We start from the raw sequence: 68673 nt of genomic DNA on the forward strand, positions 1-68673 counted from the left end.
CGAAATGAAAATTCTGATATAACGCAATAAATTCAGAACAAGGCTCCTAGTAAGTTAATAATATTTTTATGGGGTTCGTATGGGGCTACTTCCCATTTTATTTGTATATAAAAAAGCTTGCTTGTAACTACTTCTCCGCGATAGTGGTCATTCGAAAAGAGCCCTTTCAATAAAAAATTGTACCTTGGAGAAATTCTAACCAAATATGAATTTAATAAAATTTCTCTATAGGGATGGACGCCAGTCTGGATCCTTTATATTCACAAAGAATACACTTTTACGCAAACATGTCTTAGACCCCAAAAAAACGGTTAAAGCTTTAATAACACGAAACTATTCCAGTGACAGATCATACAGGAAAATGATAAATCGGAAATTTACGGTTTTTAAAATGATAAATAAATTTTTGAATATCGATTTTAATAGAAACAAAAAGAATCATATTAAAACATTAAAAGTAGCAAGTATAGGTACAATTTGAATCATTACTACCCATTTTATATTCAATAGTAGGGTCTTAAACTATAATTATCCAATTTTTTTATCGCGAGCTTGAAAACAGAGTTTAAATAATAATCATGTTTCTAAAATTTCTTAAAGACAAAAGTATTTCAAACAATATTTAAAACAATCAACCCTAGCACCCTCAACTACAGATTATATTACAATTATTACAATAAGATCGTTCGTTAAAAGTAGAAGTATTTAGTTACTGCTGGTATCACCTTGGCGCTGATAGCTGGAATGTACCCAGCTAGAAATATAACCTAAAAGAATTATTGATGGAAAACGTACATCCAAAAAGATTTTATTTCGTATTTCTTCACTAATTGTTGTGACTGTCATGGTGAAAGCAGTATCATCGTGAAATTAGAACAGTAATAAGATGATACCGCGCCTGCGTAGCTTGTTGATACTTTTTCATTACTCAATATTTTTCAAGTTGTCTAATCTTACGCCAGATGTAAAAAACTACTGTCAATAAAATCAGTGTTCATCCAATTTTACTGTTGCGTTCGTCTATATCTTAATACTAATAATATTTGTCGACGAACACTTCTATTTACCATAGGTTGGTCTATTTAGCCAATTGTGTCAAACTGTCTTCTAACGTCACAAATGTCACGGCATTATTTCACTTTACAGTCAAATGTAAACAAACGAAGTTTGAAAAGTAATTATAAGCACAAAATGAGAAACGGACTTAAAAAATTAGAGCACAGCAATATATCATCTCAAAAGATTGAATAAATATGAAATGGACTCAACATGGACGACACGCTTGCTATAATTTATGACGTCACTTATATACAAGACATTTTACCAACAATAAAATACTGAAGATACCAAAAGCGAAGCAGTAGCGCTTAGTTGACACTTGTCAAAATATAGAAGAGTGACATATGACATGACATTTCGAAGACCTCATTCTATACCAGCTTGTCTAGCAGTAAAACACGGTAGCCTTCAATCCTACTAATTCATATATTTTGCTTTTGTTTGTAAATTATAAATTGACATATATGTAACCAAAATTTGATCATGTATCAATTTTTTTTATTGAAATATGTCATAAATAGACATTTCTCAACTGGATTATACGATCGAAAAGAATAGCTTTCAAGTAGGTTTTCTTGTTTGTCACTGGAACCGACAAGTTGACGTTTCTGACGTTTGCTGCGAATGACAAATCCGTTTGGAAGTCTAGAATGTGTTGCTGTATAACGTGTTGCCTAATTGATCCAATATAACCTCTAAAAATACGTGACTGAACGCGACTAAACTGATGTGTGATAATCGTTTGTGTCTGGTGTGGTGAGATGTTATTTCAACTATTTTACAAGTACATCAAAGTATTTAAATGCGGAAAAAGGCTTTTTGAATCAACAAAATTCGACTCAATTGATATTATTTTAATGTTTTTGCACCTCCATCAGATTTTATAATTTCTATGGTGGAATTATAGTCAAATTACTCATTGAATCATGGTTTAAATTGGTTACGGAATGAATTTTGATTTTAGATTTTGTTTAATTAAAAAAAGTACGCCACTGGAATAGATGCGCGAATAGCCGGTATCGTTGAGGAGCGGTCAGTGTTATAACACTAATAAAATTGAATTTTTATATAGTATTTTTGCATTTTATAGCACCTGCTATTGAGAAAACTCTTGAGAATTGAAAACTTAGGTATACACTACGAATACAATTATTCAAATTTTTCAACAATCGAAAAATGGGAATGCGTTATTACGTATGAATATATACGAAACTTGGGTATACAACGTGAAGATTACGTTTTTTTTTTTCAAAAATTCCATTATATAAATGAAGCTTAACAGTCTGCCATTCGTATACAGGGTCAATTTGAACTGATTATTTTTGGAAGCTACGATATTTAGGAAATGAAAACAGCTGCGTGTAGAAATATCTTACTTCATGGCTTTAATGTTGGTGTAAAACACATTATGGAAGTTTTAGGACATCTCTACCATTTTAGATAACGTTCATTATTCTCTGGTGACGAATTTAGAGTTTAATTGGTTAAAGTATTGTCGAATATGGCCAAAAAAATGGCAAAACATTTTCAAGGACTATGGTCAAAACGATCTTTTACGACTATGCACGATTCCTTGACTACTTTTAACGATTGCATAAGAAACAAAAACCGTTTTCAATTTTGGTTGTTCGTAAACGATTGTCCATCGGAAACAATTACCATTGTTTGAGGGGAATTAGTCTGTCGCAAAGAACTGGCGCTACCATATTATATTATCTTAACCCGACTTTTTCATTCCATCGTCAAACGACTACATTTTGCATGTTTCCAAAACAAGAACTTGTCAAACATGGGTATACGAAAGTATATAAAGGGTATATGATATATGATATTCTGATATAAAAATGTCAACTTCAAGCTATGAGCGCCATCTATACAAATATTATATAGAAAGCGGTTTTTTCTAATAAAACGTTTTAACATCGCCCGTAACGAATGTTTATGTAAAATAAAGCCGAAATAATTTTCATTGCAGATTCCCTTCCACATCCTTCTTGCTACACTATCTTCACATCTAATTTAAACGGGCAGTTTTCAAGCAATAAAAATGCACGCCTTCTGGCCTCGTGAAAAACCGTCTTTTTATTTATGGCCACTTCCAGTTCGTTTCCATATTTTTATCAAGCGGCACATCAAAGCGTTTTTATATCGAAATTTTTATTCAATATACATAAGAAAATACAACTTCAAATGATCCAATAGTTTTGTTTTGCGTTTTAATCATTAATTCAAAAACAAATTTTCCTTCAATAATCATTTGGTTAGGCTAGGCTACGTTGATAATACTACCAAACCAATAAAAAAGAAGATCTATAGATTAAAGCCATCGAATTAGATAAATAGAATTTGTTATTTCTGTGATATGAATCCATACGCAAAACTTATTACATAACCTCTAATTAGTAATCTACTACTTCTTGATTAGTTAAGGTAAGCGTCCACTAGACGAATCAGACCAGTAAGGATGGCAAAAAACCGTCTACCGTAGATTCAAATAGAACTGAACAAAAAACCATCTCAATTTATTGCAGTTTTTCTATGGAACCGAATAAACTGATACGTAGACGTGGCGTTGGATGACACATCTGTTCGCATCCGCACACCGTATCTAAATTTTACAATGGAATCTGCCTCGATTCGATTCGCTTAGTGGACGCTTACCTTTATTTTGTACAATGAGCCTAAAGTGTTACTTGTTTGGCATGAAGTTAGTCAACAATAATTGCTTTCCAATTACACATTTTGAGCACTGAGCACATGGGTGCGCACTGCTTCAAGCCGTTTTCGAAATTGTCGTTTTTAAGATCTGTGCTCCTCAAACACCAGATAAATGATTGGACTCCATGAGATTCAAAATTGTGCTTTAAACACAAAATAGTTTCAAAGAAGTGCTTCTTCCATAGTATTCGTATTATATATTCAAGTATCTTGTATTGTTGACATCTTTTCAAATTTGACATTTGACACAAAACTTGCCGAAGTTTGTTCTTGTGCCGAGCTCATGAGCGTCGAGCCCATAAGTTCCGTGCACAAAGTACTTGATAAATTAAAAAGGTTAGTTAGGTAACCAATTTCTCTCAAACGTAACCAATTATCTTATTTGCGGTTTTTCTTAGCCGCTATATTGATATAATGAATCGTATAAACCGGAAAGATAAGTTTTTCTTCCTACCGAGAAATTTGTTACAATTCGTATAGCATTTATACACATTAACATTGGGGGTTATTTATTTCGTCTAGCCCTTTTTAAGTCTGACCCGTTCTTTATGACCCCATTCACTCTTCTCTATTGAAACAATTCAAGAAAAGGCATATATTTAGATATTGTGTAATTAAGTGTTTTATTTTGAATTTAGGATTTAATTCCTATGATCTAGAAAGTTCAAGGGAGTATCTTTGTTACTAATTGTAATGAATCTTCTTGATGATTTGGTTTTGATCTTCGAAAGATTTACACTTTTTTGACATCTCCTGTAAAAAATAACTAAATTCGTGACAATGACAACTGACAACTGACAATGGCACTGCCAGAAATAACAAGAACCACAGGCATAATTTCCACGTTAGCCCAAATACAGAACAAAGAAGGTTAATTGAACTCATTTCCTACTGGTTTCCCTTTCACCCTATATCTTTGAAGTTAGTGTCTTCGGCTTAACCATGAATATCAAAACTGAAAAGAATGCCAATGGGGCAATAATTTATTATAATTTTTTCGTTTACCTAACCTAACTACTACATCCTGATACTATTATGAATGAAGTAGTATTATTTGGGTAGGCGCAAGGAAATGCTTCTGGTTCTGAGGTTCTCTTAAAACTGCCAGTTATTAGAGCTCAAAACTACAATATTATGAAATCCAAACTAGTTGGGGAATGCTTGGACGAGATGAAACATTACGGAACTTTAGAGTACTACACCTAGAAGACGATGTTTGGCAGCTAGAGTCATCCCACATCCCCCTAAACTCGACTAATCTGCCAAACTCTCTAATAAAAGAGATTCGTAACGGGGGGGATAGTACACGACCATTCCACGTCCCTTCAAAGTTTCCCGCAGTTGTTTAATCCTGCGATTGTCGATAAGTATCATTATGGTACTTCTTCTTCTCCTATATCCTTATAGTTTCACCGTTATCCTCGCTGTTGATTCCAACAGAAAGTGATCACTACCAATTTCAGCTCTGCTTTTGACTCTACCGACAATTATGCCTATTCTGTTTATTTTCTCCACTGTAACGTAGTCAATGGATGGATTTTTGGAATTGATGTTAGGGAAGGAAAGGGCAAGACAAGGCACCTAAAGCCTGAAGTTCAATAAAACTAAAAAAATCGCGTTTAATTTTTTATTTTAATAATCATCTTTGGTTATCAGTATTTCCAAATTCAGTCTAATTAGGAACACACTTGTAAAATAGAAAAAGTCTTACCCCCTTACTCGGGTTAGATGGGGTACTCTAAAGTGCAAGATGGGGTTTTGCAAAAGCATTCAATTATTTTTGTTGACAAAATTCACACGTCAACGTCACATCTTCATCTTCGAAATCTATCCCAGCACAGCTACGGGAGTCCCCATTTGCCGTATGCGGAACATGCAGATCTTCATTTGACTCCAAATAACAACTTTCACAAGACAAACACGGAGTATTTTCAACTTCACTATCGCTACTCTCATTTGACGAGTTAACCTTCGATAGTGTTTTCTTTTTGGTCACTCTTCTTCGTTAACCGTTGATTTTTTTCAATTTTCCCAAATTCTTCTTTCTTTATCGTATCTTCCTCTGATAGTTTATTTCTTTTAATCGTCTCTCTCTTCTTTATATAGCGATGAAGTAATGATCGCGGTTCTAACAACGCCGGAAGCTTTGCGTGTTACTGGAAATAGCGTTATTTGCAGGGAACTGGCTACAAGAAATATGTTATCAGACCAACTGGAACAACCAGGTTTAGTTATAAGTGATTTATTAACAACAAAGTCTTGAAATCGGCTCTTCTTCCACCTCAGCAGGTGGTAAGTTATAGGCAAATACGGTATGTTACCCAGCTGTACTCTAGACCGAATAGGTGAGGTTATTGTAGAATGGGTTTCAGATATTGTTTCAGTGGAGATCACAAGAGGAACATCTCTCGTAAACGAAGCAACAGTCACTTCTTGATCTATTATATCGTACCACCTCTCGAATAGTATCATAAGTCAAAAAAACAAACCATCGAATATTCGAAATTAATCCTAGCTTTATTTGGAACAATGGAAGCTATTTACATGACATAATTATAGCACCAATAGTACAATAAAAGAGTTTTCGAGTTATGACATTATTTGTATTATGTATCTGAGATTACAACTGACCAAGGGTACCCCATCTTGCCCTCTAATGCCCGATTGAATTAAAAACTTGACCTCTAAAAATAATGTTCTCGCACACAAATAAACAAGTGCTTACCTGCAATCGTAATCCTTGATCAATATGAATAAATTTAGTTATAATTCGAAATGTTGTTATTTCCAGAGCTAACACGTTCCAAATAAAGAAAAAAAATACCAATTATACCGCCAAATATACTTTATTTTACTTTACAACAAACAAGTTCACCGTCTAATCCTCCCGCCCCATCCTCCCTATTATATTATCAGGTTGTGAAACGGTAAAAGTCAAGCAGCCGTTTCCCATTATCGTTTTCGTTTCCTCTCCTTATTCACCAATCATTCATCCTTTATATATTTCATCTTGCTTTCCTAATGTTCCGTTTGCATTTTCTACTGTTTCTTTTAGGTTATTCCAGAATTTATCCTTGTTTTTATCATCTTCTCCATACAAAATTCCAAATGGCCACTTGTTCGTTTTCCTTTCAACAGTTGTTAGAACACTGTGTTATAATGATCTTATTTTGAATTTAATAAAACCTCCAAATAACTTTAGAAGAGTATATTTCAAATAAAATATATAATACTAGCTTTAACACAATAAATAAAAAAAAACAAATGAAAAAGTTAGTGCCGCAAAGAACATCCGAACTAAACTCGGAGGAACTACTTGAAATAGGCTCACACAGCACCTCGCCTATGCGGATCATGTTGAAATTATGGCACGAACCATTTAGGCTCTTTCGGGAACGGTTGGGGAGTTCGAGCGAGCACCTGAAGCAAGAGGACTCAAAACCATGTACACGAGAACCTCAAGGAGAACCCCGACCTCCCAAACCAAATTCCAAGTCAGAGAACATCGCTTCCCTGTGTACCACCGATTCAAATATCTTGCGGCCTTGACAACTGAAGATAATGAAGTATCAACAAGAGTTGTTGTGGGGAATAGATGCTTCTGGGCAGTCCAGAGAGCGCTGAAGTTTAGACGACTCTCGCGAAGGTCAAAGCTCACAATTTACAAGACAATAATCCGTCCCGTAGTTACATACGGACATGGACTATGACAAGTGAGTGGATTTTGAACTGCCGGGAGCGTAAGATCCTACGAAATATTTTTGGCCCTGTTTGCGTGAACGGCGCGTGGAGGATCTGAAGGAATGCTGAGTTAAGACAGCTCCTTCGTTGGAGGCGGACCTGATTCAACTAGGAATTCAACGTTGGAAACACCATGCTCAGGATTGTTGAAAAGGCCCTAGTTCTCAAAGGACCGTAGCGCCGGTTAAAGAAGAAAGAAAAAGTTAGTTATTTGGCATTTCTGTGTGATTCTTACAAACTATGACTAAAAAAAAACAAATAGCACCCGTAGTTACTAATAATATCACGGTTACACACCCAAATTATTACTATTCAAACATCCTAACGTTAAAGTCTGAAAATTGCCGCAACCTGAAGCGATTGTAAGCATCTGCTTCAATTGATCGATAGTCTTTAGACAAACCACCACGCAACATTGATCCCCTTTTTCAGCGCAATTGTGATTCGAATTTTGTTTCGACTTACAACCGGCCAATTGACGTTGAGTTTGACTCAAAATATTATCGACGGGATTTGTTACTGATTGCTGACCACAATTACCTCCGTTTCCGCAACAAGTATAATTGACAACGTTATTACAACAATTCGTTCTAGTGGAAGGTAAATAAGTCATTATAGGAGTACTAGAAACGGGATCACTTTGATTACAGTCGTTGTTAGAATTTGTAGGGTATTCAGAGAAATTATTCGTTTGGGAATTGCAACATTTTGAAGTTGTATTATTGTTAATCCAATTTGTATCTGTATTCTGGAGATTATCTTTTTGTAATACTGCAGTTGCAGTAGTTTGTGGCAAACTGATGTCATCTAGCATATAATAGGAATCTAAATCATTAGTGCTGGTAGTGGTGGTTTGTTTATCGAGTACAAGTTGTGAAGCGCCAGTTACTAAATCGATCCAATCTGTTTGGTCAAGTAAATCTACGTTGTTGTTAGTTGTTGTACTAATTTGTTTATCAGATATCTTCGTCGAATCCGCTTCTTTGTCGGTATTTAAATCAAAAGTGAAATTTTTCTCCACATTTGCTGTTAAATCGTCTAAATTCTGGAATTCCGATATAATTGAATTATTTTCTAATTCGTCCCTAGTGTTAATTAGTGCCTCGTTTTCTTTAACGTTTTCTATATTTTCAGTTCCGATGTTGAATAATAGTTGAAGCGGTATATTTTCTGTGGTGACTGTAGCGTAATCTTTAAGTCTGTTGGCCATTTCGAATTCCTCTTCTATGACAGCTGCGTGCTTTTCTGGTATCGCTTCGTTCAATATGTAATTGTCATTTATTAAACTATCCGATGGCACTGTTGTTACATTGTAATAAATATTTTCAAAGTTAATATTTGGACAGTTTGTAGTATCTATTATGGTCGGTTGTGTGATTGGTTCCAAATTTTGTTGTTGAATTTCCACATAATCTACAAAATTAAAGAAAAAATAATTATATATAATATACAATCAATAAATAATTTCACGAACATCATTTTCTAAAAGTCGTTTATTTTTAATTATCGAAAACATTTTTTTAATTATTTTACTTGATTTCAACTCCCAAAACCAGCCCATTTCACATTGTTTTTCCCTAAATTTGGGAGGGAAACCCCTAAGTTAAAAGCCCTGATGATATATATCTAAAAACTATTACAACCTCCTAAATAATAGTTAAAAAACAATTTTTACCATTTTCGTTATTTTCCCCTTCCACTGGTATGGATATGTGTATCTTGGCAGCCACTTCTTTTCCTTCATCAGATTTAACGGCAGTTTCAGGATTAAAGTACTTTTCATGTCGTTGATGCGTTTTTATATGACTTTTTAAACTATGTTGGGTCGAAAAGGCTCTTGTACATTCTACATTTTCTTTACAGGCATACGGTTTCTCGCCGGTGTGTATCCGAATGTGTGTTTTTAGATGATGACTAGCAGCAAAGGCTTTACCGCAATCAGTAACGTTACATCTGAAAAGAAAAACTCAAAACCTGTTTAACAATAATTTTTAAATAGGATATAAATATTTAGGTAAGCCATTCATACAGTCCATCTGCATCTTTAAACTCAACTCTAGTTCTACAGGAAATTGCTAACTTTGAAAGGCTTCATCTCGGAAATTATTCGGTCTACAGAGACATTAATGATAAATATTTAAACGTCAATGCTCAAAAAGACTATCTACCAATGCTGGATACCACCAAATGCTAAATATAAACCGATTAGGTTAGATTTTCAACGTCTTCAAAAAAGTTGCAGGTTAGGTTAGGTAATCTTAAAACTAGTCATTAAATTCCGAAGATTTCGTTGATCATTGATTCTTTTACATCGTCTATATTATAATCTATTCTAATAAGCAAGCCATAGTTAAAGCAAACCAAATGATGAAGCGATTGAAAGCCCAACATGTAAGCAAAATAAAAAGAAAATTTGGAAAAATGTCTAATCGAGCAAATATAAATTGCTTCGCAAAGTTTTGTTCCTATTGAATAATAATAAATTTCAATATCAAATATTCATGCGATAATTTACAATATATAAACTTTCGAAAGGCCCTCTACCAATGATAGTGCAAGAGGGAGGAGAGTAGTTGAGGTGGTTTTGCACCAAAACTTCTTTTTGTCTTCCTGGATGAGTTTTTCATTTGTGGAATCAAGACTTAATCTTAAGTTATAACTTAAAATACATCTCTCCACCCTCGATCATCAATCAATTATAACAATAACAATAAAGACCAGCCGGGAAGAAGAATATTTAAATAAAAAATTGTAGCAAACAAAAAGTGAAGGAATCGTAAGAAAATCTAATATTTAACTTCCAATATGTAACTATGTACAAACAATTCCATTTACCTGTATCGGAATTCCAAATTGTTCTAGAAGTTGTATAATAATTTCAAATTTGTTCACATGTTTTTAAATTTTCCTTAAATATAATTTAATAACGTTGCAAAAAATAAAAATGAGCCTAAAAAAGAGGTAATGTTCTTTTTATAACAACATGCAAACCTCCCTACATATCATTATTTCAAACAGTTTTTTTTGACAAGGATGTAAAAAATATTTTCTTACTTTGCAAAGACATTTTTCTTTCATCTCCTTAAACACACCTTAAAATTAAAGTTAAATTTATGACAAGTATTTCAATGTTATGACTCAACACAATATTAGCTTTCACTATATTAACACTTAAAACTTCATTGTATGGTCCTTCTATCGGTCCGTATCCAGCTCAAAGGACCTAACAATGAAAATGTGAGTGTTGGTGTAGTGATATCAGTATAAATATCTCCATCGGTTCCAGAAATTAAAACTCAGTTCTTGTTATGAAACGATTAGGTTAGTGAAACTTTATACAGTACAGACAGAAAAATGTGCCATTAGACATCTTCGACAAAAATTATTTGATTACACAAAGAAGATAAAAAGAAAATACTGAATTTATAAGTGAGTTGTGTCTGCAAAAGTGAAAAACAGAATTAAAAAATTAACATTGAAAGGACTAATTTTCAATTTTTTTTGTTCTCTATTTCTGTGCATTTCATTTTCTCTTTGAATCTACACAGAGAGAATGTAACAACAAAGCACCAAAAATAAACCTGAAAGATCTATTGTGCCCTCTCCTCAACTCAGTTTACAACATTGTACAATTAGACATCCTCCGGCTTCAAATTGAATAAGTCTAATCAGTATCCCAAAGATTCCTTAGTACCTTACAATCAACGAGTATGTGGATGGATATTTCATCTTCTAACCTACAGAAATCTCTTGCCATCAGTTTAAATTTCTTTAAGATGTCTTCCAATCTCTTCTAGTTATAGTAGTGGCAATTCCAATTCACTAAGACCTGAAAGATCCATCATGTCCTCTCCTCTACTTAGTTTTAGAGGTGTCTATGAAACTAGAGACTTTTTTTATTCCTGATAATTTAATAATTTTTTAAGCATTCTTCGTTTTCAGTTTGAATAAATCGAATCAGTATCCCAGAGACTCCATAGTACCTTACAATCAGCAAGAAATGGATGGATGTTTCCTCTTGTAATATCTTCCAATATCTTCAGGTCATAGTGATAATAGTATCTGTCTTAGATCTACTATATTGTCCTAGTAGTTTAATTTCTCATTTGTTCATTTTTTTCCTAGTCATAATTATATTATGGGGCACTTTTGGGGTATTTATATAGGTTGATGATTCACTAAAATGCCCTCTCCTTTACTACCTTTCCAAAAACTGTCTCTGAAACTAGTAACTTTGTAATTCCTGATTTTTCAATAAATTTTTAGAGACTCTTCAGTTTCAGTTTAAGTCTAATCAGTATCCCAAAGAGTCTGTAGTGCCCCACAATCAGCAATTAAATAGATGGATGTTTCAGTCATCTCTTACCACCAATTTGAGTTTCTTTAGAATGTCTTCAAATCTTTTCTGGTCATAGTAGAAGTAGTATCTTCGTTTCTCTTTGAATTCAATCTCTCCTTAATTTATATTTTCCTATTTCTTTCAATAGTATCAGTGTTGATTCCATAAAAGGGTGCTGATCCCCAGAAAGATTTTGAGCCTTTTAGTTACCTATATATACCCTTTCAACAGTGCTAATCTTATCTAAAAATTCCTAAAACATTTTTGAACTGAATACAAAGAAGCTCAATGCTTTAAGGGATGCTGACTCTCAAATAAATCAGCAAAGTTTCAATTGAAATTAGCAGATTATTCCCCTTTATCATTAATAGATAATTTGTTCAAAGTTTCACTAACGAATTAGATTAATGAATAAGCGCTTTTCGAATTATTAGTAAAAATGACATCGACTGTTTTTTTAATAGGAAAAGCACTTACTTATATGGTTTTTCTCGTGTATGGATTCTAATGTGTTTTTTGAGATCACTGAGAGTTGTAAAAAATTTATTACATCCATTTGATTCACAATTGAAAGTTTTACCATTATGTAGGCGTTCATGGGCCCTCAATCTGTATCTTGTGTTGAAAGCTTTTTCGCATCCTGTTTCTCTACACTGAAACGGTTTCACTTTTGTATGCACTCGTATGTGGATCTTTAGACTGTAAGAAGTTAAAAAGGCCTTCCCACAATCTGGTTCGGAGCATTTGAATCTGTATTCACCTGAAAATAATATTAATAATTAATATCTATTTATTGAAATATAAATTACACACAGACAATTACCAGTTATACCACATGTTTCCAAATAATCATTATAAACTCATATTATGGTATGAAACTATATTTTCTTTTTTTAAATGATTCTCTGATCAGGACATTTTCTAACCTTTGTGTGTTTTCATATGTGTCCTCAAGTTTCCAACAGTACTATAAGTCCTTTGACAGCCCTCATAGTCGCAATGAAACCTATTGACTATTGTTTCTTTGGTATCAGGATTAGTAGAAGTTATTGTCAATGTGGCGTGCGAAGGTTCATGTGGCATTTTATTTGATGATCCAGGATTGATCTGCATACATATCTCATCGAGTGATACTGTATGTTGAACAAAACTGAAAAGTAATCTTCAGTTAAGGTTTTAATTGCAATGCAAAAAAGTTGTTTGTGTCATTTTTATGAAGTGTCTCATTTTTTATACCATGACTGTTTTATTAATAAGAAAATTAACATTTATTAGAATTTAAACAAACATTTGATGTAACATAAAGTTTATATAAACATTATTAACATTCTTTACACAATTGGATTCAGGACCAGAGACTGTAGAGGAAAAATATACATAAAATCTATCAACATTAATGGAATGTACATTGCTAGCCAATTTGTGGTTTCTGCTGTGGAAACATCTTAAAATGGGAAAAGCAGGTGAAATTAGCAGTTACATTTTAATACATACATACATATATATATATATATATATATATATATATATATATATATATATATATATATATATATATATATATATATATAGTGATTTTCAAAAAGTGTTTTATTGGATGATTTAACAGTTTAACTAAACACTTAATATTTTATTGGAGTTTTATCTAATTTTCCTGCATTGTATAATAATAATTTATAAAACTGTTTACAACATCAAAATAATCTAAATAATTTGTTATCTATAACTACAACCTTATCATACTATTATAATAAATGAAAATGTCCTATTTTTCAACTTAATTAATATTATAAAGTCACCAAACATCAATGTCTTTAAAAGTCTGATAATTATAAATATTTTATTACTGTTAACTACAACATTATCATGTTGATTACCAGAAAATAAAAACATTTACACTGCATTGTAATTATTTCATACAGTTTTATAAAAATATTTAATACCATGAAACTTTTGCAACTGTAGCATAATTTGAAGCTACTTATCTTCAATAAATGTTTTAAGAAGAATCATTTACTTACAGTTATTATAATATTAGTTCTTTATTTGTATATCTTGATTTAATTTATATCTCATAAAAAAATATCACAATGTTTTCAAGAGTTTCAAAAGTTATCAGATATAATCGGAATCCCTGACTAATTTAAACCTTTGATACTTTTGGCTCTTTATTGATATTTATAAATCAATGTGTTTAATGACATTTGGAAAAACGTTATGGAAACTTACCCATTTTGATTATTATTGCTTTCTTTGTCTTGAGTAATATCAGAAATATTTTCGGTATTTGAATAGAGATCATTAAATTTGATATCTATACTATCGTCGAGACAATCCTGTAAGTCATGTGTAAGTACAATATTATTAATTTGTTCATTTTTAAATTGGTTTTGCACTTTCCCTATCCAAGATGCCATTATGTATGGAGGAACAGTTATTTACCGAACAATCTATCTTCATTTCGATGTCACAAAAATCTTTGAAAAGAAATATGAACTAAGAAAATTAAGGTAAACAACAAAAGCCCATTTTTAGACATTCTAAATATAAAATATGAGGTTTGTTCGTGGTAGCCAGCTCGATAATACAACAGAACTCAACGAGTGCAAAGAAGAAATAAAGAAATAAATTATACAAAGTAGCTTTCGTTGATTTTATTGTATCTAATCTAACTAAGTAAATCCGTAATTTGGAACTGAAATGTATTTTAAAAACAAACTTATATTTAAAAAATGAAATTCAGTTAGATACGTTTATTTTTCTACTAAAAAGTAGTTTCTTCTTTGTCTACCTTATAAGACCATAAATTTATTGAGTTCTATGATTACAACGTCATTTCCGTTATCGTTGATTCATTTGTTATCCTGTGACGTTTCTCTTTGTTAGTTTATTTGTGAATTGAAGTGGAGACGCTTGCAATTAAAGGTGAATATATTTTTATTCTATTCAATTTAATGTTACAATTTAATCAAGAAAATAGAGAATTTTCTAGATATCAACATGAGCGACACAGAAGATAATAAAGAACACCTCAGAGATCGTACACGCCGTGATAGAAGTAACCGTAGCGGCGGCGGCGGTGTTGGTTTTAGAGATCGAAGTCGAGACCGTGGTAGCAACCGAGACCCCAGAAGCTTGAAACCATCACAAACTAGAGTGTACGTATCAAACATTCCTTACGAGTTTCGTTGGCAAGACGTGAAAGATCTATTTCGAGAGCAAGTAGGCGACGTTCAATTTGTAGAATTATTCTTCGACGATTTTGATAAGCCTAAGGGGTCTGGTATTGTCGAATTTCCTGATAAAGCTTCTGTTGACAAATGCATGGAAATAATGCAACGCTATGAGGTTAAAGGACGCAAACTGGTGATCAAAGAGGATTTTGGTGTCACTAGAGATAGACACGGGGCTATTGTGTCGGGCAATTCAAGAAGAGGTGATAGGTCTTTTGATTGTGGAGGCGGTAGCAATATGTCGATGAGAAATGACGAGGGAAGATGGGGTAATACTTACGGTTTGAGTCCTCAATTCCTCGAATCTCTAAAAATTGATCCTCCACTTGGTAATAAAATTTTTGTTGCTAATGTAAGTATAATTTTGTTTTGTTCCAACTACTGGTGGTGCTTGTTAGGTTCTACTTTCATCAGATACAATTTTTTGTTAATCTTTAAACTTGGGTTGTGCGTCATTTACAACTGAATACGTATTGGAAATATTGATTTGTGGAAGTTGAAACAGAACTGTGTTATATATCGTCTCATCCTTAAGAGTAGAACTTAATAAACATTCCTATTGTAGCCAGTTATATATATAAACATATTTTTGGTGAAAATGTCTTGGTTTTTAAAGCAGGAGCATCATTAGGTATCCAAAAAAGTGTTGAAATACTTGGGAAGATTGATTCAGAATTGGTTAGAATATTTAGTTTGTTGTGTTTAAAAATGGGTATTTGAAATGTTTGTTTCTGAATTTGTAGAGATTTGAATGCAGTGTTTTCAATTATAGGTAGTAAAAAATTAACATTAACAAATTCAATGACTCCTGTATAACATTGCATAACTACAAAAAATGTTGATATATTTATGATTTCTATTTAATTCAATGTTTATTGAGACTAAATTAATAGTTTTGAAGTTTCTTTGATTTCATCTGATAAAAATTCATCTAATCAACAATAGAACAATTTTATACTGATGAAAATGATACTTTTTATGAACATGTGTGGAAACTTATGTGAACCAAACTTTTAATTCAGGAAATTGTCAGGGTATGATGAATATGATATTTGTAGTACCAGAATTTTATGCATGGAACTCTTAATCAGTGTGGATTGCTTCAAAATTGGTCTAGTTAAATTTGGGTTGAAGATATTGGAATATATAAGCTTCAGTGGATACTATTTTTTTTTATTACGAAATTTAGAGGCTTTTGGTTCCACTTACGGGTCTTTTTTGTTATACGAAGAGTAGTCTATGTCATTTTTTTGTAATAAAGAAAGCCAATCATATTATAATCCATTGATGGGACTGGGGAAATTTTCTAATATTGTTTTAAAAGGTTGTTGTAAATAACATCATCACTTCAAATTCAAAAAATCTGATTTAATGGCAATTATATTGTGCAATGAATAAAATCAAGGTGTTTTCGTTAGTTGAGTTTATCCATTAAAAAATACATCTTTACACAGAGAATGCTGAATTCTTAAGGTTTTTGCAAAGATATTGAGATGGTCGCATGCTGCGTTTTTATAATAATAAGCTGTGGTAGGTTTTTTGGAATTATTTTCTGTTCTGAGGCAAGTTAATATACTTTTAATCCATTTTCATTATTTTTTTAATATACTTATTAAAATCCATTTTTGTCCATAAAATGTGCTACTTCACTCATCGGAGTTTGCATTCGGAATATTACACAAATTACTGGAAACTTGTTTTCTTTATTGAACTACAAAATTGCAAAACCATTACTTCATTTAATGAGGTTCACATAATAAATTGATTCAATTCAAAGTTATCCCAGAACAAAATTTGGTCTACAAATGATGGACTTGTTTCTTTGTATGGATTGTATAATGCAGCATGCTCGGTGTATACAATTATATTTTTTAAAGGTTAAATCAATGGTAGCTTTTGAAATACCAAAAAATATATCTTTTTAAATATTTTGAGATACTCATAGTAGCAGTATACTAATTATATTGTGTTGAATGGAGGAGCCTAGACATTCTCGTAAGCCCATTATTTTTTCCAGAAAAATACCTTCTATCTGAAAGTGACGAAAAATCTAAGGTGTGTAATAATTTATCTCAAAAAATTTGTAAAGATATATAGAAATGTTTGATATATGTTTAAATACAATACTCCCCTTTGCTTCCGCAGCTTGATTATGGTGTTGATAAGAAAAAGGTAAAAGAGGCGTTTAGATTGGCTGGTAAACTCACATCTGTCGATCTACCTCTTGACAAAGATGGTCGTATCAAAGGTTATGCTATTATTGAATATGATCACCCTGTAGAGGCTGTTCAGGCGATTTCAATGTTCAACGGTCAATCGTTTTATGATCGTACAATAACTGTGAGAATGGATAGGGCCAGCGATATGCTCAAGTTACCTGAAGGGTTAAAATCAATTGGAATGGGCTTGGGGCCAAATGGAGAGCCTTTGAAATGTGTTGCTCATAATTTACCTTCATTATCTAGTAATGCTCAGTGTGGTGGTGCAAACAATGGCATTTTGGGAACTCCTAGTAACCTGCCATTGGGTGTTCTTTCAGGTATGTTAAACATTTTTGTGTTATGTAGGGTCGATAAGATTAGGTTTATAAGGGAAGCTGTTAAAAACTTTCTATGAGGATTGAGCAAGTTTGACACATATCAATATCTGTGTAATCTTATTTATTGATAAATTTGAGCTGCCAGGTAGTGAGGAAAATATTTGAAGAAGCATCAAAAACATGTTAATGAATAATAGTTTTGTGTTTTATGGCTTGGAGAAATGGATTTCATTAGATTCAATTGAATAATTGTAAATTTTCGATGTAGTCTTATTAGATTGAAGTGATTTTTCCAATTTGCAGTTTACGGATGAAAAATTTTATTATAATGAGTTTTTATAAACAAGAATATGTTAAATTTATTTTCATGCAGGCTTAGGTAACATTGGTACACTTGGAGCTTTAACCCAGGCAGCCAATTTTTTGGGAAATAATGACCTGTCTTCATTAGCTGCCCAGCAACAATTTGGCTCATTGTCTGGTACCGGAAATACCTCCCAAAATTTTAACCGTGGTGGAGGAGGTGAGACTTTATTATTTCAATTATTTTTGCTGGATATAACTAATTGTATGTAATTGCAGGTGATTATGGAAATGGAAACAACTACAATTCTGGAAAGTATGGACAAGCTGGTGGTACTCTGGGATACAATGCCCCAAGTGGAGGTTCTAATAGAGGTTATACCAACTCTGATTATGGCAATGACCGATTGTCTTTTTCAGATAACAGCATGAATACACACTTTTCCAAAAAAGTTCTCGTCTCGAATGTAAGTATATGAAAAAATTATCAATATTTGTAAATACTTTTCACTCAATTTTCTGGATTCACTAATTCAATATTATATAGGTTGTCTTAAATATTGATAGGTGGATGAAACGAGAGTAAAACTATCAAGATATCAATTTTCTGATCACATTAAACCAAGGAAGGAAACTCAAATTTGGAAATTTGATGATATTAATTTCAAAAAATTCATTTCAGGAAAAATTTAATTCAAAGCACTTTTTGATCAAATTATACTACTAATAGTTCATTTTTGACTAAACTAAAAATAGAAAAGCCACTTTCTGAACAAGTTAAAGTCAAATAAGCAAAATTTTGACTAGATTGAACTAGAAATTTCAATATTGACCAAACTAGATTAAAAACAGCCAAATTTAACTTGAAAAAATAAACTTTGACAGAACTAAAATTGGAAAAAGGAAATGTCCATTATTGATAAATTACTTATACCGAAGTCATTATTGGCCAAAATAAATTGGAAAATATTGAGGTTATATTGTGTTTTCCCATAAAATAATGAGTAACAACTAGATGAAAGAAACAATTTTTTTTCTATAAAATTGAAAAAAGCTACAAAATGGATTACATTGTTTATCAAAAACATTATAATTGAGTAAAATAAATTGGCATAGAGCGTAATTATATTGAAATTCTCTTATTTAATGTATGTAATAATGAAATTTTCATTCTGTAAAAGATTTAAAATAGAATTGTTTCTTTTTAGTTGCCCTCCTCGGTAAGTTACAAGCTTTTGAATGAAAAATGTTCGGAATTTGGCGAAGTTCAAGGTTTTGAAGCAAAAGGACCTGGCTCAGTTCTTTTAACATACGCTTCAGATTGGCAAGCTGAAAAGGCAATTAGTATCCTTTTGAATAAATCAAATTTTTCATTCATTTTTATTTGTAACGAATATTAAGAATGCAGACGTGTGCTATTAGAATGCCTGTATCCTCTGGCGTATGATAGTTCTGAGTTAGGTTTATGGCTATTTTTTCATGGGGATTGGGGTCACTTAGGTTATTTTCCTTAAAGTCAATGGTATTTTAATTCTGAGTAACAAGAATACAAAAAGCTTGATACTTCTATCAATAAATCACATTGGGCATACTAATTTCTAATGCAAAACAAAATATGATATTTAGTCGTATTATAGTAGAAAAGGCATGAACTTTTTTGATTATTTTCAAAATGTGATACTAAACCCGAAATTTTTTCATATAAATGTGGACTTTATTCTTTTCTTTTATATATTTTCTTTAACAGAATTTCAGAAAACCTGGATAGAGCAAGAATTGACGGGAGGATGATTGAAGCCAGACTCTATTTGTGAATTGAAGTTTTGTACCTATTTAATATTTAAGCATTACATTTTATCAAGACAATTCCATATTCCCCAATTACCATACAGTGTTTGTAGTAAAATTACTCTGAAAACAAATTGTGTTTTAATCTAGTTCTACCTTTTCCCAGTTACAGCTAATAGGGCTTTATCATATTCAAAATGTCGAGCACACTTGAAATTAATTTATTAAATTTTGATTCCGAATGAAATTACGGACTGAGCGGCTCTACCACTACCAGCTCTAATTTTTTAATGACAGCTACGTGTTTGCAGGTCACATCGAATCATTATCGAACAAAGCTAAAGTTGATGGTATCAGATTAAATATATGTAAACGACACACGACAATATTTGTTTTGGCGAAATTAGTGACATCTATTTTGACTACTAATATATAATGTAATTACGTATTACTAAACAATTCATAAATTTTATCGTATTTGCTTTGAATATGGCTCATAATTAATGAATTTAAGATATATTATTAAAAAACTAAGTTAAATCTGATTTTAATTTTGTAACAAGGTTAAAATACTAATATTTGAGAAGAAGAAAAAATTGGTTATATTAAATGTCAAAATTGTTTTGTACTATTTTTGAGAATGAAATACACTAAATATCAAATTCTCAGGTTTCCTGTAATTTTTGGTAGTTTATTGGGTGTATTAATAGTCGGTTTTTATAACAGGTAAGTTTAGTCGTATAATACGTTTATCTACTTGTTAATTTAATCATTCTAGAGGAGCTTGGATGGGCGATATTGATTCTGCAAAATCAGAATTGTTTAAAGAAAATGAAGAAACTAGTAATATGTTGGAAGATTTAAAAAAAGCACATAAAAAGAAAATTGAACTTTCAAAATAAAATATTTGAAGACTTTTTTCGTCGTGGGAAGTTTGCAAAACACGTGATATATGGTTCTCCTACACTTTTTTTATAGATATTTGAGATATTTTGTAAAACAATGAATAAGCAATAAAATTGATAGATAATTTTTATTTAATCGATTTTTATGTTGGTGAACCTATAATATTTGGCTCAAATTTGCTAAATACTGAATCAATTTTGCTGTTATACTGGTTGTCTAGTGTGCTATCACTACTACAAATACGTAGTTTCATAGGTATAGAAATAAAATTCCATGGATCTATATTCACGTTTGATTTAATATGGATATAATATATAAAATAAACGGTGAATTTTTTTCTCCAGAAACACTACTCGAGATTTTTTAAATCAAAATGCGAAATATGACAATTCGATCTAGTGCGCATGTGTATTGCACGACACGAAATGTAAAATCTTGAAGCTTGCAACTTCTGTCAGCACGGTGATCCTATTAAAGTGGATGTATCAACATTTTTATTCTATGTTCTGGACTGTTCAACTACGTTCTTAAATATAAAAATTTTAAATAAATACTTAATAAACCACTTACGACTATATTAAGTTATTTCTTAAATAAATAGTATTTGATATAAAATATAATGATTGAATTGAAATTTAGAACTAACGGTCAGAACTTTCAATCCTTTGTTCATAAATTAAAAAAAATGTCTAAATCGATTTTTTACGACGTATATTGAAATTGATATCATACGAATTATATTTCTTAATAATAAATTTAATGCTCAGATTCTTTTAATGTCGAATAGAAGTCATTGTTTGTTTTAACCTACATATAAAAAAATGGAAACAATATTGGTCTTCACTTAATGAAAAGTCAGCACTTCTTTCAGTGGTGTGGTGAAAAAGCTACATCCCAGAAACAATATGAATAAATGCTGGAAAACGTATCTATTATGGTTTGCACAAGAGCATACAGAATTTAGATCTGCGGTAAGTGTAACATTACAACTATAGCCTTTTTAAAATATTTTTTTTCGTAGGAAATCAGTTCTCTACTTTCACTTTTGAATATAGAAATGAGATATGTTGAAAAACCAAAAGATATTGTAAGTATAAATATTATAAACGTTTTATGACATTATTTAATGTATTTTTCAATTTAGGAACCTTACTGGATAGTCGAATTTAGTTCAGAAGATGATGTTAAACTACTTGCAAGTAGGTCTGTATCTTTAAGAAATTGTATAGAACTTTGGGCCCATGCTAAATCCATTTCTGCTATCCACGATAAACTGAAAAATTATCCTTTGCAACTATATAAATCTCATTTTGATGCTAATAAATCATTCAAAATTGAGGTGGAAACATTTTGTCGACATTTTACACAAAAAGAAAAGGTCGATAAATTAGAAGTAAGATTAATAGATTTAAATTAAATATACATTTTTTTACAGAAATATACAACTTTAACTATTTGTGATTATATTTTTCAGGCTTTTAGCTACTTACCTGTTTCAGGCCCTGTGAATTTAAAGAATCCTGATGTTACACTACAATATATCGAATATTATGGCACTAGATCAAATGATCCACCAGAATTACCATACTTTGTATTTTTTGGTAGATGGGTTAGGTTTCGTTAAAAAAAATACCGTTTTTTTAATTTTAAAGTACAATTTTTAGGTAGCTAACGGTTTACGTCAATTAATAAAAAAACTATCTCTAAAAACAAGAAAATTCATTGGTAATACAAGCATGGATCCTCAGCTATCTCTGCTTATGGCTAATCAAGCTAAAGTCAAAGATGGAGACATTGTACTAGATCCATTCGTTGGGACAGGTTCCCTTCTTGTAGCAGCTGCTCAATTTGGTGGTTATGTTATAGGAACAGATATAGATTATCTTATGCTTCATGCCAGAACTCGACCATCAAGAATTAAACAGAAGGTGCATAAGATTTATGTATTTCTACACTATTAGTATAGTATAATTGCAATTATAGTAAAATTGTTCTCTCAAAGCAACAATTAACATTTCTCCAATCTTGTTTTCTCAAATTTTATTTATAGCAAATGTACAGAAGCTAACCAAAGTTCTAAACTAACTAAAAACTAATAAATAATAGGCATGGAAAATTTAGGACTGAAACGATCGAGGGGTCTTGGTACTAGTCTATTACCAAAGTACCCTAAAGATTTAATTACTACATATTAAATTTCCTTGTAACAAACCCCAACCCCAAGAAGCCTTATTTGACAAATCATATGTGAAATCAAGCTGTCAAATATTACCCCTAAGTTATTAATCTTTGTTAACTATTCAGAGAAAAACTGAACTAATAATTAGGACTCTAGTGTCCACATGTGAGCCCTGTAGGACACCTGGTGATGCTAAAACCAGATTTGATAACGTTTAATTACTTTGTTTTTTAGATATCTACTAAGCCAAGAGAGCAACCACTCTTGAAACCTATTTTGATCAAACTTTGTCATCAAAATAATCCAATTATGCAAATTAGTTTTCTCTTTTATAACTCGATTTATATATGTTTTAGATGAGAGAAAAAGACGAGAGTATTAAAGCTAATATGAAACAATACAATTTGGAACATAAATATTTGGATGTGATGGTAAATGATTTTTCAGTATCGTTTTGGAAAGATACTGTTCAATTTGATGCAATTATTACAGATCGTAAGATATTTTTTTGCCTATAAATGTTTTTATTATAGAAATAATTCTGATTGGACAGTATTTTAGCACCATATGGAATAAGAGAATCAACTGAAAGAATAGGAACCACAAAAACTGATTGTAAAGTAAAAGAAGAGCATTTACATACACACATTCCAGCTAAAATTGATTACGGCATTTCACATATTTATAGGGATCTTCTTTTATTTTCTGCAAAACATTTAAAAGTTGGAGGATGTGTGGTGTGTTGGTTTCCAGTTTTTAGGTAGGAGAAATTAATAATTTATTTTATTTGACGCTTTTATTTTTTCATTGTTACAGAGAAGACTATGATGAGAAATCTCTTCCATCGCATCCATGTTTTAATCTTACTGCAAATTGTGAACAAGTTTTGACAAAAGTAACATCAAGACGGTTACTAACATTTGAAAAAATTCGAGACCCAACTCCCCATGAAATGGAGACATATGATCACGAAATAATAGATTTTAGAAAAAAGTACTACACAGCTAGGGAGGAATCGAGGAAAGAAAGGCGAACAAGGGAAGCACAAATAAGGGAAGAGAATAGAAAAAAATATGAAAAATCAAAGAAAAATAGCTAAATTAATACACCTTTTTATTATTTGTATTTTGCTTATTAAATTTGTTCATTCGTCTATTTCCTTTATTCATAGAATTTTGATTAGTTCTATTTTTCTGATCGATCGAATCAGATTTCTTCTTCTTATTTTTATAACGTAGCGGTTCATGTTTTCTTTTCACGCCAGTTGGGCCCGAAAACAAATCTAAAAATAAAAAAATATAAAAATAAATCTTAATAGTCATAAAATAAAAATTACCCTTGTCTGGTTCTTCTCCAACATCTTCTTTATAATATTGAGCATCATCATCTTTCTCTAACTCTGTATTTGATTCATTTTGTGTATCCTTTCGCATTCCCTTTAGTGACTGATCTTTTAATTTCTGTTTTAGTTCATCTTTAGCTTTCTTATTTGCTTCTTGTACTTTTTTTCTCTTTTCTTTCAGTTTCCTAAAATACAAAAATCAAATATTTTATTTTTTTATATTTGAGTATTTATTGCATCTATAGACCAATTATTAGAAAAAATGGATAACTCATTCATTATCTGATAATTTGTTCCCTTGACTATGAAATTTAGATTTTTACCTTTTTTGTTCTCGTTTTCTTTGAATTTCTTCCTTTTCTTCTTCAGTTTTATGAATAAGTTCATGGTATAAAACTTCCCCATCTAAAAGACCATCCTCTATTTTTATAAGCTGTAAAGTCAATCTTGGACCAAGTTCACTTAATCTTATAGCAGATTTTCCAGATTCCACATTTCCTCTAGAAGCTATTTTTTGAGCTAAAACCACATGGTTATTGGGATCATCTTCGGCTTCACTCTCAGACATCATACCAGCCCTAAAATTAAATAGAATAAATCCATTGGTGTAATTTTAAAAATAAATCAACCTACTTTGTAAAGAATTCTGTTATATCATTACATCTTGACAAATTAGGTACTTTACCCTGTACAACTTTCTTAACACCTCTAGAAATTCCAACAGGCGTAATTTTTATACAATAATGTCTAAAATCTATTAATTTAGTAGCCGGATTGTAATTCATTAAAACACAACGTTTCACTGTGTTCAAATCAATATTTGTAAGATTCAAAGTCGGAAACATGTTTTGAAACATAGAAGCCATTAGTTTGAACTGTAATCCTTCACCACTGAAACTATTTAGAACTATTAATGGGGAATGTTTGAAAGCTGCATCAACAACTCTTTGTTTTTTAAGTGATGAAATAACATCTCTTGCTAATGAGTAATTATGTATCTTAAAAGTTAATGTAGGTCCTCTAGGAAGCCTCATTATTTTCAAATACATTCCTAATTCGGTTTTGGAAAATATGGATAAATGAGATACATGTAATGGACCTGCGATAGCTACAAAATCTTTTATGGTATTTTTCTTCCTTTCCTAAAATAATATATTTATAGAATGTTAATCACATTGTTTAATCAGATACTCACTTTAAGTGATGATGCAGTAAACGGTTCCATAACTTTCCTAAAATCCTTAGTTAACTCTAATGTATCGCCACCAGAAATTCCTCTGTGGATTACAAACGAATGAGGTGCTCGAACAAGTTCATTAGACTCAATATTCTGGTTCAGATTTTTCTTAACAGAGCGTCCGCGTTTCCTTTTACCCATTTTTAATAAAAGTGTCCGTATAAGCTATTTTATAAAACACATGTATGTATATCACTTTATAAAATGGTTATAATCTTATTCTTTTCCTATACATTTCACATTCTTGAAGAATTATCATAGAGTCTACTGACTATGGATAAACCTCACTGTATTCTCACTTTAGAAAAGACCACTTGAATCAAAAAGTAGATTTATATTCTGACACTAGTAGTTGAAAGTGCTAGTCACTTTGTTATAATAACTAGTTAATTTTCATCTTTTTGTATGAACTTGGTTTTATAAATCTTCAAAAATGGTGCTGGAAAGTACGATGATATGTGTCGATAATAGCGACTATATGAGAAATGGAGATTTTCTTCCTAGCAGATTACAAGCTCAACAAGATGCAGTAAATTTAGTATGTCATTCTAAAACAAGATCCAATCCAGAAAATAACGTTGGATTGTTAACCTTAGCAAAAGTAGAAGTATTAGCTACACTAACTAGTGACGTTGGTCGTATTTTATCTAAATTACATCAAGTTCAACCGAATGGAGAGATTAATTTGCACACTGGAATTCGTATTGCCCATTTAGCTCTCAAACATCGCCAGGGAAAGAATCACAAAATGCGTATAGTTGCTTTTGTTGGCAGCCCAGTGGCAAGCGAGGAAAAAGAACTAGTTAAATTAGCTAAAAAGCTTAAAAAAGAGAAAGTGAATGTTGATGTTATTAGTTTCGGAGAAGATGGATCCAATTCAAATGTATGTAGTCACATTTAATCAATTTATTGTATTTATTTTATTGACATCTTTCAGGTTTTGACTATTTTCATAAACACCTTGAATGGTAAAGATGGCACTAGCAGCCATTTGGTAACTGTACCACCAGGTCCCCATCTTTCTGATGCTCTCATTTCTTCACCCATTATTCAAGGAGAAGATGGCACAGGTGCAACTGGTTTAGGAGGCTCTGGTTTTGAATTTGGAGTTGACCCTAATGAAGATCCAGAGCTGGCTTTAGCCCTTCGTGTTTCTATGGAAGAACAACGTCAAAGACAAGAAGATGAAGCACGCAGAGCTAAAGATGCATCTAGTACTGAAACTGGTATCAAATCTGAAGTAAAACAAGTTCATATATCTATTATTTACAATTATTAAATTGATATTTTTGTAGGGTAATGCAGTTCTGAAGGAAGAACCAAGTGAGGAAGCTTTATTAGAAAGAGCTTTGGCTATGTCAATGGAAACTGGTGATGACCAAAATGTTACTGTAACTAGAGCTCCAGTTGATTTTGCTAATATGACCGAGGAGGAACAAATAGCATTTGCAATGCAAATGTCTATGCAGGATGCTCAAGAAAGCTCTTCAGGAGCTTCAGCTTCAAAGGTTATATAAAAATTTTATTTTTATTTTTTTTTTAACTGAATATATATTTAGGTGGAACCAATGGAAGTTGAGGGAGATGAAGATTATTCTGAAGTAATGAATGACCCTGCATTTTTACAAAGTGTTTTAGAAAATTTACCTGGAGTTGATCCACAATCAGAAGCCGTTCGTCAAGCTGTTGGAAGTCTTAAAGATAAGAAAAAAGATGATAAATCTGATGATAAACAAAACAAATAATATAATGGATATTTATTTTTTCAATTTCATTATTACTTACATTTATAGATTCGATTTCAATCAATAAAATATTCATATGCTTTGAATAATTATTTTTTATTGAAATTGTCATTAAATGATTTCAGTAGGACTAAAATATACTTCCTAAAATTAAATATTTGTTTAAAATAAGGATGAAATTTACTTAATGTCGCTTCCTTGTTATAAATTTTCAATGTACATTAGAATGTAAAGATATTTTTTCATTTTTGTTAAAAACCTAACAGATGTGTCTCTTTAATGGGCAACTAAATGTGTAAATGACTTTGCTATTGAAAAACTGGAGTAAAACGCGGAAAAATCGGGAAATATGGTATCATCCCACTTTAATCATTCAGGTCTTACTATATATATTTGTAAAAATCTTGTTTTTTCAATATCATTGTAAAAAAACTCAAATGTTAGGGATTAATCCCTTTAACAGTTGATTTAATATTTGTAATTGACTTTGCTATTGCTATTTAAGACCTAGAAAACTGAAACTAAACTAAGGCAAATTTGAAAATATGGTTTTATTGCACTTCAAAATTTTGGTGTTTTGACTCCTTACTTACTTTGTTTCATTTCCATTGAAAAATATATTCACATGTCACAGATATATCTATGTAATTAGCAATTTAATATCTATAATTGACTTTGATATTAAAGAAATAGAAAAAATGAACTGAAACTCAAAAATTTGAAAATGTGCTATCGCTGCTCTTCAATCATTCTGGTTTTTCGTCTTCTTACTATATATATTAGTAACTCGCAAATATTTTGTTAAATGTAAATAAATGATTACAAATATTTAGATCAATTTGAAATTGGAGCATCTTAAATTATTTATTTTGTCAGTTTATTCTCATAATTAATAGCAATGATTTTTTGACATAATCACACTTGATTGTCATTATTATTACATTCTACACCTATAAATTTCTGACAATCCAGTTATCTTTTGAGTACTAGTGATAAAAAAATTGAATTTTGTTTACTTTAACTTATTCCTTTTCTCTTAAGTCTAAAATGGAAAGTCAAGCAAATGAAATATCTACTGCTGCAAGTGAACAAGAAATATACTCTACAAAATGCACAAAGTGTGAGTCCAATTTTCTTTATTTATTTTTTTAAATAAATCAAAAAGTGGTATATAAAAATTATGATTAATAACTTTTTAAACAATTTTTTTTATCATAATTATTGAATAACTGAACACCATTATACACAAATGTATGCCATTTTACCATTTCCATTGATGAAAAATATTGATTGAAAATTATTTTATGCATAATGACTACAGCACCACGATGCATTTTATTCAAATAACATGACTAAAAAAGGCTTGGATGAAATAGTAAAAAGTATTAATATTCGAAACAGTTAGTCAACATTAGAAAATCACTTATCTTTAATACAAATTTCCTTTCACCATTTTAAGGTGTGTATAAAGGAATTTTCAGTATATACATACAAAGGTATACATTTATAAAGCGATTTTATTTTTCAGTTGACCCGTTGTGGGTTCAAGTTTTGATAAACTTGAGGATGAAACACTCGAAAATGTTTACTAGACGAAGAAACTCAGCATCTGAGGGTTGGAAGTAATACCCGATATTATAAAAGTAACTATTTACGGTTCTATATCAAAAACTTTGTTACAGATTCGTTTTTGAGGAGCTTAAACAATCAGGTGCTCCTGAATATATAACTATAATGAAAATTAAAAAGAAGTGGATGAATTTGATGACACGATATAGGGTGAGAACATAATTATTGTGGAAATATGATTTAGTTTAATCGTGTTTCACTGCATTTAATATATTTTTTTAAATTGTCTAATTCGAGTGTTTTGTATATCACAAACGGTTCTAGAAGTTCCAACTTACTGGTGTTTTATTGCAGCAAATAAAAAATACTACTTTGAACCCTGAAACCATAACTTGGCCATACTACGAACAAATGGATAGAGCTTTTAGTAGGGAAATAGAAACAGATTCCGAAGGAAAAGCTATGGATACATCCTTAAATCCATCTTTAAGCAACGGTGAATAAACGGTAAACTTATAGTGTATATATGTATAATTTATTTATATTGTAGATGAAAGGCAATGTTTTATGAAAAAATTAATAGAATTGCGATATGTACACAGGCACTTATTTACTGGTAGAAAATACACTGCCAGAGATGGATGGATGTAAGTATAAGAATTTCATTCATTTAGAATAATATACTACCCAACAAAATTAATGCATAATTTGTTATTTGGCTAGAAGTTTTAATCAAACAATTTGGGGTTTCTTTTAGTTGTGTAAAATAAATATTTTCATTTAAACTTGATATGAACTTATCAATGCTTCTTTTGATGCTAGGTAAAGTTGTTTAAATGAGAAAAAAATCAATAATTTAAAATCCCAGCACTGTGACTTTAAAATGATTTCTTCAAAAATCATAATCTTACTTCCAGAAGAGTGCAGATATTGTGTTGATTAGAGAGTTTAAAGATGTTAGAGTGTTAGAGAGAATAATAACAATCAATGTAACACAATTTCCTTTTGTTGGAGAGAGTAGAAGGGGTAGCAATCCATATAAGATGGATGGTAATATACTACGAAAACCAGCAACAAACATAACAAGACAAGTATTTTATTATAAAACAACAGGTTGATGTAAAACAAACAGACCTGTACGAACATGGAGAAGAACTATCAACTTCAACAGATAAACTTGGAAAGAGGCTCTAGAAATATCCAAAAACATAAAAATATGAAGGGTTCTCGTCATCAAGATTGGAAGAAATGAGAATAGCAATCACAGCTGCTGAAACACCAACAAGTGCCCTTGTTCCACTGGGAGTAAAATGCAAAATATTGTTTAGGATTAAATAATCGAAATTATGCATTAATTTTGCCGGTGAATGTTGTTTTGATAAAAAAAATGAATAATTTTTTCAGGATTATTCAATCTCTATTACAATGTCAAGGAAAGTATTCCATAGACCAACTAAGTAAATGTTGGCAAAACTTGGTGCAACGGTACAAACAGTTGGCGAAAGGAGAGTCTACAGATAACATAACTTGGCCGTATTTTGAATATATGCACAGATGGTTCAAAGATAACAAGTTTCAAGATTTAAAAATGGATACAACCGCTAGCGAAAGTATTATTGAAGGCGAAGAAAAAGACGAAGAACTCCACCAAAAAGATACCATGGTAGAAACGCCAGTAAAGAATAATCTTTCTTTGGATAGAATAAAAATACAATTGTTGACTGAAATAAAAGCGCAACAAGAAAAAAACCATCTTGTGGTGATGGAAGCTTTAAAGAATATTTCGAATCAAATGGATAGTAATCAATTGAATAGTTTGAAGAATGTTGAGTATGAATGTACCCCGATAACTGTGAAATATGTAGGTGAATAGTTTTAGTGATATTATAATTAGCTTCATTTAGTATAAATAAAACACTACACTTTAATTGAAGTGTGTATTTATATTTCTTTCTTGTACAGGTACTCGAAATCTCATTATTAACACTAGTATATATAAAAAACAAATATTGGTTGGAATAAAATTGAAAATACTTTGAAAAAAAAATCACTTTGTTTCTTATAAAAAGTATAAATAATTAGATTTTAAATTTCTAAGGCAGCTAAAGATTCTGATATATCAGAAATGTTCTGCTTTTCTGCATATCTTTGTTTAATTTCTTTTAATACCCAATCCAAGACTTTTTGGGCGGCATCCTTCTTTTTACCGCTAACCACTTTTTGAGCAGTCAACATCACAGAAGTAGTCTGAAATATAAATAATTATTTTTTATAGTATAATTGTTATTATTACTTCACCAGGTAAATTCCGTACAGGGACCTCATATTTTTTGGGTTCAGTTTGAAAGATTGGTAATAATAGTTTCTCGCCAGTTCCATATTTTCCAAACCACCCTGACTGTACTTAACATCTGCATATCTTTGGTGGAGTAAATGATTATGAGGACTATGTAATATCAGCTCTTCTATACAAAACGCAGCTTTACTGTAATCAAACTCTGATAAATACAATTCACTTAGTTCCTGCCAGGCCTCAATATCAGCCATGAATCTAAAAACATTAGAAATATACTGTCGAATATAATAGTATCACCCTATAATTTGGAGTAATTTCCTCATTTTTTTCATTAATTGATAGCAGAATATATTAAAGATATCCTAGATCATACACACTCATATTTTTATGTACCACTTTATCACAAATCAACTCTCTTTCCGATTTACCGAAATAAATCTTGATACACTGAGAGAAGTTATTTTCAAATGATAAATTTGTAGAACAGAATATATTGTTATTATTCAAAATTTCAACAAATATTTATAAAATGATTTCAGCAGCTTTACAAAATTTATGAGATACACACAAATTATTTATTTCGCAAACTATAATAAAATTTTAGATCTTAACAATGAATAGTTGAAGTAATTATTAAAAAACTTTGCTTAGGACATGGAATGTATACGTTATAACCTTTTAAGTGACATACCAATAATTTATAGTTTTTACTGTCTGCTACTACTCCATTAACGCCAAAATAGAATTTTAAACTACTTAAATGAATTGGAATTTCTGAAACTGTTAATCTTCAGTCTGTGAAGATGGTAAATTAGTTATAGAAATACAGATCAGATGGTATAATGGTATTATAACTATAACTCCACTTGTTCCTTTTTGTTAATCATGGTTGTTGTAAAGTTGTATTACATTGGTTACAATTAAGGAGGAATTAATCCAGTTTCTAAATAAACACATGGTAGCTTTACTTATTATCTGCCACTCTTATAGTATCTAAGACGCCCTCATGATTCCCTCTGGTCTGTCCTATGACCCAATGATTGACAACCCCTGGTTTATAGGAATTACATTGAGGTGCTCTTTTTTTATGCCAAACAACTTTCTTGCTAATTAAGAGAAAAACTGATATTTGATAATAATTGTTTACTTACACTTTCAAATAGTCTGTTAACTCTCTAATGGCATCTGAGGTCCTTCCAAGGGATTTTAATATAGCAATTTGTCTTTTTCTTGCGGAACTGTTTGTGGTGTCTTGTTGAATGACATTTCTCAGAATTAAAATTGCTCTTTCAAAATTTTCGTCAGCTTCATATAACATAGACTCCAAAACCTGTACTCTGCAACTATCGGGAAATTCATTGTATAGTTCTTTTATACATATTTCTGCTACTTTCAACTGGAAAGAATCTAGGGCCGCAATGCAGACTTGTTCTAATACTACATGTTCTATAAAATGTTGATGTAAAGAATATAATAAATTAAAAGTAAGTAAGATATACTTACTTTCTTTTCCTAGTTTATCTATATTTGAATTAATTGAACGATTCCAAATTTGCACGACTTCCCGACTATTTCGATCATTGTTATCTCTAAATTTTTTCAATAAATCCAAATCTCCTAAAAAAATGAATTTGTTAAAAAATAAATACATGATATTATTATAATATTACTTCTAAAATTGCCCATTTTAAATTTTAAAAAACTAGCAATGATTAAATGAAAAATCACTGTAAAATAATTTTTGACGTAAGTAATTCCTCTTCTTTTCTCTATTTTCTATGTTTTGGCTAAAAAGATAGATTTTTATTATAGATTTTCCTAATTATTTATTAAAAATTATATTAAATGAGTCCTACTTTTACTATAGCTTGATTAGAAGTAAATGAGAACCAATTTATTGTTATTCTGTTCAAGAACTTATAATTAATAACTAACATAAAAAAGAAGAGAAATTTCGAAATGACAGTGACATTTCCATCAACAACACCGTCACCTGTCCATTTGCAACATATTTTGAAGTTTGCATGGTAATAGACATACTAATATATTTTAATATTTTTATTGTGTTTTTGCTAATAACATTTCGAGTCGTATACTGTTGTATTATTTACATTTGCAAGTTGATATTTGAAATGGAACCCGAGGATGCTAAATTCATGAGAACGTAAGTAAATATAAATTGTAAAAAAGACCTTGTAAATACTTGAGTTTTGTAATTTTTAGAGAACGTAAACCAGGATCAGTTGATGTTCATCCAAATATAGATGCTATTTGCTTAAATTATGATTTGGATATTCAAATTTTAGCATCTAAAGAGAATGTCATTTATGGTGAGAAGAAGGTAAGCTATTTTATTATTTTAAAATAATTATTCGTTTGCTTTTACTAGTTTCTTAATGTCAATCAAACAATTTTTGTATAATGTATGGGTGGAGGAAAGAATGTGAATAATATTGTGTATATTTATAGAGTCTTAAGAAAATTATAGAATTACCTATGATAAACAGCAGAACTGACTGCCATGCATTGTCTAAAGAGGTTGTTAATCAGTGTGAACTGATTCATCATTCACGACTACCTGAAGTTGAACAAATTATTTACTATTTGAAAAAACGAAAGCTTCAAAATAGTGGTAAAGGTAAATCTCTATATTATTTTTAAAATTAAAAACAAATGTCAAAATAACAGAAAAATTACTTGAAGGTGTTCAAGAGTGTGTAGGATCCAATTCAAGAAGAAATTTTTCTCTGTATAGTGCAAATTTTCATATTTTTTTCAATTTATTTAGGACAAAACATAACTAAGTAATAATCAATATTTAGGTATTGGTAATTTGAGTGATGGAGATAAAATTGGTTTTGAAAAACTATCTGGTGGAATTCAAGAAGCAAACTATAATAGTTTATCAGAATATATTGATCTCTTATATGAAGGAATGGCAGAGAAAATTAAGGGAGCCCAACTTATTCAATTGTTAGCCAGGGATCCAGAAAACCTAGAAGCACTAGCAACCAATGGTATTGATATCATCTTGAAATATTTTATTATATATTTTTATAATATTTTGCTTATTCTAGAAACATTGATTAGTGCTTTAGGTAGGGTATTGAGAGAAGATTGGAAACGAAGTATTGCATTAAGTACCCACTTGGTATTTACTTTTTTCTGCTTTTCTATGTACTCTTGTTTCCATGAAGTTATCTTAAAATGCAAGGTAAGTACTATTAAATCTACTAATATTGTTATTTTAATTAAACTTCATTTTTATTATGTTTTAAGGTAGGTTCAATATGTATGGATATAATTGATTATGAATTGAGACGTTATGATAGATGGAAAGCGGATTTTGAAGGGTCTGAAGCTCCTTCAGATATTCCTATTGTCCGCAAACCTTGTCCAAGTAGTGCTAGTATGTCTGAAATACCTCGCAGTCGAATTCCAGAACCAGTTCGTCCAAAATCAGGAAATTTTTCTGATAGTAACATTAGTCAAATTATGGAAGGTATGTGATATATACTAGTACCAAAATTTGACAATTTAGAAAGCTAGATTTAGCAATTTATATTTATTTTTTCAAATACAGGTAGCATTTATGATGACTTAACAACTTCAATGGAAGGTATCGATGATAGAAAACTCACTGATGAACAGAAATTAAAAAGGTTCCGTACTTTAGTAAAAAAACAAGAACATTTACTTAGAGTAGCTTTCTATTTACTTCTGAACATTTCTGAAGACGAAATTGTGGAAGAAAAGATGTCAAAGAGAAATATTGTAGGGCTATTAGCTAAAGCTTTAGAAAGAGAAAACGACGATTTGCTTATTCTAGTCATAACGTTTCTTAAAAAGTTATCAATAATGCAATGTAATAAAGAAGTTATGGTAGGAAATTTGTGTGTGATTGATAGATTGCCTCGCATGTTAAATTCCAATAGTGCTGATCTCGTTCATTTGACATTGAAGCTTCTGTTTAATCTCTCTTTTGATAATAGAGCTAGATATAAGATTATAAAATCTGGAATGTTGCCGAAAATTATGAGTCTCTTAAGTAAGTATTAACATTATTTTTTTTCTTTAACTTTCTACTTCTTTATATATTTTTATTTCGTAATGATTTGTCTTTATTTTAGGTGCCCTTTTTATAGAAATTTAGTTTGAAATACCAGGAAAAAATTGACATTTTGACTTAATTCGATCCTTATCTTTACCAATTATTTTAAACTGATTTTCTATGAAAAGAGACCTAAAATCAAAACAAATCATATGAAAAACATTTTTTTTGGTCAAACAAAAAATTTGCAATGTGACCAAATTTAATCAAACAACATATTACTATTCCAACATGAGGAGGGTAGAGGCTTCAAAATAAACAACTGATTCCCTATTACTATATTCTCTATGTTGCATAAAAGGTACTCTCTTGGATTTGTACCACTGAAGTAAACCCCTGCTGGGTATCTGAACACTATAAAGTGGAAGGGAACTCTAAATATAGGATTGCACAAAGTTGGTTACTACAGATGGAATCGATGAAAGATGCTATTGGTACATAAAACAGAACCAAACATAGTGTAACGAAGAAGAAGCAAAATTGGACTCAGAAATTTTAATCTATTTTGGAATCTCTACCTCCCCATCTGACTGCACCTTCAGCATACCTTCTAATGCTTACTTATTAATAATTTTTAGGCGACGATAAGCATCAAGAAGTTGTACTTAAGATTTTGTACCATTTAAGTTACGAAGATGAAGTCAAACATCATTTTGTGGACTGTATAGGTTTGGTAAGATACTTATTTACATCATAAATGACGTTATATAAAAAAAAGATAATCTAGATTTGAAACGAAACAAATTCTTGTTTGAAGTAGTGTTTTGATTGCTAATAAATATTTAAAAAAATAGTATTTTAAAATTTATTCTGTTTACAGATAATCGACATGTTACTCTTAAATGTAGGAAATGAAAATGATAAAACTATGGTGGCGCTTTGTATAAATCTAGCTACCGATCAGTCTAATGCCCAGCATATTATTAAGAAGAATAGATTGCAAGCTTTAATAATGAGGTCTTTCACGTACCAAGATGCGATGCTGATGAAAATGTTGAGAAACATTTCAGACAATGCTGCTTCCGCTCCACCATTCATAGTAAGTGATGTATTTTTTTTAATATTAGACTGTATCTTTACCCAATGGATTCGAAATGTACTAGTAGATGTGTTTTAATGATTTTAAAAAAATTTTTTTATGTAGGAATTTGTTGGAGATATTGCTAAAGCTGTAGTCGAATCGAAAAATGAAGATTTTATTAGAGAATGCATTGGTATATTGAGTAACCTTCATCTACCGGATCTTGATTGGGCTGAAATATTCAAACACTTTGATATGATAAAGTGGGTCAAAAATATCATAACTAGCAATAACAGCGACGCGGAATTGGTATTACATGTAAGTTAATTTTATTTATTGTATTTGTGCAAGCCAGAATACAGGAGCTCTAATAAATTCTACTTCTCTATATGACCAAGAGTTTCGAAAAGAAGTGAACAAAAAAAAATATATTGTACAATTCACAAATGATCAAAAACGTGAGTATCAACAATAATACAAAGTAACATAGAAATAACTAGACCAAGTGGAGGTAGAACTGTTGTAGTATTTCTCTATTTGAATACAGCTTTTGACGGTGTGATTTCTTTCGAATACATTGCATACATTTAACTGACCATGTTATTTGGTACATATGTTAATTTTTGACGATATTTCAGCAAAACCAGAACAAGGGGGCCAAGTCTATAAACTTCAATATACATCTACTGTTATGATATTTATAATAAGGAAATTTATTGAAGTTACAGAAACATCTTAATAATCCAATGATTAACCTTTCCAACACTATATTGTAATAATTTAAGAAAATTGAACCTTTTGTTGCCCGTATGTAAAAAAGTTACCAACAAATTCGCTGAAAAGAATAAAAATAAGCTACGGCTAAGTGGAAAATGTTCAGTAATCTGTCCATGATGTCAGTCAATGGACAATTTAATTACTTTCAGTGGTAGATTCACCAGCAGGTTAAGTAGGCTGTTATCTATTGTATTGTATTTTCTATTTAAATATGTGTTTTTGTTGTACAAGAGGCAAAAGGTTCAATAAAAAAGATTTTAATAGTAATAAAAAAGGAAACACTGAAAACTTAAGTAATAGATACCACGAAACAAAGACCTATGCTGCTTTTGACGGTTCGGTATATTCGTGGTTAACTCAAAAACTACTGAACGGATTTTCATGCAGTTTGCAGTTGAAAAATTAATAATACATTGAGACAAATTTTTTTTCTTCAAACAACCAAACAGATGATTAGAATTTATTTTCCTGTATAAATAGGACATTTAATCATAATAGTAAAAAAAATTTGTTGGTATTTTTAAGTAATGTATTCAAATTTTAGGTTATAGTCTTATTGGGTACTGCGAGTACAGATGAGGGATGCTCAAATTTGTTTTGCGAAACTGATATTCTACCTTTACTTATTGATCTCCTGAAAACTCATCAGGAAGATGATGAAATTGTCCTTCAGATTGTTTATGTATTTCTAACAGCATTGTCGCATACTTCCAATATCGATTACATAGTAAACAAAACAGGTAAATTTTCTATTATCATTAATTTATTTGTATATTAGGAGGAAAATAATTTTAATTAATAAAAAAGGTTGTTAAGGTGAGAAATTCCACGTCTGTTCTTGTCCCACAAGGATCACATTTGGAGGGCTCAGAATACAAGTTCTAATTCTGCGACAAATTGCTTAGTAATAAATTGAACAACAAAAACATAAAACCAGGGAACAAAAACCTGGAAACACCTTATAAAAAATCAATTTTAAAATTATATAAATTACTGAAATAATCAATAGTAAAAGTTTAATGTGTTGAAAATGATTTTTTGTAGAAGCGCCAGCATATTTAATTGATTTGTTACAAGACAACAACAAAGTGATTGGCAAATTGTGTAACACTTGTCTCAATATAATTTCTGATCACGATAAAATTTGGGCTGATCGTATACGAATAGAAAAGTTCCGTAATCATAACCAACAGTGGTTGGCTATGGTGGATTCGCAGCAATTAGAGACCGAAGAAGAAGAGGAGGAAGACGAATTACCTCCGTATTTGAATACTGAGTATTTAAGTACTGCAGTGGTTCCGCCTTTATCAGGTAAATAACAATTCTAATATCAGATCTATCTTTAGGAGTTTTTTATTTTGTAGGATAACAAAATTTCAAATTACTAATGTAAAATATTTTTTTTTAACTTATTCTTACCTTTGATGTAAATATAATTATTAAAGTTTATTAAATTATTATTTAGAGCTATTGGAATGTTTTGCTAGTTTTCTGTCTCCCCTCGTATTTAAAACTTTTTATTCTTATAATATACATTTTTCAGAGTTGCATGATAATGCAGAAACTGAAATCATTTCAGATACAGATTTGGACATTAACTATTTCAATAATCAGGACAAAGAGTAAGTTTTTTTATAAGATACACACAAATTTATGAAGCTATTGAAAATTTGCTAGAATTGGTCTATGGAACTTAATTTTCAAAATAACTGTTATACTGCTCTCATTTTTGAAATTTATGATTTACTTTGGCAAATAATCTAGATGTAATATGAAAATTATTCATTGATACATGTTTATAAACAACTACATCATTTTTATGCAGCATCCAAATTCGGCCCCCAGTGGCTCACCTGAAACCTGTCATGGATTTATGCGAATTTCCATCATAAATTCTGATGAGTTTTAACGAGTTTTGAGAATATGAGGGTCCATCGAAACTTTGAAATTATGAGAAAACAAATTTGAAAATCTTTGTATTAAATGTTGCAATAACGCCAAAAGTGTCTGTTTATTCACTAAAGCAGTTTTAAAATGATTTGATGTTTTATCGAAAATTGTGTTCGTCAGTTGATGTATGCCTTAATGGTTTTTCTTCCGAAACAAAATTAACTGGTATTAAGTGAATCTAAACCATAATAAACCCTACAGACTCGGATTACATCCAAAAAAAGGTACCATTTGGTGGGGTTTATAAATTGATAGCATTATTAAAACCTTATTTCTTCAAAAATTAATCTGTAGTTCATGTTTTCATTAATTGAACTATATTAATTATTGAATTATATTATATATTAGTCTTAAAAAACATGATACTAGTGGATGAGGGTCACAACTTCAGCTATATAACTCACAATGTAAATATATGAATGAAAGTGGTTGGAAAAAAATTGTATTTGTAATTTGCTCAATTTTTTTAGGATTCAAGATTTTGACTTCGAAGCGATGTGAGAAAGTTATTTTTAATACTGGCTATTAATAATTGCTTAATTTCAGCACAAATCTGTATTATTCTAGTCATTTTTTCCATTTATATTTAGAAATATTTATTCGAAATATACATTAATATATATTCCTTTGTTGTTTTTCTATATCCATAGTATAAAATTCCCAATTTAACTATGTGTGAGGATTCAAGGTAGGGCCCCAATCCTTGGAACATAATAAAACCATAACTTCAAAAATCAATGGTATATTTTGATTAAACGATTATTATCTACCATGAGTAGTAATCACTATTAACATGTTGGTGACAGTAGTACATGCATGTATAACCATAACAACTGTCTCTATCTTCTACTGATTCAGTTGTATATAAAAATCATGAAATACCTTGATACCACTTAATTGCATGTTTAGTTACAAGGTTTTGTTATTTATATTACCATCGCTTTTCTAACGAAACGTGATTTTTAATTGACTAAAATTATAAATAACCTTATTAATTTTCCAACGATCTTCTGGTTCAAAAAGCGTCACATATTAAAGGAAACCACTTCATGTCCCAATTATTTCAAAAGTAATAGATAAATAGAAAAAGTGTGCACACTTGTTCGCTTGTATCGGTGCAGTGTACTCCATACTAATTCGACAATACAACAAACTGCTTAGCACATCAATAAACGTCAAATGTCATTGCGCCATAGGATTTGGGTTAGGTAAAAGTTAGTTGTTGGAATAGTTTTGTGATACTCATTTAAATTATTAATCATATTGATGCAACATAATGTAAATGATTATTAATTTTTCGTCTTATAAATGATGATACGCAATCGTATCTATCAAGTATTTCTGTGAATTCCTCGATTAAGCCATAAGGAGAGAATTTAATAATTGATTGAAATGAATTAATTGTAATTATGTCGTTTTACGATAATCAAGAAAATAATTATCCTAGGGGTAGTTTTACACCAACTGAAAGTTATTTTAATAATAGAGCTCAAAGCTCGTTATCAAATTCTCCATACTTGAGAAATTTGCCAGTTGATATATCACATTCTACACTGGAACCAACTGCCAGAGAATTTTTTCCTACCACTAGCACATCTGAAAGTCATAATGGAGCTGTTAAGAAGAGACCTCAAAATAAATTCAAGGATAAAGATAATATAAATTGGAGAAGGTATTTATTCACTTGGACAAATAAACATTTTTTTATATAATTTAAAAACTACATATGTAAAATGTGTTTTATTTTATTAGGTACGGAAGTGGAAGAACTTTTAACAGTTCTAGACAAAATACATCTAGTAGTCAGTTTTCAATTTCCAGCTATGATAAAAATGATAATTCACAAAATAATGAACAGCATAGTGATAATCATAGAAATCCTATAAAATCTAATGAGAGATATCAAAGTAGTTCATCTTATGAAGATCGATATAATTCTGGATATGAAGACAATAATTCTTCAACCGGCTCTTCAAGAAATTTCAGAAATACTAAAAGATACGAAAATCATGAAGGAAAGTTACGGAGCAACTATAATGAGGGGAATTCAAGAAATTATGATGATAAAAAAAATAACAAAAAGCAAAATAATTTTTCTTATGGTAGTGGGGAATCTGGCATGAGAAAAACTTACCAAAATCAAAGAAGAAGCTATAAATCTTATGACCATAGAAATAACCAAAAATTAAGGGATGATCATGGGTATAATAACTGGAGAAAACAAAATGAGAAACCATCTGATTCTAATTTGGTTAAAAATAGCAAAAAATGTAAGTATCAATAGTTCAGAATCTCTCTTTTTACTCGGAAAAAAAGCTGTTAAGCAAAACTTCCTCTTCCAACCTTGTATTTACAGTAAAACCTTTTTTAATTGAAATACATGGCAGCTTAGATGTATAAATACCTTTAATTCTTATATTTATTGTTAACTATTTTTTCTTAGTAAATGCTGCTTCTCAAAGGGAAAGGTTGGTAGAAATGCTCAATCGTCGTACCCTAGAGTGTCTCGTATGTTGTGAAAAAATAAAACATACTGATAAAGTTTGGTCATGTTTATTATGTTGTCATATATTCCATCTTCACTGTGTGGTTGCTTGGGCAAAATCATCGAAAATAGAAAATGGTTGGAGGTGTCCTGCCTGCCAGAATGTCTGCAGTGAAGTTCCCAAACAATATAAATGTTTTTGTGGAAAAACAATTGAACCTAGGTGAGTAAACAAATCTGGAAAAATCAATAATGTATAGAGCTGTTTAAAATATTTGTAAATCCATAGTTATTAATAACATTTTTTCCTAATTCACTACCAGTCAATTTTTTTATTTTGATTTAATTGTGATATTTATATATTAATAAATATATATATATATATATATATATATATATATATATATATATAGATAAGTATATAGTAAAAATCAAACAATAGTCTGTAATTGTTACATATTTAAATTTTTGATTCATTGTTGTAACTCCCTTTTGTTTTTATCATTTCGGTGCCCAATTATGGCATTTCAGTACATATTATACTAATCAATAATTTATTACCTAATTAATTGATAGGTTTGAACCAGGAGTAATTCCCCATGGTTGTGGAGATATGTGTTTACGTAAGGGTCGGCATTGTGAGCACAAATGTTCCATTTTATGCCATCCAGGACCTTGTCCTGATTGCACTGTAATGATATCTAAATCATGTGGATGTGGTGCCACTCAGCAAATGGTAAAATGTAGCACAGACATAGAAATAACTTGCAACGCCATCTGCAATAAATTTTTAGAATGCGGCTTACACCGGTGCACACAATCTTGTCATACGGGTAATTGTGAATCTTGTAATAAAACGATTATACAGGAATGTTATTGTGCCAAAGAAGGAAGAAAGGTATGAAATCTCCTACATAAATTTATTTTGATTTTCAACTAATGAAAGTTTTATTTGGATAGGTACCTTGTTGTGGTGAATACAAAGGTCAAACACAATATTCCTGTGGAGAATTATGTGATAAGATTCTATCTTGTGGAAATCACAGATGTGAGAAAATTTGTCATGAAGGTTCATGTGAGATGTGTACAACTGATGTTAATAATATTAGAACATGTCCTTGTGGAAGGACACGTCTCACTAAAGAAAGATTATCCTGTTTGGATCCTATTCCATGTTGCGATAAGGTATATAAATATAATTAGTCAAGATAACATTTAGTTCTCACCACATATTTCACTAAATAATTAACTTTTAACGATTGTTTTAGGTTTGTGGTAAAGTCTTTAAATGCGGACAACCAAATATGCCACACAGATGTGAAAATAATTGTCATGAAGGATCATGTCCTACTTGTCCTTTAACCACTGTTATCAAATGTCGTTGTGGTCATATGGATAAAGAAATACCTTGTTCAGAATTAACAACGAAAGCTGATGATGCCAGGTGTCAGAAAAAATGCACAAAAGTGAGTCATATTGTATGTATAATGAATGTGTTTTATTTTTTAATTAAAAAATATCTACTCTGGAATATTTGGTATGTAAAAAGGATCAAACTACACAAACAAAAACAAATAAAATCACAGAAATATAGGATATTGGTAATAAAGATTTCAAATCTCACTACTAATCATTCCATGGTTAAATGGTTAAAGGTGGATACTTTTAAAATCAAATAGAATCATCAAAAAGCACTAGACATGAAAAAATTGGATTACTAATTGAATGAAAATAAGACTTTCTATCCACTGGATCTGTGACTGTGATCTAAAAGAAATAAAAAACGTAAAAATGTAAATTTAGAAACACTGCAACTAAAGCAACAATAAAATAGAGTGTAGATTATCGGATCAAGATTAAATGTTCGAAATACTTTTTAAATCAAAACTACAGAATCTATTAAAGATGTGACAATCTGAAAAAAGTACTAAAAAATAAAAATTGTAATCTACACTTGATTGAAGGTAATTTTAACTTTCTATCTGCTAGATCTATGATCTGAACAAAATTAAGGACTAATAAGTTTTAATATCCTTTCATGTATATACCTGATATTGATATCAATAACAAAATTGTAAAGTCATTCCATGATTATAATTTTGTTATCATATGATTTGGCTTAATTTAAATATTAGATTTTTTCTAGAAACGTTTGTGTGGTAAACACAAATGCAATCAACTATGTTGTATAGAAGTAGAACACGTATGTCCTCTTCCATGTAATCGTCTTCTATCTTGTGGTCAACACAGATGCGAACGTACATGTCATTCCGGCCGTTGTCCGCCGTGCGAAGAAACTAGCTTTGAAGAACTCTTCTGCGAATGCGGTGCAAGCGTATTATATCCTCCGATACCGTGCGGCACCAAACCGCCCAATTGTTCCAAACCTTGTTCAAAACCGCGTCCTTGCGGCCACGAAGTAAATCATTCCTGTCATACCGGAATGTGTCCGCCTTGCACTGTTTTATGTAAACGTTGGTGTTACGGACATCACGAACAGAGATCAGCCATTCCTTGTCATCAAGAATATTTCAGTTGCGGTTTGCCGTGTGGTAAGGATCTGTCGTGTGGGAGACACAAATGCATTAAACCTTGCCACGACGGACCGTGTCCTACGCCTTGTAAACAGCCGTGTACGGTACCGAGGGATTTGTGTGGACATACTTGTAGCAGGTTAGTGACTAAAATTATTTTAGCAAATACGACTTATTGTTGTAACTTTTGTATTTACTCTAGTTGGATAAATTTGAATTAAAGTGAAGACTCTATAAATTAATTTTTTTTAGTTTCAGAAGTGACTACTACACCATAATAATTAATTCTTCTTTGCACGATAGTGGAAATTTCCATCATAACATTGAATGCCCAAAAATTATATAATAGAACAAGTTCATTTTAAGATGATCGTATCTGGATACATTTTTAATGTATATCACTCAACTATAAACCCCCTATCAGTGTTTCACCCATTTTATTACAAAGGATTTTGCCAGTTATATGGTAACCCCAGCTCATCTACATCTTATACTGAATAAAAATAAACAAGTTCTTTGGCATCCTTTTATTCATGTCAGTAGATCACTAGATCATATTGGTCCCCACAGTTTGGATATGATTCAATTGCTTCAATAATACCATTGAATAAATTTGAAAAAATTAAATTATCGTTACATTTCAATAAACTTTATAAACCGTAGGATACCCAGAACACGGTAGACTCCATAAAATCCGACCGAATATTCTAAATGTAAAGGGTATTGAATGAATTTATACTATAAATATATATTAAGATTTAACCGTTTTTCCTTTAATTTTGAACATGAATTATATATATATATATATATATATATATATATATATATATATATATATATATATATATATATATATATATACCTTGATGTATTTCACTAATAAATAAAAAATTATGCAAAGAAGGGTTAATTATAAAAATATTTTTATCGATTTATTTATACTTGATTCTATTTGAACTGTTTCAGACCATGCCATGAACCACCATGCCCTGAAAGTAGTTGTAAACAACTTGTTCCAGTGACTTGTTTATGTGGATTGCAAAAATCTACTAGACCTTGTATAGAAGTAGTTGATGAGTTCAAAAATATCCAAATGGCTCAATTGAAAGAAAAAATGGGCAGCTTGTCGACTAATTCTACAATAGATTTATCTGATATTTTGAATGCGCCTAAAAAACCAACTGTTCTTAAAATGTAAGTTTTTTCCGATATCTAAAAGTTTTTTGCTATATAATAATGATAGTTTTTTCCATATTATTCATTATAAAACAGATACTTGAAAAACAAAATAGAAAATTAGCTTCAAAATGTAAATATTTTTTCCTGTCAGACTTTCCCAACAACCATCGAATCGAAACTAAAATCTAAACCACCCAAAAACAAAAGAAGTAATATTATATATCGAGTACCTTGTAATTATTGTGTAAGCATAGGGCAGACATTTCAGTATTTGGAAAATAGATTAGAAGGTCATCAATGTGATAAAACTGCATTAACAAACTTATAAAAAAATATACATTTAATTATAAAAATTCAATAATCAAATACAAGAAAAAGAGAATTTTTAGAAATAGTTTAATTCATAGGAACGAGAAAGCTGTCGATGATAAAAAGAACTCAACTGCAGCAACTTTTTACCTATTTTCAAATCTAATTTTAAATCAGAAGAGACCTAAAATCAAGACAAAATGTTATAAACTTTTATTCTTGACTTTTGTTTCTGATTAGTTAACAAAACCCCTAGTTTTGATGTTGAAAAACTTTGGCTTGAATTTAAAAAGTTTTGCGAATCGAGAGATATTTTTTTACTTATTCCCAATTTTTTAATTTCTAGTTTAGAGTGTACTGAAGAATGTCGAGTTTTGGAAAGGAACAGAAGGCTAGCTATCGGTTTACAAATACGCAATCCAGATTTGAGTCAAAAACTTACACCGCGTTATTCTGATTTCCTCCGCCAATGGGCCAAAAAGGACCACCATTTTTGTCAAAAAGTACACGACAAGTTAACCGAATTAGTTCAATTAGCTAAAAATAGTAAACAGAAGAGCCGCTCCTATTCCTTCGAGTCGATGAATAGAGATAAACGTCACTTTATACACGAATACTGCGAACATTTCGGCGTCGAAAGTGCGGCTTACGATATGGAACCAAACAGGAATATTGTAGCAACTGCTATTAAAGATAAATCTTGGTTACCGAGTATGAGTTTGTTAGAATTTATTCAAAGAGAAAATGGACAGAGGAAAGTACCTGGGCCCGTGTTGGGTCGCGGTTCTAGCGGTAAAACTGAAACGGTCTCTTTGAAATTGCCTAGTAGAGTTCAAAGGCCCAGTACACCATCTCATGAAATCGTTGATCCCTTCAGATCATCGTAGTTACGAGTATTTTTACATTTATTTGCAAGTTTATAAAAGTGTTATATTATGAAATCCAATAAAGTTTTTTTTGATTAATATCTTTGTTTTTATAACGTATAGAAGTTTACCTTCCATCTCTGAAGACGTTATCGAAACGCGCGCCATTGCAGTGGTAGTGTAAATATTCTGTTCAGTATATGTGCGTATATCTATGATCTTACTCTAACTTTATTTATGAAGGTGATATAAATCTATGATTATGATGAAATCCATAGATATCGATCCTAAGGTCATTTCGAGATAACATCACAATCAGCAGCTGTATTAACTTTGGGAAAGAACATTACGTTATTTAGTGCAAAATATTTATTAGTAGTAGTTTTTTATATTCACTTTTTTCACTGAAGATATTAATTTCAACAAAAGTGTTCGAAATAAGAAATTTTCTATACAAAAATGAAACAGCCTTTGTGGTCTACCACTGCCTACATTTCAATTTATGTTACTCTAAATGTTCTATTAAGCCCTCTTTGTGGTTACTCTTGGTTATTCTGTTCATTACCATATTGATTGTACCTGTAGATGAACACTGTACTTGTCATTTATGTTTTTCATTAGGAATGGCGCTAAACGAACGAGCCTATACATATCTATGAACCTGACCATAAATGTCTGTACATAAGTAGAATCTATATACTTTTTTAGTTAATCTTCTCATTTATGTTCAATAGTACGACTAGCACTAAATGAACATGGTTATACATAAATATGAACCTATATTGTTTACTAACATGTATATGATATTTCTATTAATAAGAATCTTTTTTTTTAAACTTATTATATCCACTCCATTCCTATACTATAATCCCTAATATATATATATATAATATATATATGTATATATATATATATATATATATATATATATATATGTATATATATATATATATATATATATATATATATATATATATATATATATATATATATATATATATATATATATATATATATATATATATATATATATATATATATATATATATTAACCAAAAACTTGTTTAATGTAGGGGCCTTTGCTTATGTTGTTTGCGACACTGATCTATTTAAAACAGAAGAAAATTTTGGCCATCAAACGTTGTGTTTAAAAAGGTTATTTTTTTGTTGAGCATTTAATTTTTAAATAATGAAAATATGACTAATTGTATAGATGAAGATTTATTTGGAGATCCAAAATTCTATAAAAAACCGATTAAGGATATCGAAGTATGTGAATTTTTAACATGTTATTGAATTGATTATGAGATATATTATTTTCTATCTCGATTATGATGTTCTTATAATAAGTATATTCAATAATTCGCATTATTATTTCAGGAAAAATGGAAACTAGTACCTGCTTTTCTAAAAATTAGAGGTTTGGTAAAACAACATATAGATTCTTTTAATTACTTTATTGCAGTTGAAATTAAAAAAATAGTTGAAGCTAACAATAAGGTAGTTTGTGATGCCGATCCTCTGTTTTATATAAAGTACGTTCAGTGAAATATGTAATTGTTCTATTTTTATTACATTTATTTTGATAAACAGGTATACCAATGTTCAAGTAGGGTCACCCGATGTGGATGAAGGTTTTAATATAAGTAAACCTACTACCCCACATGAATGTAGACTGAGAGACATGACTTACTCGGCTCCTATAACAGTAGATATAGAGTATACTAGAGGTACTCAACGAGTATCAAAGACTGGACTGTTAATAGGAAGGTAAATCATAAATATAACTTACAAATTGGTATGTAATACTATTATAAATTGTTTTAGAATGCCTATAATGTTGAAATCCTCAAATTGTGTTCTTAGTGGTAAATCCGAATATGAATTAGCTAAAATGAATGAATGTCCACTGGATCCCGGTGGTTATTTTGTAGTTAAAGGTCAAGAAAAAGTTATTCTCATTCAAGAACAGTTAACTAAAAATAGAATGCTTGTTGAAGAAGGAAAATATGGTGTACAATGTCAAGTTACTAGTTCTACTCACGAAAAAAAGTCAAGAACTAATGTTTTCGTCAAAGGAAATAAATATTTTATGGGTCATAATACTTTTTCTGATGTAAGAGTATAGATGATTTGAATATTATTAAAGATAAATGTTTTATTGTGATGAATTATCTTCATAAATTTGTGAAAACTACTAAAAAGTTATCAATGGCATACCAAATATATGATAAAAATTTATTTTCTAGCCTATTCTGATTTCTGTGGTATTTAAAGCTCTAAATATAATAAATGATGAGGAGATATGTAATTTAATAGGAATAAAAGATGTTCATAAGTTGATTCCAACTTTAGAAGAATGCCACAATTTAAAAATTTATTCTCAAGATTCTGCATTAGCTTATTTAGGAACAAAATTAGTTGTTAAACGATATGTTACTGCTGCTTCCAAGTTGAAGACACCAGCAGATGAAGCCAGAGATTTATTAGCAACTACAGTTCTTGCTCATGTGCCTGTTAAGGAATATAACTTTAGATTAAAAGCCATTTATTTAGGAATTATGGTAAGAAGTTTATAGTTTACCGAAAATATGTATTTATGTAGATAACTATTATTTTTGTACTTGTTTTTTCAATTGTGTACATATTTTTAGGTCAAAAAGGTAATTGATGCTCAAAGTGATAATCTACTTTTAGACGATAGGGACTACTATGGAAATAAGAGGTTAGAATTAGCTGGTTCTCTTATTTCTCTAATGTTTGAAGATGTTTTCAAAAGATTCAACTGGGAATTGAAAGCAATTGCAGAAAAAACTATTCCAAAAATTAGAGCCACTCAGTTTGATGTGGTAAAATATATGAGATCTGATTTGATAACAAGCTGTTTGGTATTTGCTATCTCAACAGTAAGTACAGCATTTATATTAGTGATCAAATTGCACTATTATCCAAATACTCCAACAACCTAAAATGTAAAACACCCCAAAACAAAAGAAGTAATGCTGCTAACGTAGGACAGACATCTCAGTATTTAGAAGGTAGATTAAAAGGGCATCAATACGATCAAAAAGTAATAATAAAATAAAATAACAAACCATGAAATATTGAAGTCGAAGGAAAATACTAGAAACATTGGTAAAATAAAAGTGAAACAAATAAGCTATCCAATAACAAAATATCTAGGAGTTATCCTGGATCAAACCTAGGCAAGGTAATCTTAAAAGCCACTGTGGTTATGTGTACTTTTCGCAAGCTTATTAGCAAGACATGGGGACTAATGCCTAAGATGGTATACTAGGTATACCAAACAGTCATGAAACCCATTATCACATACAAAGCGCTTGTTTGCTGGTCAAAAACAACAGCTCAGTAAAAACTGAACAAGATGGCCAATATATCTGGGTATTACAGGAGCAATGTCAAACTCTCTCACCACAGCCTTAGAGGTGTTACTAAATCTACCTCCTCTTCATCTTATGCTGAAAAAAGAGTCATTTAGCGATGTCCACTGGCTAATCCAGACAGTAAAATTGAAGCTTGGCAATCTGACAAATCTGATTTAGGATTCTATAAGTAATAAAGCTTGAAAGCAGTGACAAACCAATAGACCAAATGCACAGTATGGTGAACATAGGCGTCCCATTCAAAGTGGTAATGCATGGTTAAAAAAAAATGTTCCACAAGCTCGAAATGTATCTCTAGTATACAAATGATTCGATGCCACTGCAAGGAGCTGTATTGGGCACTTTTGAACCAAAATGCAAGCTTTCACTATTCTGATATAGTTGCTGGCAACAAACAAATGTGTTCAGGAGTGTTTGGATAGAAACCTCTCTAAAAAGCTTTTTTTACTATAGAAGTTTATAGAGAGATAATTTATTTTGTTTCTAGGGTAATTGGACTATAAAACGATTCAGAATGGAAAGATTGGGTGTTACACAAGTTTTATCAAGGCTTAGTTATATTTCAGCGTTAGGAATGATGACTAGGGTCAATTCTCAATTTGAAAAAACTAGGAAAGTATCAGGACCGAGATCTCTCCAACCAAGTCAGTGGGGAATGTTATGTCCTAGTGACACTCCTGAAGGAGAAGTAAATTTTTTTTATGCTAGATGGTTTAGATTTGTACTTATCTATTAAATTTTAATAGGCTTGTGGTCTTGTCAAGAATCTGGCCCTTATGACACACATAACTACTGAAATCAATGAACACCCCCTTATTAAATTGGCAAAAAGTGCAGGAGTAAGATGTATTAACATGGTAGCTAGCTCTGGAATTCACGCCCCTTCATCGTACATGGTTTTTCTCAATGGTGAGCTTAAATTTTAATATCATAAACATAGGTGGGATCAATAACATTAAGCTATTATATTCGAATTTGAAAGATTTGTAATAGGTGATTTTAGGTAGTTATAGAAATTTTATTATGAAAGTTGAAGGATACATAATTTTCAATATAGATATTCCATCATTGTAGAAGAAGAAGACGAGGTATAAGAAGAACCTTTAAAAGAGAACAGCCCAGTAGAACCAGGAACAAAATTTATTAAGAGGTTGAAACAGCGAAACTCAAGACCTAAACTGAAGCACTTATTAAGGCGTGTCAAGATCAAGCCATTGCCACAAATTACACGAGCATATTTAGAGTGACACTACATTGGAATATATATAAAGAACCAACATAACCTGGATCCAGTAGTAAACACACAAGAAGTTACAATGATACGGGACACACAAATACCTGTAGAGAGAAAGATACTAACAAAAAAATCAGATCTAATTGTAAAGGAGAAGTAAAAAAAACATCATCAAAGAAGTCCAGGAAAACCACACTACTACTACCACTACGGCCCTCAAAAGGAATTTGACTCGTCCACCACATTCTTCCAGTCATCACGGTCTAACACTCGGAATCTCCACTTCTTCACACCTAGCTCCCAAAGATCCTCTTTGAATTTATTGATTAAAATGATTGAAAATATATTTTTAAACTAAAGTTTTTTGTTGCTAATAAAAATAATGTTTTAAATATTAAAATAGTGTAATTTTTCAGGTAATATATTGGGAATTACGACAAATTATAAAAGATTAATCAAAGTCTTTAGAAAGAGTCGTCGGTATGGTTATATATCTGGTTATGTTTCCATTTATCCTAGTCATTTACATAAATGTGTTTATATTAGTTCAGATAGCGGAAGATTATGTAGACCCTACATAATAGTAAACGAAGGTCGTCCTCTAGTTAATGATAAACACATCATGGAATTGGAAAAAGGCATAAGGGGTTTTGAAGATTTTTTGCAAAACGGTAAATTAACTGCAATCAGTAGTCCTCATCATTTTTTTTTCATATATATTTATATAGGACTCATCGAGTTTTTGGACGTTAACGAAGAAAATGACAGTTATGTAGCTTGTTATGAAAAAGATATTACAATGCAAACCACGCATTTAGAAATAGCAGCTTTTACTTTACTTGGAGTTTGCGCCGGTTTAGTTCCGTATCCACATCATAATCAATCCCCAAGAAACACGTACCAATGTGCTATGGGTAAACAAGCCATGGGTAAGTAACCGATTTCCATTGAAACGTTTTGGTTTAGATAAGATCGCGATTAAGTTGGAATTTTCTCCCATAGCCATGCGACCTTGAAAGCCTTTAATGCTATTAAGTGCACGTTTGAGCTAACGTGGGAGTGTATACAAACTCTAAAGGCAGTGGCTAACAGAAACAAAGTAACTGTAAGCAGGTAACCAAGGTATACCAGGCAATGAAGAAGCAGTAAGTCTTTTAAAACGGGGTAATGACTCCATATTTTGGATTAAAGTCCTACTGTCGTCTCATAATATGCCATGTCAACAATAAACTGAATAGGTGGCTAAAGATTAAAAGATTCATAGTTAAAAGTTCGAGGAACTTCTTCAGATGACAGGGAATATTTCTAACACCCTTGAGATTGGTTTTTTGATAGGTACTTCCTTTGTCAAATACCACTTGGCAGACGAGAATTGTATGTGAACAAGCCATAGGCTCATTTCGGCAAAAGCCTCCCAGAAAAATAGCATCCTTTGGAAGGAGTTTGGGTATTTTGCAGGCAGAACAATGAGATGCAGAGTTATTACTACAGACAAAATTCAGAAGGTCATATGCTCATATGAAATTGAAATAAAATAAATTTTTATTCTCAAATTTTTTCCCAAAACCAATGCAGAAAAAAAAATAAGCACCATAATTTATATTTTTTTGAATAAATTGAGGGAAAAACAGTAAAAATGTAAGATGTAATACGATTCATCATAAATGGTGATAAATGGTCATAAAAAGCCAATATGAACTTAGTTGAACCGACGCGAGGACAAGGTTAATAGAAACCAAAATAACGTTCATAATATTGTTAAACATTTAAAAATTGATAATTGGAAAGCGTAAATTGTTTACTACTATTCTCAGATAATAGAAGTAATGTGGATAGAAATCGTATTAATTGTGATTATAATCCAGTTATCCTGAAAATGTAGTTAATTTTGTACCCTGTATTCCCGATTGGGGTAAGTCTTTATTTACATACATCTGCGGATTCTTACACCACACACTGTAAATAAGTTATAAGAAAAATTTTAATATAACTGGCTTAACGGTTCATGTCCTGGATGAGCTCGGAACAATATCGTAGACAGTAGACCTTCCTTTTCAATTATTTTATCGAATATTTTAGGTACGATTGGTTACAATCAAAAAAACCGTATGGATACTCTTCTGTATAATCTCGTTTATCCGCAAGCACCGATGGTTACAACTAAAACTATAGAACTAACAAACTTCGATAAACTACCAGCAGGTCAAAACGCTACTATAGCTGTAATGAGTTACAGCGGTTATGATATAGAAGACGCTTTAATATTAAATAAAGCCTCTATCGATAGAGGTTTCGGTCGATGTTTGGTTTATAAAAATGCAAAGTGTATATTGAAGAGGTATCCCAATCAAACTTTCGATAGGATTCAAGGACCCATGTTGGATTCTGTGACCGGACAGCCCATGTGGAAACACACTGCTTTGGATAATGATGGAATTGTCGCTCCTGGGGAATTGGTTAAAAATAGACAGGTAAAGTAATATAACCTAAAAAAAAAAAATTATATTTCTCTATAAATATTATCATTTTTAAGGTTCTTATTAACAAATCAGTTCCTACGATATCGACTGTACCAGGTAGTACCAATACATCTGTTGAATATAAAGAAAATACTATTACTTATAGGAACGAGGAACCTAGTTATATAGAAAAAGTGGTGATCACCACAAATGAAGATGATGCTACACTTTTAAAGGTACTTTTAAGGCAAACTAGGAGGCCTGAGATTGGTGATAAATTTAGTTCAAGACATGGTCAAAAAGGCGTTGTTGGTATGTTCAATTCATTGAATAGAATGTTCCCTTGAAAATGATTGATTAAAAAAACCCTTTAAAGGTTATGTAACCTAATAAAAAAAAACGGTGACGATATTACGTGTTCCAACTGATTTAAGTATCGTTTGTGAACCATTTCCGGATTTCGATACTTGATTGATAGCAAGTAAGTTACAAGAACGATCTAGATTAGCAGGTTGGAACAAATCTCATATGAATTTCAAGTATTACAACTGTTATACTGAATTCTGAATCTCTTATGTAGAGTTGGCGAAAATGAAACAAGTTATGATATGATATCAAGCTGAGCACCACTAGTTCTTTATTAAAAAGACATTTATTTGAAAAGCAAGAAAATGAAGTGAAAGTAAAATAAGAAATTTTGTTTTTATTATAGGTTTAGTAGTTGAACAAGAAGATATGCCATTCAATGAATACGGTATATGTCCTGATATTATTATGAATCCACATGGTTTTCCATCTAGAATGACTGTTGGAAAATTGATAGAATTGTTGGCTGGAAAAGCGGGATTAGTTGAAGGTAATCGTCAAATTTTTCAAAGTTTCAAGTATTAGACCACATTGGAAAAATTTTTTCAGGTAAATTTCATTACGGTACAGCTTTCGGTGGATCAAAAGTATCAGATGTAAGTGAAGAATTAGCCAAACACGGTTTTAACTATCAAGGAAAAGATATTTTTTATTCAGGTATAACAGGTGAACCTCTCGAAGCATATATATACTCAGGTCCAGTTTATTATCAAAAATTGAAGCATATGGTACAAGATAAAATACACGGCAGGTAATAAAATCGTCGATAATTTCGGAAATGAATGTGAATTTGATGTTATTTTTGGGTTATAGAGGAAGAGGTCCGAGAGCTGTGTTAACAAGACAACCAACTGAAGGTAGGAGTAGAGACGGAGGATTAAGATTGGGAGAAATGGAACGAGATTGTCTTATTGGTTATGGTGCTAGGTAATTATTATTTCTTCCATTGAATTAATTAAAAAATAATCAATTAAATCATGTTTAATTTCAGAATAAACTACAACAAACTTTTAGGTACTCAAATACACTTTATTGTCTTGTTTTATTTGATTCAAATTCAAATATTTTGTATAAATCGATGTAACACCGAGTTTCTATTTTTTTTTTTTAGTATGATGTTGATAGAACGTTTGATGGTATCCAGTGATCAGTGCGAAGTTGATGTGTGCAACAAATGCGGCTTACTAGGATATTGCGGTTGGTGTAATAGTTGCAAAAGCTCAGGACAAGTATCCAGTATAACAATGCCTTATGCTTGTAAATTACTGTTGACAGAATTACAATCTATGAACATTACTGCCAGATTGACTTTAACTCACTACTGCGAATGATGAAACCAAAACTTTGTCGGATGTAAATGAAATATTTTGTAAAATCTAGTAAGACACCAGAATACATTGTTTTAAGAAGTGATATTCATTTTATTCTATTTATATTAGTTGAAGTTTTTGTACCTATTTAATAAACGTTTAAAATTTTTGTTTTTCGATGGTTTATTTCAAGTAAATGTCAATTTTAAATAAAAACACAATAAAATTATAGAAAATTTATTTAATTCTTTTATTTCTACCCAAATTTTTTCCAACGATCGTCCCTATTCTAATAAATAAAATATTTGATAAAAAGAACCATTATTAATATAAAAGAAATCATTCATTCAAAATAAATTGATATTTATTCAACTGTTGGTGGAATAGAACGAAAGTAAAGGTTGGCATTTTTATTACGATCTTAAAGGGCAATTCTCATGAAATCTCGAATTTTTCTATCAATAAATTAATGAAAATAAAATTAATTCATCTTTGCTCTGAAATTTGGGCGAATTATCTTACTATTAGTGAAAAACATCCCCAGAATAAAGAGTTTTGACGATATAAATGTGAAGGAATGATGAGTAAGGTAAGGAAATGATTATATTTATTTTTTATTAAATCGTATTATTTATTATTCAAATATATTTGAAATTCGACTATGTTATATTAACTTTCAAATTGTGGAATAAAGCAAAAGGGTAATTAAAAAGTTTTAATAAGTAAAAATGTACGGCATTACCTCATAACTCTTGATCCACTCACTTTTATTCCCAATGAGGAAATGACTGTGAGGGAATTATAACTTGAAGAAATCTCAAAACATAACCTTTCGTTACCAGCTAACTTTTCGCTATGCTTTCTACTCCTAAAAACATACTTAACAACGCCAACAAAATTGAAATATTATAATTACCTTTTTGATTCTTCACTGAGATGGAATGATTGAATAAATTGTAATATTTAAAAAATTACAACTGTTACTCTAACAAACTTGAAGTCAAGTCGCCATTCCGAACAAGTTCTACCAACTGTGAAAAACTAATGCGAGTATTATCAAAGTCGTAAAAATATATCTACTTATCGACCGTTGGTAATACTGTGAGGATTATTTTTCAATGAATAAATATTGAGACAAGTATTAAATGACTTATGATCCTAAAATCAGAGAAATTATGAAAGTTTGTTGTATTTATAATAGATAAGTTATATTTCCAAACAGTACTATATATTTTTTATTCCTCACAAATACCCGTACAATCCCAAAGTTATTGCCAACATTTTTACACTTGATTATGTTCTTTAAAAAAAATATCTTGAGTCGGTTAGGCTAGGACAGGAGTTTGAAAATTTCACGAGAATTGACCATATTATACGAAAATAATTTAATTTAGAGCCATCAAATTATGCAAACCATTATACAGTGACGATTTCTACAAATTTTACTGCGAACAAATATCAATTTGAAGGATATTGAATTCTTCGAAATTAAGCATATCTGAACCCTTATTCTTACATATCGTTCAGATAAAATCATTTGAAATAATCTTATTATGGTTTCCTAAAGAAACTATGATTTGGTCATGATTTGAATGTTCGGAAACTGATCGAGTTAATCGGATCGTAATCATACGTTACGATCCTGGTAGAGCGGCGGGTAAAACCGATCAGGATTGTTTCATTTGTCTATGGTTTTTATGAACTTTGAAAGTTATTCATTTTCCTTAAATGGCAGTTTACTATTAATTATCATTAATTTAAAACTTTAGTGCAAAATCCGTGAGAGAGAGGGCAAATCTTTGACTTTAACTGCTCAATAACAAATATTAAATATCTTAATGCAGTTGAGATGGAATCTGCTGACTAAGCAACTAACTTAACAATGGTTTTACTAATAATGTCAAAATTGTAAAATTAACATAAAAGTCTTTACAAAAATGTGTTTTTCTATTCTGCAATTTACCCTGTTCTCTGTTCGTTAATAATGAAGTTGTGCAACACGTCATACACATGAAATATATTGACAAGTACGTTGACGTCATTTATCGGCGCCATATTTAAAATAGTATTGGTTTATCACGTTTATGTTACCAAAGTAGTAATACATACAGAGGTGTCTAGGTAAGTTGGTGGCGAATGGGCGTATTATTAAGTTTCCGAAAATAATTAATATTTATAAAAAGTTACGCACGGTCCAGAGCCTAAAATGCAACTATCAGATATCAAAATTTAGCAGTCCTAAAAACTATTATAAAGCAAAGCTGATTAAAAAATATTTTTTCGACATTTTCCCTGTAGAAACTTGTACCCTTGTAACGCATTGTCATTATTTTCTGCCATATTTTCGTGATTTTACAAAATTTATTGTGTACATTTCCAAATTAATTCAAATCAGTAAAAAAAGCTTCAACTTTTGGTGGAATTTAACTGAAACGTTATTTTCAGTGGCCGCCAATGTTTATGCGTGGCTCATCCTCTGGATTGTGCAAATAACTACTAAATATATTCTATAAAATAAACCTTTCTGTTAATCTAGAGAATCTGTGTTCCTTTAAACATCCATCGTAGCTGAAATTGTAAACTTAGTGAAACAATAATAATGCCCTCCAAGGGTAGTAATGGAGAAACGACAATAAATCTGTAGACGAGCGTCTGAGAGTGTGTATAGCTTGAAGACCGGATGCTCCTAAAACCCAAGGAAAGGGACCAGCTGCCTCGTTCACACCATTATAACGACTCAACCTCGGCACAAAGATTTCTCAATTTTTCTTCGGATTTTTGTCTAATGTTTTTCTTTGTACCGAGGCTCATTTTAACAAACGACGTGTTCGTTAGAGTTGAGATAAATCAGTTCGCATTCTTTTATCTTATTCTTATTTTAATCACGTACAGACTCGTTTTCCGATTAATTTAATTTGACATTAAATAAAATACAAAAGATTTTTATCTACAATAATAACACAATCTAAAGATTTCCAAGAAAATATTTTTTTTTATTTTTTAAATATTTTAATTGTGTCGCCTGTTTTTCTAATTTTATTATTATTACGAATTAAAACACCAATAGATACCGCCTTTTGCAACATTTATTTTATATCAGTTTAATCTACAGAGGACAAAAATTTTGATTTATTAAAACATAGAAAATATCGAAAAAATTGTACAAAATATTTATAGAAAAAAATGAACGGTGCTTAAACTGAAACTACCCAATGTATTTCTAATAGCGTGAGTTGCCGCCCCTCGCTCTAATTACAGCTTCCATTCGTCTTGGAAGGCTTCTAAACAGGTTCTGGGCGTATCCTTGTGGTATGTTTTAAAAAGAACATTTTGAAGGTCATCTAGTGTTACTATTGGTGCCAGATGTTGCTGAATTTGCCATTCTAGATGGTCCCAGACATGCTCTATTGGGTTGAGGTCCGGGCCAATTCAGGGTAGGTATCTCGACCTCTTTTTGCCAAAAACCTACAAAAATCCATAACTTAACATTGAATGTCCGCGCCTATCTCCTCTCTAACTCAACCGATTTAAGTATTCAAAAACTCAAAAGAAAGAGGGTGTTTCAGCGAGTGTTCTTAAACCAAAACGGACTCTGTAGCTATATTAGAACCTGAGATATAGATCTTTGAATGTAGAAAAATTGCCAAAAACCTACAAAAATCCATAACTCCACATTGAATGTCCGCGCCTAGCTCCTCTCCAACTCAACCGATTTAAGTGGTCGAAAACTCAAAGGAAAGAGGGTGTTTCAGCGAGTGTTCTTAAATCAAAACGAACTCTGTAGCTATATTGGAACCTGAGATATAGATCTTTGAATGTAGAAAAATTGCCAAAAACCTACAAAAATCCATAACTCCACATTGAATGTCCGCGCCTAGCTCCTCTCCAACTCAACCGATTTAAGTGGTCGAAAACTCAAAGGAAAGAGGGTGTTTCAGCGAGTGTTCTTAAATCAAAACGAACTCTGTAGCTATATTGGAACCTGAGATATAGATCTTTGAATGTAGAAAAATTGCCAAAAACCTACAAAAATCCATAACTCCACATTGAATGTCCGCGCCTAGCTCCTCTCCAACTCAACCGATTTAAGTGGTCGAAAACTCAAAGGAAAGAGGGTGTTTCAGTGAGTGTTCTTAAATCAAAACAAACTCTGTAGCTATATTACAACCTGAGATATTGAGGATAGAACGTGTGTATGTGAAAAACTCCCATAAGTAATGTACAGGGGGAAATCGCATTTGAGTATAACTTGAGAATGGTGAAAATTAGATGAAATCCGATGGTTTATGGCTGATCAGTGCATCAATACCTTTCATTAAAAAAAAAAAAAATAAGCAAATCGGTTGTGTAGAACGCCTGAACGGACTTGGAATGGAAATCATCAATTTTTTTAATATATAAGATAATTGACGAAGAAAAGCATGCATTCAGTTAAATCCTTTTCTGTTCTTAATTAAAACTTTAAAACGGTACATAAATCACCAATAATCATAAATTCACATAACCCAAATCAAACCAATATACAAACAAAAGCTCCCAGGTAATCTAAATGCCAAGTTTAGTTAGTTCGAAACAAAATATTTCGAACTATAATTTAAATAATTGTTTCTGATTGTTTTTAACCCCTCTTCGAACAAAGCTAGTATCAAATCATCCTTCCAGGTAGATTTTCCAAAATTTGTTATTTTCTTATAGTCTCCGAAGTCGATAACTTGGTTAGCAAAACGCGTATCAAACAGTGTAATTGTTAGTTTTGGTGTAGAGGTAGTTCAAACAGTGTGTTCAGTATGAACATACCTCAATGATTATTACCGTGTTTGGATTGGTCGGAGATTGTTTGGAGAACATACTACCGTCTTATAAGACGAAATATTCGCTGAAATGGACGTGCAATACTCAATCGACGACATAGAAACATAATAATCTCAATCTGTTTAGACAGCAAGTTATAACGACTGAAACGGTGTTTTCTAAACTTGTGTTGGAGTGTGACAAAGTCTTAGACAAACTGGTGAGTGATGGCTGCAAGGTCTAGCTAGTTTGAGCGCTCATTTAGACAATAAGACAACGACAAGGAAGATTTGTTCTTCATGATTGGAACTAGCAAATTTACTAGCAAGCCCAGAGCTAATTCTTGGTGTAGCTAAAAGTGCTGCTATCACATCAGCTGCGGACAAAGACACCTAGAAAGAGACAACCTGAGACATCATAGATGAACATTCTGTATAGTTACTAATATCATTCGGGCGCAAAATCGTTAAATTTATTATAGTTTTTAATCGCGAAATATGCTTTTGAAGTATGTACGATTTATGTGTTTTTTTTTTGATTATAGGAAAAATAGTAAAATGTTTAAGTACGTATAAATAATAGATAAATATAACGTGGAGCTCTTTTTCAATTCCCATGAAATCTCTAAACCGAGCTGAGCAGAACTAAGTTTGATACACATTTTGTGGTAACGAGAATAGAAACGTAATCTCGTGTCAGACCGGGCGATAGATGACTCCGCCATATGTTTTCACCGAGGAATTTTCACACGAAGTTAGGTGAAGTGTAGTTATGGGACAAACTACCCTCGCCTCGTTGCGAAATGTTCAACAATATCACTCGTTTTATTTTACATTCGAATGATTGAAAGCTTGGATCAAACTGAAATTAAAATATTTGAAAAGTTTACGTATTCATACGAACGCAAACAAAAAAAGTCTACAATCGCGGGTTTAAAGGAAAATGAAACTTTAACTCTGTAACCAAGTTATCATCTTCAAAGACTGAACTTCAATTTCTGAAGACTGAAGGTTTCTTAAATCATGCCGTTGACGTGTGTAAAAGCGAAGTTTCAGACAGAGTTCGTGAGTTTTCAAGAAGAAATTGCTAAAAACTGGGGTGAGTTTCAAAGAAACATGTTCAAGTTCATTGATATCGACGAATTGATTGGATATATTGAAAGTTCCATTCGGTATCTTCTTCAAAACGCTAGGAACTTCGTCTAGGAAGCATGCAGAAGTCAAATATTGAAAAATACATCTACTAAGAATAAAAAGTTATCAGTTAATAAAAGAGATCTGAATACTGTCAGGAGTTTGAGCAGTAGAGGTAGTTCCTACTTGAAAACAGATAAAGACAAGGAAAAAAAGATAAAGGCAAGGTTGTTATAATGGACAAGAAGGACTATTTCGAGTGGACAATTTAATCCAAACGGCACCATTCACCAAAATCTCAAGAAATGAATAAAATGATCACAAATGCGAAAGAACTATGTATCAAAAATTTGTACAACGAGTTATAATATTTCCAGGTGTTTAACGGAGGAATTTGAAAACCTATCCATCAAACTTGAGAGTCTTCCAGTGAAGGATTCGCTAGAGTTTATCAAGAAGACTGCAGAAATTGAAGATGTGGAAATTTCAATCTCCTTTGATGTAAATTCATTATTTCTCAGCGTGCTAATCCCGCAGACCTTCGTGTACCTTGAGGACTTACTGAGATCTAATAATTTGGGAACTGCATTAGAAGAATATTTACAGTTAACAAAAATATGTATGGAACAAAACTATTTCCAGTACAACAACGAAGTCTGGAAGCAAGACGAAGGAACAGCAATGGGAAATTGCCTATCACCTTTCATGGCTGAACTGTTCATGAGTCATTTTGAAAAGAAAATCAGTCAAGAGTTTCAGTATTTCCCCAGGGTATGGTACAAGTATGTGGATGATATTTTCACCATATTAAATATTCAATACGAAGAAGGTAAACTTAGACGAATTAATTTTGGAACACAACTCAAAATATCCATTTCTATAGTAATTAGGAATAGTAACAGGTTAGAATTTCATGTATTTAGGAAAAACACCGCTACGTGCAGGTACATTCCGGCTGATTATTTTCATTGTATCCATTTCCTGGTGCTTCGGTTAATCCACTTTCCGCGTACCATCGAGAGATACAATAAGGAAAAGTCTATCATTGAAGATGAAGCTGTACTCAACGGTTATGATAAAAGAATTGTAAATAGGTTTGAGAAATCTCTATCACTTTTTTCCAAACCCAAAGTAAAAATCAAGAAAAATTTACTCTGATACCTTTCAATCCTCTTTAGGGTTTTCCAATGAGGTGTTATTTTGATATTCAAAGAAAAATGCCATTTTTTGAGATAAATGATCGGATGTTTATTTCATTATAAAGAGGAAGGTATCAGCCAAATGACCGCCAAGACTGCGCTTACAGGACCATATTCTTTTCATGAAATTTTCCGTAACCAAATTGCAAAGCGGCTGCCCTATGTCCTCGATAGCCTCACGAATTCCATCTTTGAGGTCTTGACTGTTGGCGTAGACCTTATCTTTCACGTGGACCCAAAGAAAAAAGTCGCAAGGTGTTAAATCACAAGATCTCGGTGGCAAATTGTGATTACACGGTTCGGAAATTTTTCCCGTAAAAGATTGAGATGGTTTCGTTGCTTGTGTGGCACGTAGCGCCGTATTGTCAAAAGTAAACGTTGTTCAAACCAATACCATCCAATTCCGGCAATAAAAAATCATTAATCATCTCTCGATAGCGCAATACATTCACCGTAACTGTTGCTTCAGCCTCATTTTCGAAAAAGTAAGGTCCGATGACACCGCCAGACCATAAACCGCACCAAACAGTCACGCGTTGAGGATGGAGAGGATTTTCAGCAATAACTCTTGGATTTTCCGAGCCCCAGATTCGACAATTTTGTTTATTGACGTAACCACCAAGGTGGAAATGGGCCTCATCGGTTAAGATGATTTTTCGATGAAATTCCGGATCATTTTCATGCACTTCAAGGACCCAATCAGCAAAGACACGACGTTGTTGATGATCGGCCTTGTGTTATTGTGTTAACTGAACTTTATAGGCCTTAAGACCCAAGTCTTTATGCAAAATACGGTGTAATGACGTTTGTGGAATTGGTAATTCCAAAGAACGACAAGGAATGGACAAACCTGGGTTTTCTTCAACACTTTGGGCTACAGCAGCAATATTCTCAGTTGTTCTTGAGCGGCGTGCACGGGTTTTATTCTTCAAATCACTAACTTGTCCCAACAGCTGAAATTTTTCCACCAATTTCTGTATTGCGGTACGAGAAGGTGCTTCACGTCGACCCAAAAATGTTTTAGTTTTACGAACCGTCTCTGCCAAACTTTCACCACTTTTATAGTGAATTTTAATAATTTCACTGCGTTGTTGAAGCATGTATCGTTCCATTTTCATTAATGGCGTAATTTGTCAACTTGTAAAATGTCAAAAAATGACAGCTTCAAAAGTGACATTTACCGAAATAGCGGGCTGTGCAAAATAACACCTCTTATTGGAAAACCCTTTATATATCGGAGGCGAGTTACCGAACCAGGCGTTCTGTAGAACATTCCAGGCGAGTTGCATAACCACAATACTCGACGAGTCGTTCGGTAACTCGCCAGGACCAATAATAACAATATTGCATTGAACTCACCCATTCACCCAGGAATTCACGTACAAGCTAATCGCAGGTAGATAGTACGAAAGTAGCTGTCATAGTTAACCGATACTGTGCTGATTCAACATTTGTTCTTTCCATAATAAAGCTTATAAAATCGTAATTTATATTCCCAAATACTAAACCAAACTATTATCAATGACTCAATAGTATTTTTAACTAAAAAAATAATTTATTTTTTGTCGTAGTTTGGGTTAAACATTTACGTGTAACTAACTGTCTCCGTCAAGTCAATGTAGTAAAGAAAGTATACCGTCGCCATCTATTATCGATTTTTGTAACATTCAATATTTGTATTACTTGTTTTACATTAAAAATTTCGAGGTTAGGTACAAATGCAACTGAATAAAGTTCGTTACTATGAAAAAGCTGATGGTTCAAGGACGATATTAAATTCAATTCCACCTAAAGCTCACTATATACGGACAGATGTTTCAAAGACTGTGTTTTTTTTATTATTAAAACCTATTATACACGATGATTTGTTTCATTACGACACCAATAATTACAGAGTCATTTTCGAGACCCGTATATTTCGTGATAATTTTAATTAAAAGCAATGTGAGTGATTAAACAAAATAAGAGATTTGACGTATCAAAGTAACTACAAATGAAACGTAATTAATTAATGTACAAATCAAGAGAAAACAGTAAATTAAAAAAAAAACGTTCGTTTGGTGGCTCTTCGGTAAAATCATGAGGGTATTGTCTGTCTGAGTATCATGAAATGAGTTTTATGGCAGATATAAAAAAATCTCATTCGGTTACTTGAGATAAATGTGGGTTGACGATTTAAATTTGGAAGATCGTTCATTAAAAAAATTGAATTTGACTGCGTCTATTAGTATTATCATTTCTTTATATTGTTTCCTTATTTGTTTGTGAGTGAATTTGAAATCGTTCGATATAATTTTAATTCTTCTAAATGTCCTTGCTTTTAGTAGTACCGTAAATAAAGGTCTGCAAATTATTTACCAGAAAAAACATGTGGAAGGCACCGGGAAAATGGCCAAAAATAATAAAAAAAAACGGTTTTTCGCCGATAACTGGCGAAATATGGCACTTAGGGAGTTCTTTTTGGGCTTAAAATGAAGATCAGTTCATTATCTACAAAAATAGTTCTGATAACTTTTTTCGTAACGTTAATATTTTTCGCGAAAACGGGGGTTCGAAAATTCCCAATTTTAACAATTTGAAAATATGTCAGTTTCTTCCCGAATTCGCGGCCGAGGAGTTTAAAAATACACTGATTTCGATGTTTTGAAGTGTAAAGACCAATTGTAGATGGCGCCACCACGTTCCTCCTATTCGCGGCCTTCAGCGATGGCCCCATCTATTTCTTAACAATTCTCGGGGTGCAAATGTGATTATTTCCTTCGGGAATACTCACTAGCCGGATCACCAAATCCTAACGGTGATAAAATGAGAATGGGGCCGGGAAATTGGCCAAAAAAATTGCAAAAATCTGCTTTTTGCCAATAGCTGTCGAAATATGGCACTTAGGGGGTTCGTTTTGGGCTTAAAATGAAGATCAGTTCTTTGTCTACAAAAATGGCTCTAATGATTTTTTTATTAACATATTTTTCGTGAAAATGAGCTTTCGAAAATTCCCAATTCGAACACTGTGAGAATATGGCTCGAATTTGAGGCAAAAAATCGAGAAAATGCTCGAAAAAAAATACAGTTTTCCCTCGAGTCCACGGTTTTTCAATTTTTTTAAAAACTACGGAACTTGAGGAATAAAAGGAAAGAGGTACTGAAAAGGAGACATTCTCAAATTTTCAATGATTAGTATTTGAATGCGATCTGCTTATTAATTATTTGTTAATTCCTTAAAGACCCCGGGATTTTTAAAAACTCCAAAAATCCAAAAAAAGACCTTAAAAAAATACCTTGTTTGTTAATATACCCGGATGATATGAAATTATTTTTTCTCAACATGTTTGACATCTTTCAAAGCCCCCAGAATCCAAAAAGATTCAACTGAATAACTATTATTAACAAAAACATGGATGAATTCGAAAATAGTCGAAAAATATCGGGGAAAGAGAACTTCGGGCAGGATTTTCAATATTAAAAAGACATTTTTCGGAAAAATAGTCAGCATTTCGTGATAGTTATGGATTTTCCCTTTCAAATGAATTTTATATCATGAAAAAATATTAATTTTTACACTAGTTATTGAACAATTTGTCTACGAGACCGTGGAGCGGCAGCGCGCTGCGTTTGGGGTTTGTTATCTCGAAAATAATCAAATTTTCGAGAAAAGTTGTAAGGACAGTTTTTGTAGTTAATGAATTGACCTTGATTTTAAACCCAAAAAGAACTCCCCAGCTGCCATATGTCGGCAGTTATTTATGAAAAACGGGTTTTTGGCACTTTGGGCCATTTTCCCGGTGCCTTCCACATGTTTTTTCTGGTAAATAATTTGAGGGTTGGAAGTACCCATCAATCCCCAGCAAAATTGGACATTTATTTACTGTACTATTAGGTCTCTTCTGTTTTAAAATTAGAATTTATCAATCAAAACAGAAATTTAAAAATTTTGAAACCATAAAAACAATTTTCTCGCTTTTTGGCGTTTTACGAGAGCGGTCCGTACATCGTGCGTGCATTAATTTTCACAAAAACGGAAATTCGACTGTAGCCCTTGAAAAATTCAGGAATATTCGTCATTTAAATGATGCACCGGGTGCTCGACTGGTTCGAAAATGGGTCAAAAAATTTGAAGAGACCGGATTAGCACTGGATAAACCAAAATCCGGGTGCTCAGGGTCTTCTAAAACGGTTGAAAACCTAACTGTATTGTTTATTGTCGCATAGATCATCATTATTCTGCATTTTACACAAAGATGTGGGGCTGAAGAGTTATCAAATTCAATTGGTGTAGGAATTGAAACATCAAAATGCTGGTCAGAGTTCTGACACGCCTCCATCTCTAAAAATTCTAAAAATTCACAGATAATATTTAATTTTCCTTATTTTTTACCCTTGAATGCATTATAATAAAGAAACCGGGTGGTTCTATTTAAAAAATTAAGAAATTTGATATTTAAGTTAAGTTAAACTTTGAACAGTTTTTATACACACCCTATATAAAATTAAAAATTTTTTAACATAGATTAAAATACGTCTGATCTTGATAAAAACAACCGAATAGAAACGTTTTTAATATTTTTAAGGGTATTCTCGTAAAAAAAAGATATGCAACGGTCAAATTTTTTACAAAAAAATTAATAACTCAAAAATTATGCTTTTTTCGAAAAAAGTTTTTTAACAAAAGTATACTAAAATTTTACGTAGTTTACAAAAATGTATTAATATATAGGGTGTTCTATATAAAATAACAAAGTTACAGTCGACTTCCGGTAGAACCGGAAGTCGGCCATCTTTAAAAATATTTTAGTTAAAAAGATCGTATCCGAAAACTCAAACGTAGAAATTTTCATGATTTTACTATAAGTATTTTGCCGTATACAGATAGTTTTAACTCGTCGTGGGACACCCTGTATATGACTCCACAATATCTGCATTTAAACCTTGTCTTGATAAATTTCTATTATATAACGTAATCGAATAACACCGAATGACATATTGTCGCGTAGAACTCACTATGATTCTATAATAATAATTATGAAGTAATTACAGACTTTGTTGTATGGGGTTACTCGTATAAACAACACTCGGGGTGAAATATTGGGGAGAAAGATCAACGCTTTGAAATGATTGTCGATTAGAGTCCATAGTCACGCATCTGTTGGTTCTCTCGTATAAATATATATATTTTTCCATTTAATTGTAGGTATCCAGAATCGGGGAGTAGAATATACTGAAAATAGTAATCAATGTTTGAAATTTGATTAGATTCATTCCGTCGATGCAGTCTGTTTGACGGAATAAACAAATTCTACACTACTATCTAAAGGCCAGGGGCGGCTCACGCCAGGGAAATTTGTTAATTACTTAAAGACCTCGGGATTTTTAAAAACTCCAAAAATCCAAAACAAAGACCTTAAAAAAATACCTTGTTTGTTAATATACCCGGATGATATGAAATGATTTTTTCTAAACATGTTTGACATCCTTCAAAGCCCCCAGAATCCAAAAAGATTCAACTGAATAACTATTATTAACAAAAACATGGATGAATTCGAAAATAGTCGAAAAATATCGGGGAAAGAGAACTTCGGGCAGGATTTTCAATATTAAAAAGACATTTTTCGGAAAAATAGTCAGCATTTCCTGATAGTTATGGATTTCCCCTTTCAAATGAATTTTAAATCATGAAAAAATATTAATTTTTACACTAGTTATTGAACAATTTGTCTACGATACCGTGGAGCGGCAGTGCGGTGCGTTTGTGGTTTGTTATCTCGAAAATGATCAAATTTTCGAGAAAAGTTGTCAGGACTATTTTTGTAGATAATGAATTGACCTTGATTTTAAGCCCAAAAAGAACTCCCCAGCTACCATATGTCGGCAGTTATTTGTGAAAAACGGGTTTTTGATACTTTGGGCCATTTTCCCGGTGTCTTCCACATGTTTTTTCTGGTAAATAATTTTAGGGTTGGAAGTACCCATCAATCCCCAGCAAAATTGACATTTATTTACTGTACTATTAGGTCTCTTCTGTTTTAAAATTAGAATTTATCAATCAAAAGGAGACATTCTCAAGTTTTCAATGATGTACATTCGAAGGCGATCTGATTATTAATTATTTGTCATTTCCTTAAAGACCCCAGGATTTTTAAAAACTCCAAAAATCCAAAAAAAGACCTTAAAAAATACCTTGTTTGTTAATATACCCGGATGATATGAAATTATTTTTTCTAAACATGTTTGACATCCTTCAAAGCCCCCAGAATCCAAAAAAATTCAGCTGAATAACTATTATTAACAAAAACATGGATGAATTCGACAATAGTCGAAAAATATCGGGGAAAGAGAACTTCGGGCAGGATTTTCAATATTAAAAAGACATTTTTCGGAAAAATAGTCAGCATGTCGTGATAGTTATGAATTTCCCATTTCAAATGAATTTTAAATCATGAAAAAATATTAATTTTTACACTAGTTATTGAACAATTTGTCTACGATACCGTGGAGCGGCAGTGCGGTGCGTTTGTGGTTTGTTATCTCGAAAATGATCAATATTTCGAGAAAAGTTG

At 31.3% G+C, this 68673-nt stretch overlaps 10 protein-coding genes and 2 long non-coding RNA genes across 24 annotated transcripts; 8 read left to right on the forward strand and 4 right to left on the reverse strand.

Annotated features, from left to right (window-relative positions):
* Window positions 1-6609: 6609 nt before the first annotated feature.
* Window positions 6610-14648, reverse strand: LOC130440991 (protein cubitus interruptus). The gene is made up of 5 exons (XM_056774413.1): window positions 14087-14648; window positions 12784-13007; window positions 12335-12617; window positions 9194-9471; window positions 6610-8931 (listed from the first exon to the last, which is right to left on the reverse strand). Exons 1-5 carry the CDS (start codon window positions 14272-14274, stop codon window positions 7808-7810), a joined length of 2097 nt encoding a protein of 698 aa, XP_056630391.1. The 5' UTR covers window positions 14275-14648; the 3' UTR covers window positions 6610-7807.
* A 36-nt stretch (window positions 14649-14684) lies between these two features.
* On the forward strand, window positions 14685-19854 carry LOC130440992 (myelin expression factor 2-like). Of its 11 annotated transcripts, none has more exons than XM_056774419.1 (8): window positions 14701-14782; window positions 14831-15442; window positions 17236-17629; window positions 18003-18152; window positions 18212-18295; window positions 18353-18399; window positions 19141-19276; window positions 19688-19854. In XM_056774419.1, exons 2-8 carry the CDS (start codon window positions 14858-14860, stop codon window positions 19744-19746), a joined length of 1455 nt encoding a protein of 484 aa, XP_056630397.1. In that variant the 5' UTR covers window positions 14701-14782; window positions 14831-14857; the 3' UTR covers window positions 19747-19854. The 11 variants fall into 11 exon arrangements, with proteins under 11 accessions (XP_056630392.1, XP_056630400.1, XP_056630393.1 ...); XM_056774418.1 differs by having other exon boundaries at window positions 14707-14782; window positions 14850-15442; XM_056774417.1 differs by having other exon boundaries at window positions 14708-14782; window positions 14838-15442.
* A 435-nt stretch (window positions 19855-20289) lies between these two features.
* Window positions 20290-20761, forward strand: LOC130441601 (uncharacterized). The gene is made up of 2 exons (XR_008909629.1): window positions 20290-20446; window positions 20499-20761. It is a non-coding gene; the product is annotated as an uncharacterized LOC130441601 (long non-coding RNA).
* Window positions 20762-21082: 321 nt separating this feature from the next.
* LOC130442190 (tRNA (guanine(10)-N2)-methyltransferase homolog) lies at window positions 21083-23958 on the forward strand. The gene is made up of 8 exons (XM_056776306.1): window positions 21083-21597; window positions 21648-21713; window positions 21771-22019; window positions 22101-22235; window positions 22291-22554; window positions 23162-23300; window positions 23367-23565; window positions 23622-23958. The coding sequence occupies exons 1-8, from the start codon at window positions 21532-21534 to the stop codon at window positions 23902-23904; spliced, it is 1401 nt and encodes a 466-aa protein (XP_056632284.1). The 5' UTR covers window positions 21083-21531; the 3' UTR covers window positions 23905-23958.
* Window positions 23620-25614, reverse strand: LOC130442191 (protein Peter pan). The gene is made up of 5 exons (XM_056776307.1): window positions 25343-25614; window positions 24781-25289; window positions 24471-24725; window positions 24142-24332; window positions 23620-24087 (listed from the first exon to the last, which is right to left on the reverse strand). Exons 1-5 carry the CDS (start codon window positions 25523-25525, stop codon window positions 23906-23908), a joined length of 1320 nt encoding a protein of 439 aa, XP_056632285.1. The 5' UTR covers window positions 25526-25614; the 3' UTR covers window positions 23620-23905.
* Window positions 25615-25681: 67 nt separating this feature from the next.
* Window positions 25682-27215, forward strand: LOC130442192 (26S proteasome non-ATPase regulatory subunit 4). The gene is made up of 4 exons (XM_056776308.1): window positions 25682-26267; window positions 26322-26624; window positions 26680-26892; window positions 26944-27215. Exons 1-4 carry the CDS (start codon window positions 25818-25820, stop codon window positions 27127-27129), a joined length of 1152 nt encoding a protein of 383 aa, XP_056632286.1. The 5' UTR covers window positions 25682-25817; the 3' UTR covers window positions 27130-27215.
* A 1603-nt stretch (window positions 27216-28818) lies between these two features.
* LOC130442194 (uncharacterized) lies at window positions 28819-30627 on the forward strand. The gene is made up of 4 exons (XM_056776312.1): window positions 28819-28908; window positions 29053-29194; window positions 29249-29345; window positions 30103-30627. The coding sequence occupies exons 1-4, from the start codon at window positions 28864-28866 to the stop codon at window positions 30569-30571; spliced, it is 753 nt and encodes a 250-aa protein (XP_056632290.1). The 5' UTR covers window positions 28819-28863; the 3' UTR covers window positions 30572-30627.
* LOC130442193 (ER membrane protein complex subunit 2-A-like) lies at window positions 30622-32919 on the reverse strand. 2 transcript variants are annotated; one of them, XM_056776311.1, is made up of 6 exons: window positions 32851-32919; window positions 32665-32781; window positions 32498-32611; window positions 32146-32440; window positions 30997-31249; window positions 30622-30945 (listed from the first exon to the last, which is right to left on the reverse strand). In XM_056776311.1, exons 2-6 carry the CDS (start codon window positions 32678-32680, stop codon window positions 30784-30786), a joined length of 840 nt encoding a protein of 279 aa, XP_056632289.1. In that variant the 5' UTR covers window positions 32681-32781; window positions 32851-32919; the 3' UTR covers window positions 30622-30783. The 2 variants fall into 2 exon arrangements, with proteins under 2 accessions (XP_056632289.1, XP_056632288.1); XM_056776310.1 differs by having other exon boundaries at window positions 32665-32865.
* Window positions 32920-32956: 37 nt separating this feature from the next.
* Window positions 32957-39475, forward strand: LOC130441450 (kinesin-associated protein 3). Of its 2 annotated transcripts, none has more exons than XM_056775145.1 (14): window positions 32957-33158; window positions 33218-33335; window positions 33464-33632; window positions 33817-34011; window positions 34072-34212; window positions 34278-34496; window positions 34578-35042; window positions 35684-35778; window positions 35926-36144; window positions 36250-36444; window positions 37448-37643; window positions 37948-38214; window positions 38447-38525; window positions 39324-39475. In XM_056775145.1, the coding sequence occupies exons 1-14, from the start codon at window positions 33019-33021 to the stop codon at window positions 39352-39354; spliced, it is 2529 nt and encodes an 842-aa protein (XP_056631123.1). In that variant the 5' UTR covers window positions 32957-33018; the 3' UTR covers window positions 39355-39475. The 2 variants fall into 2 exon arrangements, with proteins under 2 accessions (XP_056631123.1, XP_056631122.1); XM_056775144.1 differs by having other exon boundaries at window positions 32995-33158; window positions 34072-34208; window positions 34274-34496.
* Window positions 39476-40037: 562 nt separating this feature from the next.
* LOC130441388 (protein shuttle craft) lies at window positions 40038-46325 on the forward strand. The gene is made up of 9 exons (XM_056775048.1): window positions 40038-40525; window positions 40606-41123; window positions 41297-41561; window positions 41915-42236; window positions 42299-42523; window positions 42607-42804; window positions 43485-44011; window positions 44839-45066; window positions 45707-46325. The coding sequence occupies exons 1-9, from the start codon at window positions 40263-40265 to the stop codon at window positions 46245-46247; spliced, it is 3087 nt and encodes a 1028-aa protein (XP_056631026.1). The 5' UTR covers window positions 40038-40262; the 3' UTR covers window positions 46248-46325.
* Window positions 46326-47322: 997 nt separating this feature from the next.
* Window positions 47323-55239, forward strand: LOC130441331 (DNA-directed RNA polymerase III subunit RPC2). The gene is made up of 16 exons (XM_056774955.1): window positions 47323-47495; window positions 47607-47761; window positions 47820-47996; window positions 48054-48342; window positions 48476-48790; window positions 48881-49132; window positions 50118-50318; window positions 50377-50539; window positions 51281-51535; window positions 51593-51793; window positions 52944-53335; window positions 53398-53635; window positions 54036-54179; window positions 54239-54440; window positions 54503-54616; window positions 54801-55239. Exons 1-16 carry the CDS (start codon window positions 47424-47426, stop codon window positions 55018-55020), a joined length of 3390 nt encoding a protein of 1129 aa, XP_056630933.1. The 5' UTR covers window positions 47323-47423; the 3' UTR covers window positions 55021-55239.
* On the reverse strand, window positions 53214-56034 carry LOC130441332 (uncharacterized). Its single transcript, XR_008909606.1, has 3 exons — window positions 55916-56034; window positions 55742-55867; window positions 53214-53350 (listed from the first exon to the last, which is right to left on the reverse strand). It is a non-coding gene; the product is annotated as an uncharacterized LOC130441332 (long non-coding RNA).
* Between the last annotated feature and the right edge of the window lie 12639 nt (window positions 56035-68673).

The sequence above is a fragment of the Diorhabda sublineata genome, chromosome 3 (assembly GCF_026230105.1).
Source record: "Diorhabda sublineata isolate icDioSubl1.1 chromosome 3, icDioSubl1.1, whole genome shotgun sequence".
Taxonomy (NCBI): Eukaryota; Metazoa; Arthropoda; class Insecta; order Coleoptera; family Chrysomelidae; genus Diorhabda; species Diorhabda sublineata.

Bases quoted from the DNA above. Each gene is read 5' to 3' on its own strand.
- LOC130440991 (XM_056774413.1), bottom strand. From the start codon at position 14,274: ATGGCATCTTGGATAGGGAAAGTGCAAAACCAATTTAAAAATGAACAA. The intron at 12,618-12,783 runs GTTAGAAAATGT...TATTATTTTCAG, and splicing joins ACATATGAAAACACACAAAG to GTGAATACAGATTCAAATGC. The intron at 9,472-12,334 runs GTAAGTGCTTTT...TTTTCTTTTCAG, and splicing joins ACACGAGAAAAACCATATAA to ATGTAACGTTACTGATTGCG.
- LOC130440992 (XM_056774414.1), top strand. From the start codon at position 14,858: ATGAGCGACACAGAAGATAATAAAGAACACCTCAGAGATCGTACACGC. The intron at 15,443-17,235 runs GTAAGTATAATT...TTGCTTCCGCAG, and splicing joins ATAAAATTTTTGTTGCTAAT to CTTGATTATGGTGTTGATAA. The intron at 17,630-18,002 runs GTATGTTAAACA...ATTTTCATGCAG, and splicing joins GCCATTGGGTGTTCTTTCAG to GCTTAGGTAACATTGGTACA.
- LOC130442190 (XM_056776306.1), top strand. From the start codon at position 21,532: ATGAATAAATGCTGGAAAACGTATCTATTATGGTTTGCACAAGAGCAT. The intron at 21,598-21,647 runs GTAAGTGTAACA...TTTTTTTCGTAG, and splicing joins ATACAGAATTTAGATCTGCG to GAAATCAGTTCTCTACTTTC. The intron at 23,301-23,366 runs GTAAGATATTTT...ACAGTATTTTAG, and splicing joins TGATGCAATTATTACAGATC to CACCATATGGAATAAGAGAA.
- LOC130442191 (XM_056776307.1), bottom strand. From the start codon at position 25,525: ATGGGTAAAAGGAAACGCGGACGCTCTGTTAAGAAAAATCTGAACCAG. The intron at 25,290-25,342 runs GTGAGTATCTGA...ATATTATTTTAG, and splicing joins TTACTGCATCATCACTTAAA to GAAAGGAAGAAAAATACCAT. The intron at 24,088-24,141 runs GTAATTTTTATT...TTTTATTTTTAG, and splicing joins TGGAGAAGAACCAGACAAGG to ATTTGTTTTCGGGCCCAACT.
- LOC130442192 (XM_056776308.1), top strand. From the start codon at position 25,818: ATGGTGCTGGAAAGTACGATGATATGTGTCGATAATAGCGACTATATG. The intron at 26,625-26,679 runs GTAAAACAAGTT...ATATTTTTGTAG, and splicing joins AAACTGGTATCAAATCTGAA to GGTAATGCAGTTCTGAAGGA. The intron at 26,893-26,943 runs GTTATATAAAAA...ATATATATTTAG, and splicing joins CAGGAGCTTCAGCTTCAAAG to GTGGAACCAATGGAAGTTGA.
- LOC130442194 (XM_056776312.1), top strand. From the start codon at position 28,864: ATGAAAATTAAAAAGAAGTGGATGAATTTGATGACACGATATAGG. The intron at 29,195-29,248 runs GTGAATAAACGG...TTTATATTGTAG, and splicing joins AAATCCATCTTTAAGCAACG to ATGAAAGGCAATGTTTTATG. The intron at 29,346-30,102 runs GTAAGTATAAGA...TAATTTTTTCAG, and splicing joins ACTGCCAGAGATGGATGGAT to GATTATTCAATCTCTATTAC.
- LOC130442193 (XM_056776311.1), bottom strand. The intron at 32,441-32,497 runs GTAAGTATATCT...AACATTTTATAG, and splicing joins AGATAAACTAGGAAAAGAAA to AACATGTAGTATTAGAACAA. The intron at 31,250-32,145 runs GTAAGTAAACAA...TAATGTTTTTAG, and splicing joins TTAACAGACTATTTGAAAGT to ATTCATGGCTGATATTGAGG.
- LOC130441450 (XM_056775145.1), top strand. From the start codon at position 33,019: ATGGTAATAGACATACTAATATATTTTAATATTTTTATTGTGTTTTTG. The intron at 34,497-34,577 runs GTATGTGATATA...TTTCAAATACAG, and splicing joins CATTAGTCAAATTATGGAAG to GTAGCATTTATGATGACTTA. The intron at 37,644-37,947 runs GTAAATTTTCTA...GATTTTTTGTAG, and splicing joins TTACATAGTAAACAAAACAG to AAGCGCCAGCATATTTAATT.
- LOC130441388 (XM_056775048.1), top strand. From the start codon at position 40,263: ATGTCGTTTTACGATAATCAAGAAAATAATTATCCTAGGGGTAGTTTT. The intron at 44,012-44,838 runs GTTAGTGACTAA...GAACTGTTTCAG, and splicing joins TGTGGACATACTTGTAGCAG to ACCATGCCATGAACCACCAT. The intron at 45,067-45,706 runs GTAAGTTTTTTC...TTTAATTTCTAG, and splicing joins AAACCAACTGTTCTTAAAAT to TTTAGAGTGTACTGAAGAAT.
- LOC130441331 (XM_056774955.1), top strand. From the start codon at position 47,424: ATGACTAATTGTATAGATGAAGATTTATTTGGAGATCCAAAATTCTAT. The intron at 51,794-52,943 runs GTAAGTAACCGA...CGAATATTTTAG, and splicing joins TATGGGTAAACAAGCCATGG to GTACGATTGGTTACAATCAA. The intron at 54,617-54,800 runs GTAATTATTATT...TTTTTTTTTTAG, and splicing joins CTTATTGGTTATGGTGCTAG to TATGATGTTGATAGAACGTT.